The 61,147-nt window shown below is 45.6% G+C and overlaps 2 protein-coding genes and 3 long non-coding RNA genes across 13 annotated transcripts; 3 read left to right on the plus strand and 2 right to left on the minus strand.

Annotated features, from left to right (window-relative positions):
- Positions 1–17,431: 17,431 nt before the first annotated feature.
- On the plus strand, positions 17,432–20,240 carry LOC119333137. Of its 2 annotated transcripts, none has more exons than XR_005161171.1 (3): positions 17,432–18,024; positions 18,930–19,040; positions 19,975–20,240. It is a non-coding gene; the product is annotated as an uncharacterized LOC119333137 (long non-coding RNA). The 2 variants fall into 2 exon arrangements; XR_005161170.1 differs by having other exon boundaries at positions 18,017–18,081.
- An 11,937-nt stretch (positions 20,241–32,177) lies between these two features.
- LOC119290678 (sulfhydryl oxidase 1-like) lies at positions 32,178–36,584 on the minus strand. Of its 2 annotated transcripts, XM_037569313.1 has the most exons (6): positions 34,304–35,452; positions 33,510–33,534; positions 33,328–33,420; positions 32,829–33,010; positions 32,532–32,604; positions 32,178–32,439 (listed from the first exon to the last, which is right to left on the minus strand). In XM_037569313.1, the coding sequence occupies exons 1-6, from the start codon at positions 34,510–34,512 to the stop codon at positions 32,377–32,379; spliced, it is 645 nt and encodes a 214-aa protein (XP_037425210.1). In that variant the 5' UTR covers positions 34,513–35,452; the 3' UTR covers positions 32,178–32,376. The 2 variants fall into 2 exon arrangements, with proteins under 2 accessions (XP_037425210.1, XP_037425218.1); XM_037569321.1 differs by lacking the exons at positions 32,178–32,439; positions 32,532–32,604 and having other exon boundaries at positions 32,901–33,015; positions 34,304–36,584.
- A 604-nt stretch (positions 36,585–37,188) lies between these two features.
- On the minus strand, positions 37,189–59,941 carry LOC119290658 (cinnamate beta-D-glucosyltransferase-like). 6 transcript variants are annotated; one of them, XM_037569291.1, is made up of 4 exons: positions 59,477–59,941; positions 58,628–58,771; positions 57,352–57,487; positions 37,189–39,238 (listed from the first exon to the last, which is right to left on the minus strand). In XM_037569291.1, the coding sequence occupies exon 4, from the start codon at positions 38,738–38,740 to the stop codon at positions 37,331–37,333; it is 1,410 nt and encodes a 469-aa protein (XP_037425188.1). In that variant the 5' UTR covers positions 38,741–39,238; positions 57,352–57,487; positions 58,628–58,771; positions 59,477–59,941; the 3' UTR covers positions 37,189–37,330. The 6 variants fall into 6 exon arrangements, 1 of the variants encoding a protein (XP_037425188.1); XR_005141948.1 differs by lacking the exon at positions 37,189–39,238 and adding an exon at positions 40,441–40,876; XR_005141958.1 differs by lacking the exon at positions 37,189–39,238 and adding an exon at positions 40,441–40,881.
- LOC119290700 lies at positions 53,745–55,653 on the plus strand. The gene is made up of 3 exons (XR_005141981.1): positions 53,745–55,243; positions 55,336–55,453; positions 55,586–55,653. It is a non-coding gene; the product is annotated as an uncharacterized LOC119290700 (long non-coding RNA).
- On the plus strand, positions 55,702–57,215 carry LOC119290691. 2 transcript variants are annotated; one of them, XR_005141969.1, is made up of 4 exons: positions 55,702–55,910; positions 56,004–56,244; positions 56,643–56,837; positions 56,945–57,215. It is a non-coding gene; the product is annotated as an uncharacterized LOC119290691 (long non-coding RNA). The 2 variants fall into 2 exon arrangements; XR_005141973.1 differs by having other exon boundaries at positions 56,713–56,837.
- Positions 59,942–61,147: the final 1,206 nt, after the last annotated feature.

A 61,147-nucleotide genomic window follows, 5' to 3' on the forward strand; every position in this document is an offset into this window, starting at 1 on the left:
GTGGGTGTGCATCCAACTTGTTTGCTCAGGAAGACCTCGGGCATTTGAGGAAGCCCATCATCGGAATATACAAGCCAAGTTCTATAGTGAAAATGCCCACTAGTATTTGAAAGTGATAACTCAAGAGACTCTCTATATGAAGAACATGGTGCTACTTTGAAGCACAAGTGTGGTAAAAGGATAGTAATATTGCCCCTTCTCTCTTTTTCCCTCATTTTTTTTGTTTTTTTGGTGGTCTTCTTTGGCCTCTTTTATTTTTTTGTAAAGTCCGGAGACTCATACCAACTTGTGAGGGAATCATAGCTTCCATCATCCTTTCCTCACATGGGACAATGCTCTAATAATGATGATCATCACACTTTTATTTACTTACAACTCAATATTACAACTCGATACGAGAACAAAATATGACTCTATATGAATGCCTCCAGCGGTGTACCGTGATCTGCAATGATCTAGCATAGCAATGACATCAAAAAACGGACAAGCCATGAAAATATCATGCTAGCTATCTTACGATCATGCAAAGCAATATGACAATGAATGCTCAAGTCATGTATATGATGATGATGGAAGTTGCATGGCAATATATCTTGGAATGGCTATGGAAATGCCATAATAGGTAGGTATGGTGGCTGTTTTGAGGAAGGTATATGGTGGGTTTAAGGTACCAACGAAAGTTGCGGGATACTAGAGAGGCTAGAAATGGTGGAAGGGTGAGAGTGCGTATAATCCATGGACTCAACATTAGTCATAAAGAACTCACATACTTATTGCAAAAATCTATTAGTCATCGAAACAAAGTACTACACGCATGCTCCTAGGGGGATATATTGGTAGGAAAAGATCATCGCTCATCCCCGACCGCCACTCATAAGGAAGACAATCAATAAATAAATCATGCTCCGGTTTCGTCACATAACGGTTCACCATACGTGCATGCTACGGGAATCACAAATATCAACACAAGTATTTATACTAATCCACAACTACCCACGAGCATGACTCTAATATCACCATCTTTATATCGCAAAACTATTGCAAGGAATCAAACATATCATATTCAGTGATCTACAAGTTTTATGTAGGATTTTATGACCAACCATGTGAATGACCAATTCCTGTCATCTCTCTAAATAGATATAAGTGAAGCAAGAGAGTTTAATTATTTCTACAAAAGATATGCCCATGCTCTAACAAATATAAGTGAAGCAAAAGAGCATTCTACAAATGGCGGTTTTCTATGTAAAGAGAAACAGGCAATCCAAGCTTTAAATGATATAAGTGAAGCACATGAAGCATTCTATAAAGCCATACTCAAAAGATATAAGTGAAGTGCATAGAGCATTCTATAAATCAACCAAGGACTATCTCATACCAGCATGGCGCATAAAAGAAAAATGAAAACTAAATGCAAAAGACACTCCAAGATTGCACATATCGCATGAAAGAAACGAATCCGAAAACATATCGATACTCATTGAAGAAAGAGGGGATGCCTTCCGGGGCATCCCCAAGCTTAGACGCTTGAGTCTCCTTGAATATTTACTTGGGCTGCCTCGGGCATCCCCAAGCTTGAGCTCTTGCCTCTCTTCCTTCTTCTCACATCGAGACCTTCTCGATCATCGAACACTTCATCCACACAAAACTTCAACAGAAAACTCGGTAAGATCCGTTAGTATAATAAAGCAAATCACTACTCTAAGTACTGCTGCAAACCAATTCATATTTTGTTTTTGCATTGTGTCTACTGTAATATAACTTTTTCATGGCTTAATCCACTGATATAATTCGAAAGTTTCATCAAAACAAGCAAACTATGCATCAAAAACAGAATCTGTCTAAAACAGAACAGTCTGTAATAATATGAACATTCACCATACTTCTGATACTTGAAAAATTCTGCCAAAATTAGGAAAAATAAAAAATTTGCATATAAAGACAGTGCAAAAGGAATAAAAACCGTTTGACATTCTAGTAAAAAAATGTAAAATCGTGCACTACAGCCAAAGTTTTTGTCCTACACCGTACAAACCAACAAGCATTGTAAACATCCTAAAGGAAAACCTTGGCACATCTACCATTCTTAAGAAGTTGCTCCCCACTTCTACCCATTCTCTCAACATGCACACTGTCCACATCAACTTGCATGCCACGTCAGTGTTTCCTGCCATATGGTGAAGCCACATCATCTGCATACAACATTTTTTGCATTATATTTTTCTGAAAACTGCAGCCCAAGGAGTGTCCTTCTCCCTCCCAGCAGCGCCTCCTATATTCTCCAAAGACCACGGTAGTCTCCCATATATGGTTTCTCCTCTCCCTCTTCACCTTCTCAATTAAACTGTATTGATTCTCCTCTCCCTTTTCACCTTCTCAATTAAATCCCATTCCCCTACTCTCCACGACTGTTTTCCAGAAGAGACAAATTGATTTCCATCTCCCTCATGCAGGAGTACCGATGCACTTGATCTTCTCTTTAGGTGGCAGAAGCGATCTGATCCATCATCTCACAATTACATGCGGCGGCCCTGATCGAGAATGCCCAAGTTTTTCCCTTGAATGAATTCGAAGCTGTTGTTGAAACCCATCTCTGCAGGTGCCTTGCGTGATGACGGGGGACACATCTGCAGCCTTCGTTGTCGCGCTCGACCCGTTTCAATCCTCCCACCGTACCAGGTTCCTCCTGATTATTCCTCTATTTCCCGTTTTCCTCACCTTTGCTTCCCTATAGTCACTTGGCCCGTAGACCATCTTTTCTATGCCTTTCTTGAGTATGTTCGGAGATGAGCCAATGTTTGCATTATGAGTCGCACATGTGCGTTAAATTTTTTACCAAGCTTAATGCATTAGCACGCCATAACTAGATTGACTATATAGACCACTTCATTAGAACGATGTTAATAAGGTTGAGTATCATGGAAAAGCCAAAACACAAGAAAAGGGACCATTATTCATTTTATATGTTACTTAATCTCTCTCTCTCTCTCTCTCTCTCTCTATATATATATATATATATATATATATATATATATATATATATCTTTATAATAAATAATCATATGTGCATCTTATCATTTTGTCTGTTTTCTTTTGCAGAAATTGGGGTATGCAGTGAGACTTGCTGGATTGGCAACTGTTGCATGTTCTTGAGGACAGACAATCTTTCGCTTTGCTACCTCTACATGTATGATTTTCAATGGCTAATTTTTTTATCAGTTCAAGTAACAAATTCTCTTCTTTTAGATTTAAAATTCATCGTATGATATAGAAACTGCACACGGATTCTGCTGCATGTGTTTTGTAGCTGCGTCTCCTCACACATGCATTCAGTTCGTCTCTCCCTCAGTTGTAACCGAAGGTGAAACCTCAAGCCTAGAACCATATTTTGATTACCACCACCCATTCACGTTTGGCCAATATGAATGCAATCATTTAATGCCCACATTAATAGTGTTTATTGGAGTTTTCCCCCAACCATTAGGAGATTGTCGTCTCCTATCTGTCAACTCCTTAACACAAGATCCACCTGGTGCTCCACATCTCCCACAAACTCTCTCTCTCTCTCTCTCTCTCAACACACACACACATTTTTCATGGTCAAGTTGTCGAATTCCTTTTGTCACTACCTAATCATCTTTTATGTGTTGTTGAAGCAGGGATAGGAATACACAATTATACTATATATTTGGCTTATGAATGACACATATTTGGCTCTTCAAGGATAACTTGACCTGGGGATCAATGTAAGAAGTCATAAACAAATGTCTTCACTGTAGCTTTCAGTAAAGGTAAGGATCAGTTTTTCCTTTTGTTATTTCTTTCATGTATTTATGTTGGGATTCTTGCATGTAATTCTAAAACTTGGTCTGACATCAATTAGCTTATTCATAGTAGTCATGTAGACTACTTTTCAGAAAAAGGTCTAAAGACATAGTTCATTCCGTATGAGTGAGTGTAATAAGTTAGTGATTAGTCATACCCTTTAAATTGCATTATGTGAATTCTTCCCTCCCCTAATCAGGACATGTTTGAATTTCCTTTTGTCAGGATTTCTTCACGATCCATTGGTTTATTAGCAATTGCTACTCCACTTCCTCTGTACCATTTCTTTTGGGTATTACTACTATTAACAGTTGAGTCACATGGTTCTATAGAATTTACCTTCTACCTTTGAAAGCTAAGAACTTCCCGCAGCAACGCGCGGGGTATCATCTAGTTATTTTTATAATACAATGGAATTGTACAAGGGAATAATTATTTTTATTGAAAAGTTTCTGTAATCAAGATTCACAAAGTTTCCGTGAGCATGAACAAAGTTCAAGGCTAGCTCCCACTTCAACAATGCTCGTCTTTCTCACTTTCGCTTTCCTTTTTGAAAAAGTTTTGGGTTCCCCTCTTTATTTTTGTTGTTTTTAAACTATATAAAAGAACTCAACAGAAGTAAATGACTCTCTAAAACTTCCGGGTTGTCTCCCTGGCAGCGCTTTCTTTAAAGCCATTAAGCTAGGCATATAGTGCTCAAGTAGTGAATCCACCCGGATCCCAAGGTATATCAAAGCCAATTTTAATTAACAATGATTCGTAATTTATTAGTGAGCACAAAGTAACATATATCATGTAACAATGAAGTCTAACTCTCTTCCTATGCATCGGCATGCCATAAAAAAACAATTCATGCACACATAGTAAAGGCCAATGCATAGTATAAACTGTTTCTTGCAATTTTATCGTATTGGAAACATAGAGAGGTGGAGATATAGTTCCTCTCTCATAATAATTGCAAGTAGGAGCAGCAAGCACATGCATATTATATCTATCAAAATCATCATGTGTAGTAGTAAAAGGCAACCCATCAATATAATCCTTAATAAGCACAAACTTCTCCGATATAGTGTAGTTTGGATAATTCAAAAAGATAATAGGACTATCATGTGTGGGTGCAATAGGAACAATTTCATGTTTAACATAAAGAACTATAGCAAGTTCATCTCCATAAGAATAATCCATATTGGCATCTTTGCCACAAGCGTAGCGAGCATCATCAAAAAGGGATATTTCAAAAGAATCAACAGGATCATAGAAATTATCATAGCATTCACCCTTCGGTAAGCACGAAGGGAAATTAAACAATGTATGAGTTGAAGAGTTACTCTCATTAGAAGGTGGACACAGGTGATCAATCCGCTCTTCCTCCTTTTGTTCTTCGCTCTCCTCCTCATCTTTTTCATCCAATGAGCTCACAGTTTCGTCAATTTCTTCTTCCATAGATTCCTGCAAAATATTAGTCTTTTCTTGGACAGCGGAGACTTTCTCAATAAATGCATCAATATCAGAATTGTATTCATAATTCTCATAACAATATTTAAGGATAGCTAATTTTTCAGGTCTGTAGACAACATCATAAAGATTTTCATATTCTTTAAACATAGATTCAATTTCATAAGCACCCATAAAAGCAACAAATTCTTCTATTTGTTCCACATCATAGTAGTCATATATACCTCTAGCATAAAAAGTCAAAGTTTCATTATCATTAAATTCACATGAAAAGGGAAGGTGTGGAGCCTTCATCCTAGAGCAACAAGTATAATCATATCTCAAGCATAGTTGCCTAGCATACTAATATAACATATAAATTTGATCCCATAATAGTTTCCCTTTTTGAGTCAAGTGATAATCCCTAAAGTATTCACGTTGATCCAACGTGTCTCCTATTACCAAAGTGAATGGGGTTTTCTCTGGATTATCAAAGTAATACATAATATCTGTCACATAACGAGCATTGAGGGTTTTAGGAGGTTCCTCATCTCCATGAGCAGCAAGTACATCTAATTTTTTTTGGTATTTCGTGTTCCATATCCATAACTAAAGATAAAGAACAACTAAGGACAGCAAATAAAAATTGCTTAGTGATAAAGCAAACAAGCACACACGAGAATATTCACCCCACACTATTGCTCCCCGGCAACGGCGCCAGAAAAAGGTCTTGATAACCCACAAGTATAGGGGATCGCAACAGTTTTCGATAAGTAAGAGTGTCGAACCCAACGAGGAGCTAAAGGTAGAACAAACATTCCCTCAAGTTCTATCGACCACCGATACAACTCTACGCACGCTTGACGTTCGCTTTACCTAGAACAAGTATGAAACTAGAAGTACTTTTAAGGTGTTGTTGGCTAGGTTTGCAAGATAATAAAGATTACGTCAATAAAAAGTAGGGGCTGTTTAGGTAAAGAGACAACTAAGTTAGTTTTAGTAGAGAGCTTTTTGTTACGAGAAACTTATTTGTCCCTAGGCAATCGATAACTAGACCGGTAATCATTATTGCAATTTTATATGAGGGAGAGGCATAAGCTAACATACTTTATCTACTTGGATCATATGCACTTATGATTGGAACTCTAGAGCGCATCCGCAACTACTAAAGATCATTAAGGTAAAACCCAACCATAGCATTAAAGCATCAAGTCCTCTTTATCCCATACGCAACAACTCCCTTACTCGGGTTTGTGTTTCAGTCACTGACGCAACCCACTATAAGCGAATCATGAACGTATTGCAACACCCTACAACGGGGACCCCTCATGCTTGCGCGACACGGAGAGCACCATAGGATAGCACCAATAATAAAACATGCAACTCAAACCAATCTTGATCATCAAATAGCCCATAGGACAAAACGGATCTACTCAAACATCATAGGATAGCCATACATCATTGGGAAATAATATATAGCATTGAGCACTATGTTTAAGTAGAGATTACAGCGGGTAAGAGAGAGGTTACACCGCTGCATAGAGGGGGGAAGAGTTGGTGATGATGACGGTGAAGTTGTTGGTGAAGATTGCGGTGATGATGATGGCCACGGCGGCGTTTCGGCGCCACCGGGAGAGAAGGGGAGAGGGGGCCCCTTCGTCTTCTTCTTCCTTGACCTCCTCCCTAGATGGGAGAAGGGTTTCCCCTCTGGTCCTTGGCCTCCATGACGTGGGAGAGGCGAGAGCCCCTCCGAGATTGGATCTGTCTCTCTCTGTTTCTGCGTTCTCAGATTCTACCTTTTCACCGTTTCTTATATTCCCGGAGATCCGTAACTCCGATTGTGCTGAAATTTTAACACGATCTCTATCCGGATATTAGCTTTCTTGCGGCAAAAGAAGGGCATCAACCACCTTACGGGGTGGCCACGAGGGTCAGGGGCGCACCCCCTGCCTCGTGGCCCCCTCGGGCATCGTCTCGCATGTATTTTTCTTCCCAAAAATCATATATATTCCAAAAAAAACCTTCATCAGTTTTTATCTGGTTTGGACTCCGTTTGATATGGATATTCTGTGAAACAAAAAACATGCAACAAACAGGAACTGGCACTGGGCACTGGATCAATATGTTAGTCCCAAAAATAGTATAAAAAGTTGCCAAAAGTATATGAAAGTTGAATAATATTGGCATGGAACAATCTAAAATTATAGATACGACGGAGACATATCAGCTGTCTACCTATCTGGACATCCTTCACCGTGTCTTCCGCGAGACTCTTTTCCCGCGCATTGGGAATCTGGATATGGTCCACTCCTATCTTGTGGACAAGCTTCTCTTCTGCCAGCATGAGAAGGAAGAAACCACTGGAGAGACCCTGGACATTTCTCATGTTATGTGGTCTGAACTTCTGTCTGCCATTTCTGAGTGCAAGTGCCTGATATATGGTCCTTTCATCATGCTGCTCATTGAGAAGGCCTGGGCACATCACTATCCCAGAGCTGCGCTGGAAACTGGAGAGTTGATTTCTCATGATATCAAATGTCTGAGGAAGAAGGACAACTGGGGCACCTAGGCCCCTCGATCTGAGGCTCCACCTTCTGAGGCTGACATGGAGTCCGAGGACGATGCTGAGGCCGACAAGGATGATGACTATGAGCCCTGCGGCGTGGAGCCCTCATGGGCTAAGAGGATTAAGCGCAAGATGAAGAAACTTTTCTGCATGGAGTCTCATGGCCAGTACATGTCGCATGTCTCTGAGAAGAAGGCCCGCAGACGTCACAAGGAGCTCATGCACCAGTTGGGTGTCACTGTTAACAGCGGATCTGAGGAGAGGATCACTGACGAGGAGGAGTGGGTTCAGCAGCATTGCCCATGGACCGATTCAGACGCCGAGCAGTTTCCGACCGACGACAGCGGTGCAAACGATCCCGCTGAGATGTGATGTTCGAGATCCTCAGCTTGCTATCACCTGGAGCCGTAGCAACGCTCTTTGCCATTTTGGTGTCTCGCTGCCAAAGGGGGAGAGAGTTTAGGGATTTGTGTTGTTGCCGTGTTGCGAGTGTGTCTTTGTGTCTTTGTGGTTTGTGGTGTCTTGTGTTTTCTCGTCATTTTGCTTGGTTTGGTGCCAGTGAGACCTAATTAAGTTCTAGACATATGGTGTGAGACATATGCTACCTTATCTTTACCTTTATTATCTATGTCTATCCAGTACTGTAGTATCTTGAGTTGCATGCTTATCCTGTTTTATACCCTGCTCTCTGAAGGAAATATGCCCTAGAGGCAATAATAAATTTATTATTTATTTCCTTATATCATGATAAATGTTTATTATTCATGCTAGAATTGTATTATCTGGGAACATAATACTTGTGTGAATACATAGACAAACTAAACGCCACTAGTGTGCCTCTACTTGACTAGCTCGTTAATCAAAGATGGTTATGTTTCCTAACCATGAACAATGAGTTGTTATTTGATTAACGAGGTCACATCATTAGTAGAATGATCTGATTGACATGACCCATTCCATTAGCTTAGCACCCGATCGTTTAGTATGTTGCTATTGCTTTCTTCATGACTTATACATGTTCCTATGACTATGAGATTATGCAACTCCCGTTTGCCAGAGGAACACCTTGTGTGCTACCAAACGTCACAACATAACTGGGTGATTATAAAGGAGATCTACAGGTGTCTCCAAAGGTACAGGTTGGGTTGGAGTATTTCAAGATTAGGATTTGTCACTCCGATTGTCGGAGAGGTATCTCTGGGCCCTCTCGGTAATGCACATCACTTAAGCCTTGCAAGCATTGCAACTAATGAGTTAGTTGCGAGATGATGTATTACAGAACGAGTAAAGAGACTTGCCGGTAACGAGATTGAACTAGGTATTAAGATACCGACGATCGAATCTCGGGCAAGTAACATACCGATGACAAAGGGAACAAAGTATGTTGTTATGCGGTCTGACCAATAAAAGATCTTTGTAGAATATGTGGCAGCCAATATGAGCATCCAGGTTCCGCTATTGGTTATTGACCGGAGACATGTCTCGGTCATGTCTACATTGTTCTCGAACCCGTAGGGTCCGCACGCTTAACGTTACGATGACAGTTTCATTATGAGTTTATATATTTTGATGTACCGAAGTTTGTTCAGAGTCTCGGATGTGATCACGGACATGACGAGGAGTCTCGAAATGGTCGAGACATAAATATTGATATATTGGACGGCTATATTCGGACACCGGAAGTGTTCCGGGTGATTTCGGAGAAAACCGGAGTGCCGGAGGGTTACCGGAACCCCCCCGGGAGAAATAATGGGCTTTATGGGCCCTAGTGGAGAGAGAGAGAGAGGGGCGGCCAGGGTGGGCCGCGCGCCCCCTCCCCCTCTGGTCCGAATTGGACTAGGAGAGGGGGGGGGCAGCGCCTCCCTTTCCTTCTCCCTCTCCCCCTTCCTTTCCCCCTCCTAGTAGGAGTAGGAAAGAGGGGAGTCCTACTCCTACTAGGAGGAGGACTCCTCCTTGGCGCGCCCCAAGGGCCGGACGGCCTCCCCCCTTGATCCTTTATATACGGGGGCAGGGGGGCACCTCTAGACACACAAGTTGATCTTCAAGATCGTTCTCTTAGCCGTGTGCGGTGCCCCCCTCCACCATAGTCCTCGATAATATTGTAGTGGTGCTTAGGAGAAGCCCTGCGAAAGTAGAACATCAAGATCGTCACCACGCCGTCGTGCTGACGGAACTCTTCCCCGACACTTTGCTGGATCGGAGTCTGGGGATCGTCATCGAGTTGAACGTGTGCTAGAACTCGGAGGTGCCATAGTTTCGGTGCTTGATCGGTCGGGCCGTGAAGACGTACGACTACATCAACCGAGTTGTCATAACGCTTCCGCTATCGGTCTACGAGGATACGTAGACTACACTCTCCCCTCTCGTTGCTATGCATCACCATGATCTTGTGTGTGCGTAGGAAATTTTTTGAAATTACTACGTTCCCCAACACTCTCATGTATCCTATGCTTAGAATTGTTGGACTATAAAATATAGGGGGAGTGTTGATCCTAATGTGTGTGTCTTGCATTCCAAAGGCACTACTAACTAAGTGCACATATTCAGGGGGGAGCCCGTCTATATTTTGTAGTTCTAAGTATCTTTACTTTCATGTCTTTTCCCTGTGCAAATCCCTGGTTGTCATCAATCCACCAAAAGGGGGAGATTGTTAAGGCATATCTCTCTCGATGTAGTTTTGGTGATTGATGACAACATATTTGCGGACTAACCATGTGCTTTGAGCATTTCAGAGATTCATCCTTTGGCTCGAGACGATTTCTTTCCCCTCAGAGTGTTTTTCAAGATGGTGTAGCTCTTTCGTTTCTTGTTGGTGGACTAGTTTCGTAGGAGTCACCGTACTATCAAGAGGGCGTCCACTTTGGTAAGGCTAGGGTGGAATCATCACGTACACTTCCGCTTCACACCCTCTGGGCCTTCCGACGTCGTTGGAGGTTTGATTCCCTGCTGTTTGGGTAGTCTTTGGCCCCAGCGGTAGTAACGCTTGAGGGTCCTCAATGGCAGTACCGGTGCGGTACCGGGCCACTACCGCCTCGACTCGAGGGGGGCGCTTCTCGTGTCGGGTTGAGCGGCACTTGCAGTGGTAGTAGGTGCGGTAGTACCGCTCGAGAGCGGTAGTACCGCCCTACCACCGCGGCAGTACCACGTTGGGCCGGTCCCTCCTCTATCTTCAAGCCCTCCCAGTCTGGGTCCAGCGGTAGTACCGCTGCCCCCTACGGTAGTACCGCCCCCTGTGGGGCTGTTTTGAGGGTAATGGTTGGATGGGGTCCTTTTGTATAAAAGGGGGTCCCCTTCTTCCTCGTTGACTTACCTCTTCCCCCATAAGCTCCATTAATGCTCCAAGCTCTGTTTTTGCCTGATCTCTCTCCCTAGCCAATCATACTTGTTGATTTGCTCGGGAGTGGTTGAGAAGGCCCTGATCTACACTTCCACCAAGAGAAATTTGATTCCACCACCAATCCCTAGCGGATCTTGTTACTCTTGGGTGTTTGAGCACCCTAGACGGTTGAGGTCACCATGGAGCCATAGTCCATTGTGGTGAAGCTTCATGGTGTTGTTGGGAGCCTCCGATTGAGTTGTGGAGATTGCCCCAACCTTGTTTGTAAAGGTCTGGTCGCCGCCTCCAAGGGCACCAATAGTGGAATCACGACATCTCGCATTGTGTGAGGGCGAGAGGAGAATACGGTGGCCCTAGTGGCTTCTTGGGGAGCATTGTGCCTCCACACCGCTCTAACGGAGACATACTTCCCCTCAAAAGGATGGAACTTCGGTAACACATCCTCGTCTTCACCGGGTCCACTCTTGGTTATCTCTTACCTTTACTTGTGCAAGCTTATTAGTGTTACTTCTCTTGCTTGCTTGTATGTTCGTTGTTGTTGCATCATATAGGTTGCTCACCCACTACTAGAAATCCCCATATTTCCGACGGTGATATCTAATAGCCGACGGGTCGTCGGTTATTTTAGTAATAGCCGACGGTACTTTCAATCGCCGACGGTTATTGCCAACTCACAAGGATTACTACTAATAGCCGACGGTATACTAGATTGCCCGACAGTGAAAAGCCCACGCTTGGGTATCCAATTTAATGTCCGACGGTTAGTGTAATGCCCGACAGTTCTTGCTACACCCTCGGGGAATACATGTAATGCCCGTCGGTGGAATTTAATAGCCGAAGTTGAAAACAAAACTCTCACCTATGAGTGGAAATGGCCGACGGTACTTATGTGACTCTCGATTATTTGAGAAAATACCCGACGGGGGATAGCAATAACTGACGGTTAACCTTTACTCTCGGTTATATGTTTCAACGGACGACGTCGTTAAACATGTGGAATGACCGATGTTATATTCCAGATAATTCCTGTATAAGAAAATTTCCAAAAATTAGGTCCCCGCATTGAAACATGTCTGGAATCAGTTAGGTCTCACCCACCGCCCATGCTGCAGTCGCGTCTATCGACAGGCGTCATCGAGCAAAGGTCGCACGATGGTGGCGGCGTGGCCATTTCCTCATCCTGCATGGGGTTGGGCGGTGCGGGGCGGCCACTTTAGTGGGCGCCCAGGCGCGATATGCTCGCACTTACGTGGTGAGGTGATGCCGCAGGGGCCGACGCAAGGAGCTAAGTCGTGGGCATCCGGGGTGGCCCGGCCGGCGCGAACCCGCCGCACATGGGTCGCATCACGGTGCGAGGTGGTCCTGCAGTTTGGGTGGGACTATGTAGGTGAAGGAAATATGCCCTAGAGGCAATAATAAAGTTATTATTTATTTCCTTATAATCATGATAAATGTTTATTATTCACCCGTAGCGATGCTTAAGTCCGTCCGAATCATGTTAGCAATTGCCGCATTTTATGATTATGAAATTTGGCAAATGGATGTCAAAACTGCATTCCTGAATGGATTTCTGGAAGAAGAGTTGTATATGATGCAACCAGAAGGTTTTGTCGATCCAAAGGGAGCTAACAAAGTGTGCAAGCTCCAGCGATCCATTTATGGACTGGTGCAAGCCTCTCGGAGTTGGAATAAACGTTTTGATAGTGTGATCAAAGCATTTGGTTTTATACAGACTTTCGGAGAAGCCTGTATTTACAAGAAAGTGAGTGGGAGCTCTGTAGCATTTCTGATATTATATGTGGATGACATATTACTGATTGGAAATGATATAGAATTTCTGGATAGCATAAAGGGATACTTGAATAAAAGTTTTTCAATGAAAGACCTCGGTGAAGCTACTTACATATTAGGCATTAAGATCTATAGAGATAGATCAAGACGCTTAATTGGACTTTCACAAAGCACATACCTTGACAAAATTTTGAAGAAGTTCAAAATGGATCAAGCGAAGAAAGGGTTCTTGCCTGTGTTACAAGCTGTGAAATTGAGTAAGACTCAATGCCCGACCACTGCAGAAGATAGAGAGAATATGAAAGATGTTCCCTATGCATCAGCCATAGGCTCTATCATGTATGCAATGCTGTGTACCAGACCTGATGTGTGCCTTGCTATAAGTTTAGCAGGGAGGTACCAAAGTAATCCAGGAATGGATCACTGGACAGCGGTCAAGAACATCCTGAAATACCTGAAAAGGACTAAGGATATGTTTCTCATATATGGAAGTGACAAAGAGCTCATCGTAAAAGGTTACGTTGATGCAAGCTTTGACACTGATCCGGACGATTCTAAATCGCAAACCGGATACGTGTTTACATTAAACGGTGGAGCTGTCAGTTGGTGCAGTTCTAAACAAAGCGTCGTAGCGGGATCTACATGTGAAGCGGAATACATAGCTGCTTCGGAAGCAGCAAATGAAGGAGTCTGGATGAAGGAGTTCATATCCGATCTAGGTGTCATACCTACTGCATCGGGTCCAATGAAAATCTTTTGTGACAATACTGGTGCAATTGCCTTGGCAAAGGAATCCAGATTTCACAAAAGGACCAAACACATCAAGAGACGCTTCAACTCCATCCGGGATCTAGTCCAGGTGGGAGACATAGAGATTTGCAAGATACATACGGATCTGAATGTTGCAGACCCGTTGACTAAGCCTCTTCCACGAGCAAAACATGATCAGCACCAAGGCTCCATGGGTGTTAGAATCATTACAGTGTAATCTAGATTATTGACTCTAGTGCAAGTGGGAGACTGAAGGAAATATGCCCTAGAGGCAATAATAAAGTTATTATTTATTTCCTTATAATCATGATAAATGTTTATTATTCATGCTAGAATTGTATTTACCGGAAACATAATACATGTGTGAATACATAGACAAACAAAGTGTCACTAGTATGCCTCTACTTGACTAGCTCGTTAATCAAAGATGGTTATGTTTCCTAACCATGAACAATGAGTTGTTATTTGATTAACGAGGTCACATCATTAGTAGAATGATCTGATTGACATGACCCATTCAATTAGCTTAGCACCCGATCGTTTAGTATGTTGCTATTGCTTTCTTCATGACTTATACATGTTCCTATGACTATGAGATTATGCAACTCCCGTTTACCGGAGGAACACTTTGGGTACTACCAAACGTCACAACGTAACTGGGTGATTATAAAGGAGTACTACAGGTGTCTCCAATGGTCGATGTTGGGTTGGCGTATTTCGAGATTAGGATTTGTCACTCCGATTGTCGGAGAGGTATCTCTGGGCCCTCTCGGTAATACACATCACATAAGCCTTGCAAGCATTACAACTAATATGTTAGTTGTGAGATGATGTATTACGGAACGAGTAAAGAGACTTGCCGGTAACGAGATTGAACTAGGTATTGGATACCGACGATCGAATCTCGGGCAAGTAACATACCGATGACAAAGGGAACAACGTATGTTGTTATGCGGTCTGACAGATAAAGATCTTCGTAGAATATGTAGGAGCCAATATGGGCATCCAGGTCCCGCTATTGGTTATTGACTAGAGACGTGTCTCGGTCATGTCTACATTGTTCTCGAACCCGTAGGGTCCGCACGCTTAAGGTTACGATGACAGTTATATTATGAGTTTATGCATTTTGATGTACCGAAGGTTGTTCGGAGTCCCGGATGTGATCACGGACATGACGAGGAGTCTCGAAATGGTCGAGACGTAAAGATTGATATATTGGAAGCCTATATTTGGATATCGGAAGTGTTCCGGGTGAAATCGGGATTTTACCGGGTTACCGAGAGGGTTACCGGAACCCCCCGGGAACCATATGGGCCTTCATGGGCCTTAGTGGAAAGGTGAAAGGGCTGCTCACCAGGGCTGCACGCCTCCCCCCTTCCCCTAGTCCTATTAGGACTAGGAGAGGTGGCCGGCCACCCTTCTCCTCTTTCCCCCTTTGGGGATTCCTAGTTGGAATATGATTGGAGGGGAGTCCTACTCCCGGTAGGAGTAGGACTCCTCCTGCGCCACCTCCTCCTGGCCGGCACCTCCTCCCCCCCTTGGCTCCTTTATATACTGAGGCAGGGGCACCCCATAACACACAAGTTGACACAAGTAGATCCACGTGGTCTATTCCTTAGCCGTGTGCGGTGCCCCCTGCCACCATATTCCTCGATAATACTGTAGCGGAGTTTAGGCGAAGCCCTGCTGCTGTAGTTCATCAAGATTGTCACCACGCCGTCGTGCTGACGAAACTCTTCCCCGACACTTTGCTGGATCGGAGTCCGGGGATCGTCATCGAGCTGAACGTGTGCTCGAACTCGGAGGTGCCGTAGTTTCGGTGCTTGATCGGTTGGATCGAGAAGACGTACGACTACTTCCTCTACGTCGTGTCATCGCTTCCGCAGTCGGTCTGCGTTGGGTACGTAGACAATACTCTCCCCTCGTTGCTATGCATCACATGATCTTGCGTGTGCGTAGGAAAATTTTTGAAATTACTACGAAACCCAACAGTAGGAGGCACGGAGGCGTAGTGGGGAGAGCTAGGAGGCTCGTCGTGGGTACGAGGAAGCCGAGATGATGCATGGTCCCTACCGGGTGGTCGGTAGTCGTGGATGGTACTAGTGCTATGCATGGGGTGCAGATCTGATGCAACGCGCGTGGTTCTGGTCCTGGCTGGCGTGGTGTTTCTTCGTGGCTTGTGGTGCTACGACGGAGTGTCGTGTGGCGGTGCAGGTGCACAAGGGGCTCAGTAGCATGGATCTGCCGCCGTGGGGTCATGCGATGGCACAGTGAGGGACTGCTACTCGGGCGAAGCGGGCCATGGGGCGGTCTAGTTCAATGAGGATTTGGGTCCTAGCACCAAGATCTGACGGTTGCGATGGCGGATGTTGCATACACGGTGTCGGCCGGTGCCATGTGCTTAAGTAGCTGTCACTCAGATGTGCTCTTGCGTGCTTCCCAAAAGCTAGAGCAGTGGCCGCAGAGTGTAGATGTGGTGGCACGGTGGACCATGTGGTACGCTGACGTGCGTAGACCCATGGCTACGGTGCAGCAATTCTGGTCTCCATAGAGCACGGTCGGCGCGTCTGATGTATGGTTGCGGCTCGGAACCATGTTGGTTCTTGGCCTCTGGCGGTGCTCCTTTGTTCCTTGACGTCATGGTGCTCGATAGGGCATAGCGGCTCGTGCTGCGTCCGGCGGCTCTGCATCTAGATGACCGTTGGTGGATCTCGGGCCTCGTGATGGAGGTTGGCCGCCGGTGGTCTCCGCGAGGTGCTGATGGCTGCTGCGGATCTCGGGACTTCTTTGTTGGTGGCAGCTTCAACGGTGGTGGTGGTTGGTTGGCTTGCCGGAGCCTATGCGGCATAATGTGCGGCTGAGGTGGTGTGGGAGCTTGGGTGAAGACCCCGTCTCAGCTTTGTGTTGTGCCGAGTGATGGCGACGGCTGTGACCATCGTTGACCTTCATGTATGCATAACTATTTTGCTGTCACACCCCTCCCACGCGGATCGGGCCATCACGGCCACTCTGGGCGAGACTATGGAGACACTTTGGTGTCGTATTCCTCCCGGGCACTTCATCTTAGAAGTTCGGCATCAGCAAGTAGGACCGTGTATGACGAGGTTGTGGCTTCCAGGCTTCTGTGGCAACGATGATGGCGGGAGCAATGTCAATGACGCAACAATGTTTGTGGTAGTCGGCACTTCTCCAAAACAATGTTTGTGGTAGTCGGCACTTCTCCAACGTGTCTGTGGGATTGTCTCGATTTGTTCATCGCCGTGAAGTCAAAGTTACGACGGCGGGTCCATGTGGTGTGCCTGGTTTGTCCTTCGTAGTTCTTCGTCAAGTTTGGAGTTGCATTGTTTGGTTGCCACAATTACATTTTATGACAAACCTGAAAATAATTACTTCCGATTTTTTTCCGACTGAATATGTGTTGCATGTACAGTATTTTTTATATAAATTCTTTTATCAGGTACTCCCTCCGTTCCGAATTACTTGTCACACGTGTGGATGTATCTAGATGTATTTTAGTTATAGATACATCCATTTCAGCGACGAGGAATTTCGAACGGAGGGAGTAGTATCAATAACCATTTCACTTATAAGGAAAAAAAGGAACCATTTCACCCCCTGCCACTATTTCCCTCTTGCCACTTACCAAATTTTATGGCCCATCTTCTATCGGCCACGTGCCCACGTCCCCCCATCCCTCGCCCCTTTTCCCTCTGAAACCTCCCACGCCGCATCTTCTCTTCTCGCTTCCCCGCTGCCATGCGCCAACCCCGCCGTCACCCGTCGATCCGGCTGCGGCGCTGCGCACTTCCACCCTCGTTGCCCTCCCTGGTCCAGCAACGTCACCTGCTCCCTTCAACTCCCATCTCGATCTTCATGGCCCTCAAATCTAGCAGCCCTCGGCCACGACGCTGCCGGATCTGGTCGGCTTGGCCTCGTCGCCCCAACCAATAGGTGCTCGACGCCACTCCTCAGGATTCAGGAACGCAGTGGTCTTCTTCGTCAGCTTTATATCCCTCCACTTCCTACGCCATGTATCGGCCATCTACCCTTTCTTGAAGCTCCTCCTCATCCAAGTGGCCACCTGATGTTGCCGAGTGGACCATGCTCACTCGCGCCTTCGCCCACCAGTACCAGGTTTGGTCGCCACTTCCTTTGCGCAATTCGTCGAGCAGGTCATCTGTGTGGCGTATGTGTGCTGTTGTAATGGATGGCTTGTTTTCTGGTGGTTGAGGTGCAGGATTTTCTCGTATATTTCAAGTTGAATACCGGGGAGATGGTGCCATGGCGGGCTACTATGGTGGTGAGGTTCACATTCTACAGTGAGGCCATGGCCATCGTTGTTTGCATGTCTGTTTAGGTATAGTTTTTGTTTGTATGATTGCTGAAAAACAAAGGCAAGCCTATTAGTTTGGAAAATAAAGTCAAGCCTATGTGTTGAAAGATAGTTTGATTGACTAGTAACTAGTAAGTAGCCATTTGGCGCCAGTGAGGTGAGATAGCTAGCTTGTGTTGACGCATGTACGTTTGATCAAGGCTACCTAGTTGCAGCAGTTGGAACTATAGTACTACTCCCTCCGTTCCTAAATATTTGTCTTTCTAAAGATTTCAACAAGTGACTACATAGGAAGCAAAATGAGTGAATTTACACTCTAAAATATGTCTATATACATACGTATGTGGTAGTCCATTTGAAATCTCTAAAAGACAAATATTTAGGAACGGAGGGACTAGTACATAACAGAAGAGACACTGTGTCAGCATGTGCAATCAGGATTGGGATGTATACTTCATACTATTGTATAACTTTAACTAGTTGTCCCTGCCAGACAACTAATTTACATTGAAGAGGTCCTCCATTCATGTAGTACGTACATTCCTTGTTCTTTTTCCTTCAGTTTTGGTCTGTAGATGTACTTGTAAGTTTTTTCATCTCGCTTTTGCTTTTCTTTTCAGTATTTTGTACTCTCTCTGTCTCAAAATAAATGTCTCAACTTTGTACTAACATTAGTATAAAGTTATACTAACCTTGAGACACTTATTTTAGGACGGAGGGATTATTTCTGTAATATTTAGCTCCTGTTCCTAAAGCTGTGCATCCACTGGCATGTTAACATCATGTCCTATGTGTTCTTTCTCAATGATGTAGAGCAGGGTAGAGCAGGGGTTCTTACTTATTGTTCTTATACACGCTATGTTATCATGCAGGTGGCAGTTGGGACTATCTGAAGAGCAATAATGTAATGCTTTTGAGCTTAGGTACATGAAGTCATATTTGAAAGCGGACGAGATGATGTTTGTCAACACGAAACTGAAAAGGTTGGTCCATCATCTCTTAGCCATACATCCCATCTAGTTATGCGCCAATTTAGTTCTAGACAACATGCACATGGAGAAACATATATGCGAAAATACATGTATCTTCATCACTACCATTGAGTTCTGAACTTCTGATAAGAACACTGCCCTGTCAATCGACTTCCTTGTTTTGAGACCTTCCTGTTTTATTTGAGATCTTGTGTCTGAGGCACACTGACCACTTGGCCAGCGTACAATGCCTTTGAAGACCATGCTATACAGATAACTTGTTTTGGGACCTTTTTTTTAACTGATTTCTTAGCTTACCGCATTGCCTAGGTGGTACTACTGTACTATATATATATATAATGTATGCACCTGCTTGTGCCCTATTTTCCTAGATGTGGCTCATAACTGAGATATCTATCTATGGACTAGCTGTTTTCTTTACACTAAATCTATCTTAATTAAGGTGCGAGGGGTAAAATTTTGTTGAACTCATATAGGAATTTTTTTCCTGTATCACATGGCCATCTTGGTCTAACTATAGCACATGGGGGTTCTGGAGATATGATGAATACAGTTAATTAGAAAATTGTCATGTGCTTGGAATTATATGAATGTTACAAGTAATTCGAAAAGCATGATGTGTTCTGAACTGTTGCAAACTTATTATAAAATTGAAATCACTGTGGTTTATTGGTATATTATTTCTGTAGTATACAGAGCAACGTGTAGTCCTCAATCTTTATTATTTTGAGTATGTGTTCCTGCTGATTCATGTTACCCTGAAAATTGCATGTGAAGGATCAAAAGGTAAATATGTAGTCATACTGCTAGATAGCAGCTAACTAGTCAGTTAGAAGATCTAAAGTTTTTCACTGTATGCTCAATTAAATTTCAACTACATTACATCATTTTCATCTCCCTTACAACTAGTCTAATCATTTCTTAGGGATGTGAAACAGTACTGGAGGAATCGTGATCTATGGCAAGGGTGATGATGTCTATGGCGATGATTGTCATGATCTATATGGCGATGAGCGTTATAATCCATGAAGGGTGATGAGTCTAATGATCTTTCTTCAGGACATGCAACAAAGTGAACTTCTGAAGTTTTGGTCAATTTTAGCTTAGGCATAATGCTTGGACCATTATATATTAGTTACTATTTTGTTTTGCATTCCAAACTTCCTAGATAGATCATGATGAACAGTGTAATTTGGATGCATGTCATTAGGCTTATGGTATTTTGGAAGTTGCACTAAATATAATATATGTTACTTGGTCATGTATCGTTGTGCAATTATGAGATATACTCCCTCTTCGTCCCAAAATATAAGATGTTTTTGACACTATCATAGTGTAAAAAGCGTCTTACATTTTGGGACGGAGGGAGTATATTTGAAGTGGAAAGCAATCCTTGAGGGGTGACTAATGGCCTACTGAGGGAGTCCTGGATTAGGGGGTGTACGGATAGCCGGACTATACTTCGGCCGGACTCCTGGACTATGAAGATACAAGATTGAAGACTTTGTCCCGTGTCCGGAAGGGACTTTCCTTGGCGTGGAAGGCAAGCTTGGCGATACGGATATGTAGATCTCTACCATTGTAACCGACTCTGTGTAACCCTGGCCCTCTCCCGTGTCTATATAAACCGGAGGGTTTTAGTCCGTAGGACGAACAACAATCATACCATAGGCTAGCTTCTAGGGTTTAGCCTCTCTGATCTCTTGGTAGATCTACTCTTGTACTACCCATATCATCAATATTAATCAAGCAGGACGTAGGGTTTTACCTCCATCGGGAGGGCCCGAACCTGGGTAAAAACATCGTGTCCCTTGTCTCCTGTTACCATCCGCCTAGACGCACAGTTCGGGACCCCCTACCCGAGATCCGCCAGTTTTGACACCGACATTGGTGCTTTCATTGAGAGTTCCTCTGTGTCGTCACTTTTAGGCCCGATGGCTTCTCCGATCATCAACAACGATGCAATCCAGAGTGAGACTTTTCTCCCCGGACAGATCTTCGTATTTGGCGGCTTTGCACTGCGGGCCAATTCGCTTGGCCATCTAGAGCAGATCGAAAGCTACGCCCCTGGCCATCAGGTCAGATTTGGAAGTTTGAACTACATGGCCGACCTCCGCGGAGACTTGATCTTCGACGGATTCGAGCCGCAGCTGAGCGCGCCGCACTGTCACGACGGGCATGATCTAGCTCTGCCGCCGAACAGTGCCCTAGAGGCCGCACCCGCATCAGCTCCGACCCTTAATTCGGAGCCAACTGCGCCAATCGAGGATGGGTGGTTGGACACCGCCTTGGGGGCTGCAATCTCTACGGCGATCGAGCCGAACACCAGCCCTATTCTCTGTGAAGCTCGTGACTCCAAGGAGCCGGACTCCTCTCCAGACTCCGAGCCCTCCGCGCCCCTACCGATCGAACCCGATTGGGCGCCGATCATGGAGTTCACCGCCGCAGACATCTTTCAGCACTCGCCCTTCGGCGATATTCTGACTTCACTAAAGTCTCTCTCTTTATCAGGAGAGCCCTGGCCGGACTATGGCCAGCAATGTTGGGATGCGGATGATGAAGAAATTCAAAGCCCACCCACCACCCACTTCGTAGCCACTGTCGATGATTTAACCGACATGCTCGACTTCGACTCCGAAGACATCGACGGTATGGACGCCGATGCAGGAGACGATCAAGAACCAACGCCTATAGGGCACTAGAAAGCCATTGCGTCATATGATATATACATGGTGGACACCCTAAAAGAAAGCAATGGCGATGGAACAGCGGAGGATGACCCCTCCAAGAAGCAACCTAAGCGCCGGCGTCAGCGGCGCCGCTCTAAATCCCGCCAAAACAAAAATGGTGATTCCGGCACGGGAGATAATAACACCCCGGACAGTGCCGAAGACAACCACCTCTAGCAAAATTCAGCACAGGAGGATGGAGAAGCCAGCCCTCATGAGAGAGCGGCAGACAGAGAGGTCGAGGACGATAATTATATGCCTCCCTCCGAAGACGAGGCAAGCCTCGACGGCGATGAATTTGTCGTGCCGGAGGATCCCGTCGAACAAGAGTGTTTCAAACGCAGGCTTATAGCCATGGCGAGCAACCTCAAGAAAAAACAGTAACAACTTAGAGGTGATCAAGATTTGCTAGCCAATAGATAGACTGAAGTCCTTGCGGCCGAAGAGTATGAACTCGAACGCCGCTCCAAGAGCTACCCAAAGCGCAGGTTGCTACCCTGATTAAAGGAGGAAGCACCTAAACCTACATCACCAGCGCATGACGCGGCCGACCGGCCACCTCGTGGCCGCGACAGAGAGGCCTCTTGGCCCTCCACTCAAGCCGCACCCCGGCGCCGCTCAAAAAATTCCAAGGCACGGGAAAATGCGCCAAACCTGTGAGATATATTGGAGGACAAGGCAAGGCAAACAAGATCGATCTACGGATCGCGTGGGCGCCCCACAGCACGAGGTGGTACTCGTCATGCCGGATACAGTAAATCCGGTCGGGCCAAACACAGTAGACAAAGCTCGTTTGACCTGCGTCGTGATATAGCCCAATACAGAGGCGCCACACACCCACTATGCTTCACAGATGAAGTAATGGATCATCAAATCCTCGAGGGTTTCAAACCCGTGAACATCAAATCATACGATGGCACAACAGATCTTGCGGTATGGATCGAGGACTATCTTCTTCATATCCACATGGCCCGCGGTGATGACCTACACGCCATCAAATACCTCCCACTCAAGCTTAAAGGACCAGCTCGGCATTGGCTTAACAGCTTGCCAGCAGAATCAATTGGTTGTTGGGACGACCTGGAAGCCGCATTCCTCGACAATTTCCAGGGCACTTATGTGCGACCACCAGACGCCGATGACCTAAGCCACATAATTCAGCAGCCAGAGGAATCGGCCAGACAATTCTGGACACGGTTCCTAACCAAGAAAAAACAAATCGTCGACTGTCCGGACGCAGAGGCCCTAGCAGCCTTCAAGCATAACATCCGCGGCGAGTGGCTTGCACGGCACCTAGGACAGGAAAAGCCGAAATCTATGGCAGCCCTCACGACACTTATGACCCGCTTTTGCGCGGGAGAAGACAGCTGGCTAGCTCGCAGCAATAACATGACCAAGAGCCCTGGTAATTCGGATACCAAGGACAGCAGTGGCAGGTCGCATCACAATAAGCAAAAGCGCCGCATTAACGGCGACAATGCTGAGGATACGACAGTTAATGCCGGATTCAGAGGCTCTAAACCCGGTCAGCGGAAAAAGCCATTCAAAAAAAATACTCCGGGCCCGTCCAGTTTGGACCGAATACTCGACCGCTCATGCCAGATACATGACACCCCCGAAAAACCAGCCAATCACACCAACAGGGATTGTTGGGTGTTCAAGCAGGCAGGCAAGTTAAATGCCGAAAGCAGAGACAAGGGGCTGCATAGCGATGACGAGGAGGAGCCCCGGCCGCCGAACAACAGTGGACAGAAAGGTTTTCCCCCACAAGTGCGGACGATGAACATGATATACGCAACCCATGTCCCCAAGAGGGAGCGGAAGCGTGCGCTAAGGGACGTATACGCGATGGAGCAAGTCGCCCCAAAGTTCAACCCATGGTCTTCCTGCCCGATCACTTTTGATCGAAGGGACCACCCCACTAGCATCCGTCATGGCGGATTCGCCGCATTGGTTCTAGACCCAATTATTAACGGATTTCACCTCACTAGAGTCCTTATGGACGGCGGCAGCAGCCTGAACCTGCTTTACCAGGATGTGGTGCGGAAAATGGGCATCGATCCCTCGAGGATTAAACCCACTAAAACGACCTTTAAAGGCGTCATACCAGGTGTAGAGGCCAACTGTATAGGCTCAGTTACACTTGAAGTGGTCTTTGGATCTCCAGATAATTTCCGAAGCGAGGAGTTAATCTTCGACATAGTCCCGTTCCACAGTGGCTATCACGCACTGCTCGGGCGAACCGCATTTGCCAAGTTCAATGCGGTGCCGCACTACGCATACCTCAAGCTCAAGATGCCAGGCCCTCGAGGAGTCATCACGGTCAATGGAAACACCGAACGCTCTCTCTGAACGAAGGAGCATACAGCGGCTATCACAGCGGAAGTACAAAGCAGCCTCTCAAGGCAATTCTCCAGTCCGGCCATTAAACGTCTAGACACCATCAAGCGCGCCCGGAGTAACCTACAACAAGACTGCCTGGCACGTTCCGAGCAAGCATAGCAATGCGGCCCCAACCCCAGCCCTCGCAAACTTGCGAAACCAGTGTTGCGCATACATAACTACGCTCTGGAAATACCATGGGCAAAGGGGGAGGGGCACCATCACGGCACGCCCGAAACACGGCTTAAACCACACTAGGGGCTGCCGACTTCTTCATTTTCTCTTACTTTCAGGACTCCACTCTTCGGAAGGCCTGTCCGGCAGTACAATTGCCACACAAAAGATACAACAACCAGGGGAGCAGAAAGCTACGCCGCACTATGGAACTCTAAGGTGGTCTCTATAACGAGCAGTATACCTGTTTCACATAACATTCCGCAGCTCGCCCCTGAAAAGGACATGTTAAATAGTCCCATCTTTTGCTTATTGCACTATTTGTATCGTTCTGCTTTGATCGCAGCTTTTTTAAATAAATAATGCATAGCTTCCGTCTATTATTGCATTACACTTTTTTACGAATATATGTTGATTAATGACATGTTGCACCCGTACACTTTGGTACAGCCAATACGTCAGGGGCTTAAGTACCCCACAATATGGTGTGAGAAGTCCGAACACTTTCACAAGTGCGGCACCCCAAACTTATAGCATTATATGCATCGGCTCCGGATCATGTCTTGGGTCAATAGTTGGGTTTGCCCGGCTCCTATGTTTTGGTACCTTACGTTCCGTTATATCGGCTAAGGTAGCACTAGGAGAACTACTGCGATTGTGCCCCAGTTGAGCTGGGCTAAGCACCTCAGTAGAGAGAGCTAAAACTGACCGTCATGATGAGGCGAGAGCTGGTCGCTATTCGAGAGGTTTTCGAGTCCCTAAAGACTTATGCCGCTTAGAGCGAGGAGTCGGCTTTGTCCGGCCTAGGCGTGGATAGCGCCCCGAACTCGGTCTTCCGAACACTAGGGGCTTCGCCGAAATTTAAAATTATAGAATTCTATGACTAAGTGAGAGTGTTCAAGCATTATAGTCCGATTGCCTTGTTCGTTGTGTTGAGCGCCTCCCTCGATGGACCCAAGAATGGGAAAAAGAGCGCTCATGTTTATCCCGAACACCCCAGCACTCGTGGCATGGGGCAGAAGCCGACGACTCGCCATATCTCGAATTTGATAAACGGCCGCACAGAAGGTAATATTTTAAATTCAAAAGCGTTGCTTAGCGCATATGAACAAGTTTTCAGCGTACAGGATCACAAATGCGAGTTTACTCAAAAATTACATCTTTGGAGCATTCATCCGCTATAAGGCGGGCACCATTCAGGACGCCCTCATAATACGCTTCCGGAACACGATGCTCCTTGCCCGGTGGCGGCCCGTCCTTCACCAGCTTCTCCGCATCCATCTTGCCCCAGTGCACTTTAGCACGGGCAAGCGCCCTACGGGCACCTTCGATGCAGAAGGAGCGCTTGATTACTTCAAGCCATGGACAGGCATCCACCAGCCACCTCACAAGCCCGAAGTAGCACCCAGGCAAAGCCTCTCCAGGCCAAAACCGAACTATAAGGCCCTTTATGGCCTGTTCGGCCACCTTGTGGAGCTCGACCATTTGCTTCAGCTGGTCGCTCAAAGGCACCAGGTGTCCGGCCTCAGCATACTGAGACCAGAACACCTTCTCCGTCGAGCTCCCCTCCTCGGATCGGTAGTAGGCAGCGGCATCAAACGCACTGCGGGGCAAATCTGCGAATGCTCCTGAAGAGCTCCGGACTCGGGTAAGTAACAAGTAATTCACTTTCACATGCTTGCTTTGCATAATGAATGCCTTACCCGCCGCTATCTTCTTCACCGCTTCCATTTCTTGGAGGGCTTTCTGGGCTTCGGCCTTGGCAGACTTCGCGCTTTCGAGGGCTGCCGCAAGCTCGGACGCTTTCGTCTTTGAGTCAAGCTCCAAACTCTCGTGTTTTTTCACGAGAGCCTGGAGCTCTTTCTGCAACTCCTCCACCCGCGCCTCCTTCTTCCCTCTCTCTGTGCGCTCCACGGCCGCTCTGTTTTCGGCCTCGGACAGCGCTTTCTTAAGGGTTGCCACCTCGGTCGTGGCCCCTATAATAGCACGTTGATCCTGTCATTTTTTTCAACCACATCTTCTATATATACTTGCGCAAGGTATTACTTACCTTCCTTCTCCTCGAGTTGCCTCTTGGCATGGCCGAGCTCGTTCTCGGACCGCGCGAGGTTTTGCTTCAGTGTATCCACCTCCGCAGTCAGTGCGGCGGAGGCCAGCAGCGAAGCCTGCATACGCATATTGACTTGATTATGTTAGACTCCTGCGAATGTTATTAGATCCTCTATTCGGCTTTTCTTTCCGAATGCCGAACAGAGTATCAGAGGCTACTGTCTATGCGGTAATATTTTTACATATTCTTTACTTACCTCAAAGCCTGTTAGAAGGCTGGCACAGGCTTCAGTCAGTCCGCTCTTGGCGGACTGAACCTTTTGGATCACCGCACTTATAATAGTGCGGTGCTCCTCGTCGATGGAGGCGCCTTTAAGCACCTCCAGCAAATTGTCCGGTGCCTCCGGTTGGACGGAGGTCACCGGCTCGGTAGGCTTGCTCCTCTTGGAAGGAGGCTCCCTACCGGAGTCCGGAACCGTTGAAGGTTCCGGCGCGGTGTCTGGCTCAAGGCCGGACTCGGGGCCCTTGGGGGTTTTATCCCCTTTGCGCCTGGAGTCTGGGAGGTTGCCTTGCGGCGCCTCCAGGACCACCTCCTCCTGGCTTGGAACCTGTTGGGACAGCACCTCGGCATCGTCCGTAGGGTGGGGGGAGGTAGCGGGCGGAAGTGAATTCACGTCCGACGAATCCAGGGAGCCGCTCGACGACTCGTCGAGCCCGGCCTTGGGCGGACTGCATAGTCATATTCGGCGTAAGAAGGAGCTGTGCAAGAAAGGAACACTATTAATTGCTCTGGTGTCCGAATACTTACGATCTCGCCAGGGGCTTGGCCCTGTGCGGCCACTCCTCTTCACCGTCATCAGCGTTGGTGGAGTAGTCCGGAGGAGGGGTCTTCCCCTTCTTGGACCCTTCGGCCTCCCCAGTTGGGGCGGCCTTCCTTTTCTTCCCTCCTCCCGCTGGAGGGGGAGAGGTCTCTTCTTCCTCCTCCTTGTCTTCATGGGAGGAGTGCGTCTTGGAGTCGTCGGATGATGAATCCGACACCTCCTGGCGCCGGGCACTCTTTCGAGTCCCCGTGGCCTTCTTCTTGGCCTTCTTCTCCGGCACCACATAGGGTGCTGGAACCAGCAGCTTCGCCAAGCGAGCGTCCACTGGGCCTTCGGGCAAAGGAGCCGGATAGTTGATCTGTCCAGACGTCTCCTGCCAATCCTGTCAAAGGTAAGGGAGCTTAGATCCCGCATGGAGTCAAACTATGAAAAACTAATACCCTGTAAAAGGTAAAAACAGCTTACCGCACAAGCGTGACGCTGCGTGCTGAATCCGCGATCCTCGGTAGCGGATGCAGGGGCCTCGGCGCCCTTGAAAAGCACCTTCCAGGCATCTTCATACGTCGTGTCGAAGAGCCTACTCAGAGTTCGGTGCCGCGCTGGGTCAAACTCCCACAGGTTGAAAGCCCGTTGTTGACACGGGAGGATCCGGCGGATGAGCATAATCTGGACTACATTGACAAGTTTGAGCTTCTTGTCCACCAGGGTTTGGACGCATGTTTGGAGTCCGGTCAGCTCTCCTTTTTTACCCCACGACAGGCCCGTCTCTTTCCAGGAGGTGAGCCGCGTAGGGGGTCCGGATCGGAACTCGGGGGCTGCGACCCATTCAGGGTCGCGCGGCTCGGTGATGTAAAACCACCCCGATTGCCACCCCTTTAGGGTCTCCATGAAGGAGCCCTCGAGCCATAGGACGTTGGGCATCTTGCCCACCATGGCGCCTCCGCACTCCGCTTGGGTGCCGCGCACCACCTTCGGCTTGACATTGAAAGTCTTGAGCCATAGGCCGAAATGGGGGCGGATGCAGAAGAAAGCCTCACACACGATGATAAACGCTGAGATGTTGAGGACAAAGTTCGGGGCCAGATCGTGGAAATCCAGGCCATAGTAGAACATGAGCCCCCGGACAAATGGGTGGAGAGGGAAGCCCAGTCCGCTGAGGAAATGGGGGAGGAACACCACCCTCTCATGGGGCCTAGGGGTGGGGATGAGCTGCCCCTCTTCGGGAAGCCGGTGCGCAATGTCGTTAGACAAGTATCCGGCCTTCCTCAGTTTTTTTGATGTGTCCCTCCGTGACGGAGGAGACCATCCACTTGCCTCCCGCTCCGGACATGGCTGGAGAAGGTTGAGGTGGGGTGTGCGGACTTGGGCGCTGGAGCTCGAGTGCGCGGAAATGGATAGGCAAAGGAGGAAGAAGGCGTGTATGAAAAGGTGGATCCTTATCCCCTTATATGGGTGGACGCGACTATGCGTCCCCACCAGCCTGGTAAAACTCGCTTATCTCCCAAGCGCCATAATCAATGGCGCGGTTTGGGTTACCCACGCCCGTATTGATGAGAATCCCAGAATAAAGGGACATGATCTCTGCTTTGACAAGACGTGCCAAGGAAACCGCCTCACTAAACGAGCTGAGGTGGGACAGTAAAACGATTTGAATAAAGACTTGGCCGTGGTGTGATGTCACGCTACGGAATACGTCAGCAGATTAGATTTGTGTAAATATTATTCTCTCTATGGCAATATGTGGAAACTTATTTTGCAGAGCCGGACACTACCTTTATGTTCAAAATCTTCTATGAAGTACTTGGAGGAGGAACCCGCCTTGCAATGCCGAAGACAATCTGCGTGCCGGACTCGTCATCATTGAAGCCTGGTTCAGGGGCTACTGAGGGAGTCCTGGATTAGGGGATGTCCGGATAGCCGGACTATACTTCGGCCGGACTCCTGGACTATGAAGATACAAGATTGAAGACTTCGTCCCGTGTCCGGAAGGGACTTTCCTTGGCGTGGAAGGCAAACTTGGCGATACGGATATGTAGATCTCCTACCGTTGTAACCGACTCTGTGTAACCCTAGCCCTCTCCGGTGTCTATATAAACCGGAGGGTTTTAGTCCGTAGGACGAACAACAATCATACCATAGGCTAGCTTCTAGTGTTTAGCCTCTCTGATCTCGTGGTAGATCTACTCTTGTACTACCCATATCATCAATATTAATCAAGCAGGACGTAGGGTTTTACCTCCATCGAGAGGGCCCGAACCTGGATAAAAACATCGTATCTCTTGTCTCCTGTTACCATCCGCCTAGACGCACAGTTCAGGACCCCCTATCCAAGATCCGCCGGTTTTGACACCGACACCTACCATACAACAAACATCTCAAGTACGGAGACTTCACTATCGGTGAATCTCTATATTGATGGTCTTTGTTGGACTCTCAACCATAGGAATCCCCGAAGGGGTGTATACACAGTCGGCTATCGTAATGGCTTTCGGTTTCATTCTCCTCTCGGTTATAACAATCCGTGAAGGATTTCGTTCTCCTCTTGGTTATAACAAACCCCGAAGGGTCAAATATACCGTCATCTATTGCGAAAGCCGATGGGAACTGATAACAGTCAGAAAAATAGATATCCGACTTGGAACCGTTAGCTATAAGCGTCGTCAAGTTTATGTGAGCTGGCTGGCAACCAAAACATGCCTGGCGGCTCACCGTCAGCTAATTACCCTCAGAGAAGGTATTACCCATCAGTACCGTCGGCTATGAGTGTAATGGCCGACGAAGCATAGCCGACGGGAGATTGCCGACGGTGTACCGTCAGTTATATGGAAATCCGACGGTGAACTGAAATATCCGACGGTAATTTGACCCTCGGTTATAATGAAAAATCTAGTAGTGACCTAGTTGCACATCTAGACAACCTACTTTGATGCAAAGTTTAATTTGGTAAAGAAAAGCTAAAAATTGTTAGTTGCCTATTCACCCCCCCCCCCCTTCTAGTCAACCCTATCGATCCTTTCACCAAGTTCGGCCACTCATGGTGGAGGTAAAAGCCTACTCCTACTTGATTGATATACATGCTCATCTCGATTACAAGGATGCTCTTTCGCTCCCTATCTCTCTGAGATATTGTAACCTCGCTTTGGTTCCTAAGAACTCCCCTTTATATAATAGGATGAGGGGCTATAGAGAAGAGTCTGGGTTGGTAGTATTCTTAACTCGTATCCTAGTTAGGAAAGTCTCTCCTGGTCCTCTTCGTGAATCGGCCCACAAAGCTCATGTCAGAGTCGGCACCCACAGGTCGGGTCTCGTTCTGGGCCTTTGGTCTTTCCTCTTATTTAGCTTTATCACAACCCGGAGGTGGTGTGACTCCCAGAGCATACAAGATCAAAGACGGGTCACACTAATGACGGGTCTTATTTGTGGGGAATATCCCCAATAGTGAGTTTCACGGAACTCGGTAATAGAATCATTGTAACCAGCAAATCAAAATAATATCAAGACTAGGAAGGGCCAAAATAAATGGCTTTATTTATTTATATTGAACTTATTTATTTTTTGTACTCATTCTCTCAACATACAATCTTCACAATTATATATATTTATATTAAATTGGGCAATTTTAGTCATGTAACAAAGAGTTCTAAATATTAGTATAAAATATGTTCATTAGAACTCTACTATCCGTCCATTTGCACAAAACTTAAAATTGTTGTGCAAGGAAATTCATGTTAATTAGATGTTTATTTGTAAAAAAATCATTAAAACCTTTCATTAAATTGAAATTCTCTAGGCTAGTGCATGTCCTCACAAATTAGTTTGTGCCACTTAGATGAATTGTAGTTATGTATGTGTGTGTGATTGTTTATATCTCAATAATCATTAAATATCTTAACAAGTAGCATAAAAACATATGGCCAAATATCTTGATAGAGCTATTTGCAGTGTATGATCGCATATAACCTTTGCTAGTAAATAAAAATGATGACAACCCTATAGGCGATTCCCAAGGAGTCCCCAAACAAACAGGAGCATGCCCAGAGTCTTAAAAATAAGTAAACTACTAGTGGGGACTTGGAGAGTGACGCCTAAGATGAAAGCCATCAAAGATGGCGGACGGGGCTTGGAGATACAAACTTGCATGGCATGGCTAGATAACATGACTATATAAGAACACATATGCCTTACAAAATACAAAGCCAACACATATCGCACATGCCAACCGTCTCGAAGCATTGGCAAGCAGTAGATTGAATATTTCCACTTTTAGTCCTCCCTTGTAACTCTTTTGGATTATTCATTACATAAGTGGGTATCTAGGGGATTTGTACATTGTAGAATTGCTAATGCTTATTTTGATACGTGTATGATTACTTTTTTGCTAGGTTGTGCGATGATCACCTACAACATACTCTATGACTGTTGTCTGATTTAAGGGAGTGGGCACACACTTTATTTAGAAAATTAGTGACCTTCGTATGACGTGTTGGTATCAACGAGGAGCAATGTCACGGGTGGTCACAACACTCGAACCATCGATCAGATCTATCAATCTAAATTACCAGGCCGGCCTGCGAGCAATGGTAATGGAAGGAGGACAACAATGTTGAATAATATAGCATGACGACTTCAGCTATTTATAGATGACATGCCTACCAAGTGTTTGAGACGACCAGCATCATCACATTAGAGGTACACAGAAGCATTTATACTAACTAACGTGAACTGAAATCTATTGTGTTTATCCATTTCATTATCATTATAGGAAAAATGTTTCAATCACGTTTGCTTTATTTACTCACTTATCAAATCATTTAGTTTAATTCTTTGCTGATAATTTTATGCTATTTTGGAATATTGCAAGAACTTTTCCAAGTTAAGGATTTTGAAATGCATGACACCTCAAGTGTTCCCGAAACACCACATTCCACTCTCTTTGACTCATTTTGGATCAACATTCAACTGAGTATAGTATATACTTCCAATAAATTGTATTACGCTAATCATGTGTACCAAGGAGTACCAATAATCAACAGTATTTGGTGGCCAAACGAGCGCCCATAAACAATCTCCCTTCACTCTTCCAACATAGAACATTGAACTAGCTCGTTCCACACATGGGCTAGCTCTGCCACTTTCAATCGTGAAATCTGATCATTTAACTAGAACCTTGTGCTAAAAAATTATCTGTAATGCATGAGCTGTTGCTTCCGCAACATTGTAAATTGCTTGAACAACCTAGTACAACAGATTCAGTATGTCAACAAACTGCTTGTTAGTGCATGGCACAAGATTTTATGCAGTTTGGCAAATAAAGTATGCAGCTGTACCTGTTTGGGATATGAAACATTGTTTGGAAGCATACTTTCGTTCTCATATTTTTTGTCATCCAAAGTGAACAAGCTGCACATAGCATAAAGAGGGTGTATTAATAAAATCCATCACGCCTGTAATGGTAGAACCGAACTAAGCAACTAAGCAAACCAAGATGTTAAGCCCAAATATACAGACTGATGTACTTGGTTCGGAGACAGATGTATAACACATTAGGTGCACAATTTTTTGATAATTCGGTGGATGACATATGAACTTTAAGCGATAGTGAAATATGTAGGAGAAAAACTTGCCTTTCCATTTGCTTATTTATCCACTTAAGTAAACGCTCATCTGTTCTTCCATCATCAATCAATTTTAGTTTGCTTTTCTCTTGCTTCCGGTCCCACTTAGTGTTAGCAAATTTTGGTGGGGGGCCCCAAAGTAGGAAAGGATAATGGTCAACAGAAAATCTATTGCAAAGATCTATGTTCACCTGTGCTGTCAAACATTCAAAAAAAAATCACTGCTTGAGGAACTAATAAGCAATAAGTTAGCTTGGGTTTCTGACAGAAATGAGAATTAAAATAAATCAAACGAGGGACTAATCTTTCACGTGAGAAGAACCTCTTGTATTTCTAACCTTCATGTTGACAATAACAAACAGGACAACTATAAACTGAAGATGCACATCGATACTTCTCTAGGTTATCTCACCATAGAGTTGCAACAATATCGCCTTTTAAGTGCTTATTAGTTGTTTAGCTTTAGCAAACTGATGAAAATTATCACTCTTCACGAGAAGTACTGTACCTTTGATGCACAATCAATCCTAGCCATTAGTATTCTCCCAGGATGTGCAGCATCTGGACCATTGAAAAGTTTCGCAACCTTCTCATAATGAGGCTGGAAGTAAGGAAGAAATCAAGATTAGCAAGAGTGGCTTTCCAGATCGTGCGAATATATGATACACTCTACCACCATAGGCTCAATACCTTGTAGTTTCTGCAAGCTGGACACCTGCACAAGCATGATGGGTATTTAGTTAGCAGAAATAAAACAAGACGGAACAAACGACATTAAGCAGGAACGAAATGGAGTACCAACGGGGTGTTAAGAGCATGTTTCCACAAAGGTAAGCCAGTCAATCCTTGAAATTTTCCATGGCCAATGGTGAATTAGTGGAGAATATGGTAGGTAAAATGAATTCAAATTTGGCAAGCAGCAATTTACTAGGGACAAAAAAAGATCTTCTAATCAGCGAAAATTCTCAAACTAAGGGGCAGTAATATAACTCCATAGTCCACATCCATGATCAATCTCTATTTAGTTAGGCATAATGATTATTATTGTTTTGCGAAAAAGGCATAATGATTATAATATTTTTTAAAATTGTAACAAACTACAACTAAACCTGGCAGGGAACATCTCTAGAGCATAGATTCTAGAATTAAACACAACATAGTTTTGCAGAGTTTTGAAGTGTTGAGTAATTCTTCAGTGGCTATGAGTTTACCAAATCATCATGTTTCATTCGGTACAAAACTCACACATAACACAACGGAAGTACAATTACACTATTTTGATACATACGGAAAACTACACACGAGGGGCTAATCATTTTCGATTTGCGACTGACAGATCGACAAGAGCACGAAAACCCCACGTCACATCTCGGGCCATCGAGCTATCCCGAAACCTCGATTCGTAACCATCTCGCGATTCCAGATCAAGTGCTCCCATCGAATCGAATCTAAGGAATAAGACGCGAATCAAGCCGGGGACTGACCAGTGGGCGAAGAACTCGACGACGGCGAAGGACTCCCGCGATGCCGTGAGGAAGGCGTCGAAGGTGGTGGCGTCGAGCTCCACGGCGTAGTCCCCCTGCGCGGTGGCCCCGTCGCCGACGCCCAGCGACCGGAGGGCGTCCGCGCCCACGGCGAGGGAGGAGGCGACGGCGAGGGTGAGGAAGAGGAGCCGCGCCACCGCGGGAGCCATGGATCGGCGGGGGCTGGATATCTCCGGCGCGGTGGCGTTCCGTTGTTCCGTTTCAGATACCCGCGAAGCTCTCGTGCTGGGATTCAGTCATTAGTCAGACCAGTAGGACTACACTTTGTAGCCTCCGCCTCCGCCTCCGCCTCCGCCTGGGGTTTTCGACTTTGGGAAACGTTCGTTTCAGCCGGCGGACCGTGGCTCGCCTCTTCCGTGCGACGCGTGTCTTCTGCATGTTTGTTTCTATTTTTTTTCTTCTCTAACATCATGTGTGTGTTCTTTTTGGCAAACCCGAACCCTCCAAAAAAGGGCTATCTTCCTCACGGCCTTGTAGGATTAGGGCATCTACAACCGGATCCCCGTACCCACTTCAAACGTCCGGAAGGGTTGTCTAGTCAGTGTCCAGACGAGTTTTGGTCACCCAACCGGGCTCCCATAGCCGGGCCAAACGTCCGGATTGACCTGCACCCTGAACGCGCCCGGGCATGCCTGCCATGTAGCACCGACGGATAGGACACATGTGGGGATGCGGAGAGACCGCTGGTCCGACGGGCGCCTCCAACAATCCGCGTCGCGTGGCACCGCTCGAGCGTGTTGTGAGGGAGGAAGCCGGCTATTTAAGCTGGACGAAGACATCAGAACCCTAAATCGACCCATTTCTTTTCCTTTCTCCTCACTGTCGTTGGCACTTTCATTTTCATCCGCCACTTGCGATGCCAAGACGCCGAATTACCACATACACCATGCTCACTCCGGAGCGAAGGGTGCAACTGCTAGAGTAGATCTAGGCGAGGCGGGCTGCTCGTTTCGCCGCCGGCCTTCCTCCGGAGCCATCAAAGGATGAAGAGGAGGAGGAGGGGAAACCCGTTGAGAAGGAGGAGGTGCCGGAGGAGGAGGAGGCCCTGCCAGCTGCGGGCTTCGCCATGGCGGAGGCGGGGGCGGAGTACGAGGCCGCCCAAGCGATGGAGATGGCGGAGCATACTGTCATCCTTGAGTCCATCCAGGATGAGGCCTACGTCGAGGCCAACCGGTAGTTCATCCAGCGATATTACACCACCGCCATGAGATGCAATTTATTTTCGACGTGTCTAGCGACGATTAATCTTCAACTTTATTATTTTATTGCTTGAACACTAACTGTACATGGACATGCAAATTATGTAATGCGATTTCTATGCAATCTATGCGTAATATTATGTTGTTGTCTAAAGGTTACACAACTATATAATTGGCGTTGAATATTGCAAACCAGTGCAAGTTCTATGAAATATATGTGTAATTTTAACCATTGTTTACTTCAAAATTCGTTACTCAATTTATTTCTTCTTTTGGGTAATACTCATGCCGTTAATTCATTCTATTTTAGAATAACATCTGTTTTAGTTTATGTTTCCGTGTTCTTGCTTGTGCTAATGTCTCTGGCTCTAATTGTTTTCGCCTATTCGATATTTTGGTTGTCAGGTGTTCTCCTATATTTGCATATGCGTGTGTTTTGATGTTGAAGTGGTGTGACACTATTTCATTTTGTGTTAAGAAATTAAAATGAGTTTTTTTTCTTGTAATTTACCGAATTACTTTTATTTCTTCATTTTCTTTCTTTGTTTAGGTTAATATAAAATGTTCTTAATTCATTCTGTCTTAGAACTTTTTTTGTTTTAGTTTTCTCGCTGCTTCTAATGTTTCTGGTTCCAGTTTTTGTTCTTGTTGATTAGTTGATTTTTTTTCTTGTTGGATTTTCTTCTATATTTGTGCATATGTATATTTCAGGTGATTTTTAGTTGGTAAGTACTCCCTCCGTCTCATAATATAAGAGCGTTTTTGACATTACGCTAGTGTCAAAAACGCTCTTATATTATGGGACAGAGGGAGTATATTTTTGAGTAAATATATGTTACTTTATTGTTGAGAAAACAAAACTATATTGTTTATGTTGTATATAGAACTAAATGAAATTGAGATTTGTACACACCATGTGTCAATATGCGTAATTATCTACCAAGTATGTTAATTCTTTCTAATCAAATTGAACCAGTACACAAATTCCAAGACAATATGTGCTTAGGCTTAAACATTTTGTTGCAGGGAGTTACAAAACATCTACCAAAACGTCATATATTTTGGAAAGGAGGTAGTAGATGGATGCATGGCGTGGCATACAAGTGCTAGCAACCAGAGGGCCCATCTAGGTGGATGCATCATCGAGGTCGCATTTGTCTAAAAAAAAAGGGAGGTCGCGTAGGCTTTCTCAATAATAAAAAAAGGTCTGCGAACCAATCTGTAGTTGAATGGCTATGGTATCTCCAGCCCATTAGAGTTCAAATTTTGGTGCTCGCATTTATTTCTGAATTTATTTCAGAATGTCCGGCGATGCGCATTCAGTGGGGGGAGACGTTTCTATCGACGACGAGGTGCCTACGGTGACTTCGTAAATTTCAAGATGATATGTCGGCTCAGTCTTTCGAAGATGCTTATAGGGGTAGGGTGTACGTGTGTGTGTTTATAAAGATGAGTGCATGCATGTGTATATAAGCGCTTGCGTCTGTACTGTGTTAAAAAAAAGTTTAATAGGCGCTCCCAATGTCTTTCTAGAAAAGGAGCCATGAGAGGAGACAAGACGTGACAACATTTGGCATATCTTTGCTCTATCCACATTATGTCTATGATGCAACCACATTTCATGCATGGGTGACGAGCCAAATCGTAGAGCATATATGCTTCCATACAACGGTGTCGGACAATGGAAGTGTTGGAGCATGGTTCAAGCTCGTCATTGGTTCAACAAAAATGTTCTCGAAGGGATAGGACGGATTATTGTCAAATGAAATTATAACGAACTGACTGATCCCTGCTTTGCCGGCGAGCTAATCGTGTCAACTCCACCAGATCCTACGGGCGCTCGCACGAAGTCAACGAAGGCCTCGAGGCCCCGGTCCGATGACCCGCCGTCGGCCAGCGCCGCCGCCGCCTCCTCCTTCCACGCCGTCGCCCTCCTCCGGATTGCCACTGCCTCCGGCCCGCTCATCACCTCCTCGATGCACGCACGGAGCCCATCCTGCGTGACCGGCGCCGGCAGCCGGACGCCGACCCCGAACTCCTCCACCAAGAACTTGGCGTTGGTGAACTGGTCCGACCACCACGGGTACGCGACCACCGGCACGCCCGCCGCCAGCGCCTCCGTGACGGAGTTCCACCCGCAGTGCGTCACGAAGCACCCGACGGCGCCGTGCCGGAGCACGCGCCCCTGCGGGCACCACGCCACGATCCTGCCGGTGTCTCCTCGGCATGCGGCGAGGACGGGCTCCGGGAGGTGGAGGAGGTCGTCGCGCACCACCCAAATGAACGGCCTGCCCGTGCCGGCCAGCCCCTCCGCCAGGGCCACCGTCTCGTCCCGCCCGATGTCCACGAGGCTGCCGAACGCCACGTACACAACAGAGCGCGGCGGCTGCGCGTCGAGCCACGCCATGACGCAGCCGTCATCGTCGGCAACGGCCGGTTCATCGTCGTCCAGGAGCGGGCCGACGGGCGTGACGGCGACGTCGCGAGCCCGTAGCGCGTCGATGGCGTCGCGCTCGAGCTCGTGGAAGGTGTTGACGAGCACCCACGACGGCGCCTGCCTCCCACGGACCTCCACGAGCTGCCTTCGGAGCATCTGGCCCCAGAGGTTGTGCGCGAACTCGGGTCGGACCATGAGCGGCAGCTCGTGCAAGGACATGGCCGGCAGCCCGGGCAGCGCCACCGGTGCGTCGTCGGCCGTGCTCGGGAACGGCGTGTCGTCGTCGTAGAAGTGGTGGTAGAGCGAGAGCACAGCGCAGGACTGGTTCCAGAGCGTCGCGCAAGGGAGGCCGAGCTCCCAGGCCACGTCGAGCGCCCAGGGCACGAAGGTGGTGTTGACGACGCAGGAGACCGGCCGGCCGGCGTCGGCCTGGCGCCGTACCAGGTCGGCCAGCGCCGCCGGGCCCTCAGCCGCGACGTGCCGCAGCATGTCGTCGGGGGTCATCTGGCCGCCGTCGTGGTCGCGCAGCTGGTACAACTCAAAGCGGACGCCGTCGCGGTGGGTGGCAGCACGGAGGCCGGCGTGGCGGAGGGTGGTGAAGGTGACGAGGATGCCCCTCGCGGCGAGGCGCCGGCCGAGGCGGAGTAGCGGGTTCACGTGGCCCTGCAGCGGGCACGACACGAGGAGGACGTGCGGCTGCGCCGCCGCCGCCGCCGGGATGGCGCCTTCTTGGCAGCTCATGGTAACTTGGTAAGCGTGTTTGCTCGCTCTGTAGGAGGAGTAGGAGATCGATCGTGCTAGCTAGCGTACGTGTTCCTTGCATACGGAACTGGGATATATATATAGGGAGCCTGGTCGCTCTGTGCACTCGCCGGCGCCGGGGGAGAGGACCAAGACGCCGCCCCGGCGTTTTTATAATGAGCGCGAGGCTCGTGGCAGGCAGGCAGGCAGCTCGGGTTCATCACTGTGTGCTCGACTGTGGTTACGGCGGAACGTACTGCACCCGCACGTATCTCATAACTGATGCTGGTCGCCGCGACCGGCCTCTGCATGCAGCACGTGCACGAGTTGGCGCAACTTTCTTGTCATCGGCCTTAGCTTAACACCAGTTTGACGAGTCGCCATGTTCAAACTGCGTCCAGAAATGTCAAATCACACCTTTCACAAAGCCATTTCTAATTTCCTGGGGTCACTTCATGGTGGAGTGCTCCTGAGTCCTGGCCAATCTCATGCTGCTCCCTGTAAAGCCAATCATGCATGTATTTTGAGTTCTATTTTTCTGTTAGTACTTGTCCTTACATCGGCATTTCAAGTTCCAAATGATAAGTGTTACACGTGTGACACAAAGTACTCCGCCCCTGACGATTTTACAACTAAAATTGTCATCCAAAAAAACCAACCCCAAAAAACTAAAACTTGCCATCGATTTTATTTGCCAAGCTTACAACTTGAGTAGTCATCCTCGCGTCACTAAAGTTGCCATAAAAAACGTTCGGAATAGCCATGCGTTCATGTCACCAGTGTGACACTTATCAGGGTCCTTAAATTTCAGTACTGACAAAACCGACTCCCTCCGTCCCATAATATAAGTGTATTTTTTACACTGCACTAGTGTCAAAACGCTCTTATATTATAGGACGCATGGAAGTATTTAAACTATTTTTCACAAAAACCATGGCAATTCAAAGATTGTTTTAAAAAGGAAATACTTCAAAACATTTATTTATTTTTAAATAAAAGTAGTTTCAAAATAGTTGGATATCTTGTTCGGAAGTTGTATTTAAAATTTCAACCATTTCATTGTCATTTCAGAATGTCTTATTTTATCCTTTTTCAATTATTTTAGTTACTTTCCGTTATTTCAAAATAAAATTACATCTACAATTCATAAATCTTCATACGAATCTCAATTATTTTAGACATAATTAAATCAATTTCTAAAACATTAGACACACTTTCAATTATTTTAGTCATGAATATAACCCATAACGGTTTCAAACACGTTTCAATTATTCTAGTCACAGCTTCAAAATCATTTAAACATATTTGAATTATGTCAGACATTTTTCAATAACTCAATCATATTCTACTAATTGTGGAACTTGTATTGTAAATTTTGAGATAAAAATTGAGGTCTTTATTTTTTGTTGAGTAAAATTTATTTGAAAATCAATGAGATATTATTGTTCAGTATTTACCGGGCGGGTACAACCCATGGGTACGAAATACTTTTGGCATATGCATTGTATTGGAATCACTAAAATAAGTCATCGATCTCAAAGCATATGTAGATGGGCAATTCTTCTATACTAAATAGTGGAACCCGTTAGAAAATCCAACTTCGGTGCTATTTTTTGTTGAAAAAAGTGCCAAAAAGGGCCCCGACCCATTGTAAGCAATGGTACAGAACTTCATATTAATAGAGCTTGAGGTCAAAACCAGAGTAGCAACCAGTTGAATTTCAACGGTACATGGCAATGACTGGCAACAAAGAGCAACAACAGTTTGATGGTTTCAGCGCTGACTAAGAGTTTTCAAGGGCTCACACAACCACCATCGGTCGACACCGAGACTGAAATGTGTAAGTACACCATAACCAGACACCGAAAAACTCCGCCCTCATCATAGAGGCCCTATTTGGTTCGGCTGTAGATTTTTAAAAGCAGTTGTGGAAAATTTGCTGTGGAAAAATAGCTGTGAAAAATCTGATGTGAAAAAGATGTAGGTTATTTGACAAACCAGCTGATACAACCTTTTTAGATTTTGGCCGCAGCGGAATCAGATTTTGAAAAACACGTCCTGGGCTGCTTCCGTTTTTGCTGGGTTCGCCCTTTGGTTCAGATTCTGCTACGCGGCAGCGGAATCCGTCGATAAAAGCTGAACTAAACAGGGCCAGAATAAATGCCATCTCTAACAACAGTCCAACACGGTATATGAATGAAAAGAACACCATTAGAACATAATTAAAACCAAAGCCAACGTAGATAAAACCAAAATTAAACCTATTGCGGCCGGCAACACTAGTGTATGCCTCGCCGCGGCCTCCGACCATTCCTATAAACCTTCATGGGTATATCAGCTTTTCTCCGGCGAGCACGCACCCCTCCCACCCTCCAACCCGAACGGAGCGAGTCAACCATCAGACTCCCATCCACCTGCGACACCACTGCCTAGTTGTTGCCGACTCTGGGTTGTTTCCAGGCGAGGTATCGCCGACGCTCGCCAAGGATTTTACATCTCTGCCTCAGGCTATATGCAGCGTTGGGTGCAGAGAGAGAGAGAGAGAGAGAGAGAGAGAGAGAGAGAGAGAGAGAGTATGATAGCATCTCCAAATAAATTTTGGTCTTACAACGGGGAAGTGCTTTACATAGGTGCTTAATGGCGTTTGGATTGTTGACACGTGAAGTGAGGAGAGCAGTTTTCTCTCTTAAGCAGCCGCTAGCACCGGAAGCCAATTTTTGCTTCCCTCCTCTCTTTCTAAGCACATGTGCAAGCCGAAGCTTAAATAAAACCGTTTTTTTCTAGGGCACCGGCATAAGCACCCGCATTGTGCAGAGCCTTAGACCCCTCCCAATGCTCCACCTTATACAGGTGCTAAGCGTGTCATGTAAATAAAAAAAATCTGACGTGGCGAGACAATTAAAAGGAGAGAGATGGGTTTGATGACCCCAGGAAGAACCAATGCCAAGCGCGTGAACCTAGGTAGAACATTTAAATGAAGCAAACTCACCAATGCATGAAAGAGTTTAGTAGCTAACCGATTAAATGAAGGCAGCTTAGCAACAAGTTAGGTGGTGTTTGGTTCTCTAGTCCTAGGACTTTTTCTAGTCCCTATAACTTTTTGAAAAAGACTCTTAAGGAGGTGCTTCTAAGGACTTTTAGCAAAAAGTCTTAAAAAAGTCTCACCCTTTTTGGTTTGCTAGAGACTTTTTCTGATGCCAACACAAAAAAGTCCCTGGAACCAAACACCCCCTTAAGCACCTATACATTGGGGAACTATAGTTGCTAAAGTATTTAATACGCTTAGCATTTCATCTAAGCACCTGTCCATTGAAAGAGGTCTTAGGGCTTCGCCATAATCAACTGACGCTAAAGAGAATTTCGGGCAACCGAGGACTGCAAAACCGTATTTCTAGGTGACGATTATAAATACCATTTGACCCGAAAAACTGTAAGGCAAGGCCCTACAGTATATTTTTATTGCATAAATGAAATCAAATAACCCTGCAAAAAATTGAAATCAAATTGTTCCCAGATCAAATATCCAAAAATATTGGTTGGAACTTGGTTCCTAGAACGGCACGTACTCCCCTGGCGTACGCAGGAGTGGTTGGATGGAGTTAATTATTGTGCACGACTGTGGACGATGATCGGCCGCAGTCAGCTCACTCGGTCTTGCATGTTCCAAGTTCCAGTGACACACTGGGACAGCAGAGCACTGTGACCTTGATCCGCCCCGGCCTACGACGTGAAGGATCTCTCTGTACGTGTGCAGTTCGACCTGTTTGCCTGTCAGAACCTGCCCTTGTGTGGCCATGTACGTACGTACGTGACCCGCGGCATGTGCCCGGTCGAATCGACCGTGCACATGTGTATAGGCACAACGGCAAGGTACGGGAGACTGGTGGCCAAGCGGCGCACACGCAGCACGGTGTGGCGCAGTGCAGACGGGGGCTGGGACTGGGCAGCCAACGCCCAAGGCACCACACACTGTAGTCTGTTCGGATGTGTAGGATCATCCACGTGCATGCAGAGCCAGGTCCCCGTTTTTCCTGCTTCTAAAACGCACCAGTTCCCTTCTAAAATAGAAAAAAAAGGCATCTCCAACGCCAACCCTAAAGTATCTCCAATAAATGATATAGATGTAAAAATAATTGGAATATACATCAGTTAGGCTAAAAAATGTCCCTCTAACACATGATGTAGATATAAACCTTTTACATCTAAGCTTACCCCAGATGATATATCAAACACATTCAGCTGTGCATCAAGAGCGAACGCTCGCTGTGTCCACGTCGAATTTACTGTGCCGAAGGAGGAAAATTAAAAACCGAAGGGGAAAACTTAAAAGCGCGACGCCCCATCGATCCCTGCACACACAAGCCTTCTCTCGTCTCCTCTCTCGCGAGCTCACCCACGCCGCCGCCACCCACGCCGGCCGATTCCGGCGAGTACCGGCAGCGGGTGGCACACCAACGACCTTCCCTCGCCGCGCTCATTCCTCCCATCCGTCCAGATCCGTCGCTAGAGGCCTCCCACGCTCGCTCCAGACCCTCAGCCATGGCTAGGTTTTCGGGTGCGGCATCCCCTTCGTCCCTGGCGAGGCTCTGGCGGCCTTTTTGACTCCAGGCCGGTCGAAACCATGGCATCTTCTCCTCCACCGCGCCCAAGGCTAGAAGGCGGGCGGCGCCGCGAGCTCCCGTCCTGATGAAGCCGCAGGAGGATGAGCTCGACCCAGACAAGGTCATTGCGGTCATCAGCGCCTCCTCCTCCGCGGGAGACCATCGGCAAGAGGAAGGATGCACCGGTCGCCCTCCTTGTCAAGTGCATATGCCGCCTCTGCTCGTGCTTCCCTTAGGTGTGAGGTGAGGCTCAACTTCTATTTCTGCTGGTTACTAAATACTTATCATTGTTGGATGTTAGCAGAAATTCAGGGAATATATGTTGCCAAAAGTTTGTAAACCTTTGGTCACCGAGTTGTGATCATACGATTTTTATTGGATGTTCGACTAGAGCTGTTGTTGAATATTACTCGTGGAGCAGAACGGCAGCTGCAGTGGCGCGTCCCGGGAAATGCTGCATTGAATTAGGTTGAGTAGCAAGTGTATGTTGCATTTGAACTCTCTCAAGACCGTGTCTTCAATTTGAGCTTTGACCTCTGCCTGGACAGTATACACAATTAATGCACTGATTAGGTTTGTAATCGTCGCTGATACATGCATAAACAAATATATGTCGGCCTCATGATCCTTTATGCTTCTATTTGGTGTATTTTTGCTCAATTACACGTGAGGTATAATCTGTTCTTTCATGAAACTGATTGTGTTCTTTCACGAGACACATAATTTGAAGCCTAATTCCAAGTCGTTCTCTTTTCTTCTCTCTGTCCCTGCTGTGACGGTGACTGGGCCGTCAGGCTCGAGCAGTCTTTCAACATATTCCTCATGGTGAGTGGTTGAGTGATACAAACAGCTCTTTTGTTATCGGTTTGATTGCCTGAGCTGAACATGTCATTATCTTACATCTTGCTATGTCCATAGGATGCAGTCATTCTGATACTCGGTGTGTTGTACCATGATCGCGACTATGACAGGTTCTTCATGCTCGAGACCATCGCCAGCGTGCCATATTTTGGTGAGGGTCTCGTCTTACTCACTGAATTTTGCCAACAGTTGTAAATTAACTTATTACTTGTTGGATATGGGCATGCTGTCTTAGATTTTGAGATTGACCAAATACTGAATTAAAACGTAGCTAGAGGAAAACAATTGCTCATGATACTTCATATATGCATGATATTGTTGATTAAATTCAGTTGGACTTGAAAGAATTTCAGTTTCCATTTGAGCTTCTTTTCTAGATTACTTCATCATTGTGTTTTCTGTTTGGTAGGTCAGTTGTTTTCTAACCAAAAAGCACTTTTCATTAGGATACTGGAATGTTAAATCCTACATTACAGTACTTAGTACCCCCATCTTTAGGTGCTCCTACTGTTCTTATCTCTGGCAATGCAAGGGTTGTTTCATGGACTTCAAGATACAAGGATACCTCTATGGAGGTGTTTGGTTTGGGTGGTGGTGACGCAAACATTAACGTAAATGGATCACGGTGGGATCTTGGATGTAATGGACCATTCGCTGCTCTGTTTGGTTCGGACCAGTAAAGGATCACATGTAGGTGCTTGATTTGAAAGCAGCGGAGAAACGATGGTTATACCATGGGTATCCGGAGAAGAAGACTACCTCAAACAGCAGGGGATGTACATCTCTGGGCTGTACGCCATCGACGTCGCCACTCACGATAAGTAGGCGATAGGATCAAGATCTGCGGCAGACACGATCTGGGCCGGGCGGCTTCGCTCGACTCGGCTAGCTCCGGTAACGCGTTTCGTTTATGGTGGGGATAGTCCGATATCGGATTTGAGCTGCAGTGGGACTTGATAGTGCAGAACCTGTTTACGTGCAAATTGAACCAAACAAACGTAACGGTATGTAATAATGATGTAATCGGATAACAGGCAGAATAGTCCGAACGAAACACCTCCTATATGTAGCTCGTATAGTAGTTTTTCCTTTCCTGGATAGCACTATCTGTATTCTCTCTCTTTCCACTTATTTAGGACAACAACATGGTCTTACACATCTTTACCATTTTAATTATGTCTCCAGAAACTCACTAAAATTATGATAATCTAGTAGTAGTTTTTTTTGTTTTTATTATAATAAAGGTCTGCACACATATTTGTCGTTAAAATTTGAAATGGTTGAATTTACATATTTTGAAAATTTACATATATAATGAATGGAGTTAGTGATGGGGGGATGTGTATAGCTAAACCAAAATTTAGAAAAGAAAACCCCGATTATGTAAGCAGTCCCGCCCAACATATATCTGGCGATTTTATATTCATATGCTAATCTTAGTCAAAGTAACACTTTTTGTCTGCAGAGGTGAAATGTTGTTGAACCGGTATGGGCCCTAGCCCATCAAGATCTGTCTCTTGGGCCCAAGCCCATGAAAGGTGCTGACCTAGAAGAGGAGCCCCTCTTCCCTTCTCCCGTGAGAGCCGCCACATCTAAGACACACACTCACGCAGGAAACAAGACAGGAAGCGAGGCTGCTGTCTGAAGGTACCCATCTCCCGATTCAATAAATGTAATGTGAGGTTTGAAGAATTTCTTCCATACCACAATATAGCCTTTTTTATGATTTAGGTGCGGCTAACTCTCTTCTGTTAGTGTGTGATGTGCTTGCTTATATGTGAATCTTAAAGCATTCAGATGGTTGTACAAGTTCTGATCATATTGTTATGTATGTCCTTGCAGGCCAACAAGATGGTTGGTGTTAAGGTAAGAAATAGGGGCAGCACATGGTAACTCCAGCGAGCAGCACGGACGGCACACAACAAAAAGATAGCTAGGAACATGACCATCAGTGTGGATGATGAGTTGATGATTATGGGCACGGTGTGTCGACATGGGTACGATTTCTATCTCTCTCTCTGTTAAAATATTCACCTATCAATACCGGTTCGATCTCAACCCTTTTTTTCACATCTCCCTCCACCATTTGATTTTGTCTCGAGGGTTGTTGCTTCATGTAGGTTTTCAAGTCATAGTTGACTTGACGTATGATTTATTTGTTGCAATATATCAAACATTCACATGATTTATCGAACACTAACTTGATGTATGATTTATTCACTCCTGATAAGATTTTTTTATTATGTCTGCGGGTTAATTGTGGCCAGCATATTGTGAGTTTACAATGTGTTAAACTTTCAGTTCCTTTTTTGTTTGTAATCATGTGAATTCTATTTGAATCTAGTTATGCTTTTTTATATACACATTTTCATCTGTAAGTCCTGGGAAGAACCAAGGTAGGCATAGGAAACTGCAGGCTCAGTCTTTCTTATAGTTGGTGTTCGTAATATTAACGTCTCTGTGAGAAGAAACATATAAAGCCATGTTTTTCTTCTTATGTTCATATTTTTATATCTACCACACTTACTGTAAGCAACACACTGTAACGCCTCGAGACCGTTGAGCCAGGTGTCCTCCAGTTATTCGCCGTCGTTGCCATGTCATTTGCTTGCGTGTTGCATCTTTTCATGTCATCATGTGCATTGCATCATCACGTTTTCGAAACTTGCATCTGTCCCAGTCTCCCGGTTCCTTCCATTGTCCGTTCTGAGCCCAGACACACTTGCACGCGCCCGCGGCACGTCCAAAATATTATTTTATAAGTGACCGGAAAATGTTCTCGGAATGGGATGAAAGTTGGCGTGCGGTGTTGTTTTGTTGTCAGTCGGCTGCCTGTCAAGTTTCATCGCGTTTGGAGTCCGTTTGATGCCCCAACGGATAACTATAGCGGCAGTATACCCGGTCTTATCGTCGGACGTTTTTGGTCTCCGGAAATCATGTCAGGCTGCATCTCTCCCCTCTCATCTCAGACCAACCCGCTCTCCACAGTCCACCTAGGCCCATGCCTACCCCTCTTTGCACAGTGCACCGGACCTCCTCGCGCGCGCGTCCGAAAGCCGTCCCGGACTCGACCCGGTCAGTCGTCACCGTTGTGTCCGGATCATCCCCAAACATCTACAAAACGTCTCCGTTTTGTTAATTGAACTTCCTTGTGTATTTTTCTCGACCGCTCGATTTTAATTAGAGGGACGGATTAGCCCCTAAACTCTCCCTCTTTCCATATATATAGTCCCTAGTCTAAATCTGGACAAAAACCCTATTTCCTAGGGATCCTCCCCTGTCCAGCCGTCGCCGCCAGCCACCTGGTCTCCTCCTCTTTTTCCGCGCGCCCCCAATCGCGAGCCAGCCTCCAGATCCACCCGCAGCCATTCCTCTCGATCTCTCCCCACCAGCCTCCTCCTTCCTTCGATCCAACCAGCCGCAGGATCGGGGGAGGAGCCCTCACGCCCGAGCCTCGCCGACCCTGCAGGCCGCGCCCTCCGGCGACCCCGCCGCCGGCGGCCATGACCAGGACTGACCTCATCCCGGTCCTCTCCTCCTGTTTTTCCCTCTCTCTCTCTCTCACGGTGGTTCTCTCTCTCTCTCCTTCCCAGGAATGAAAAGGAGTTCGCCCAAGCTCCATGGCGCCACCGCCACCGTCCTGCTTCGTCTGGTGTCCTTCGAGCAGCGCCACCCGCCGGATCCGCTCGATGTTCGCCTCGCCCCTGCGCCCCAAGTCCCGTGTCGGAGTCGCCTGCAACCCGCCCTCGTCGCCACCTCGACCGCTCCTCTCCTCCTCGAGCTCCTCGTCGACGACGAGAGCCTCCAGCTGGACCCTGCAGGCCGCACCCTCCAGCTCATCGCCGCGGTCGGTCCTCCCCAATCCTCGTCGCCGGCCTCTGCTTCTGCGTTTGGAAACGACGACGAACAGCGACAAGTCGCCCGTCTGCGTTGACCCCCTCCTCTGCCTCGTGCGAAGCCCAGTTCCAGCAGGGCGTGCGTGGCCCAGCGCCAAGGCTCGGCTTCCTGGAGCCCGATGTGAGGAAGCCCATCCTTTGTTTGCTCCTGTGCAGCCCAGTTTGGGCCAATTTCGGCCCGAGTTGTGTTTTTTTTTCGCAGTATGTTTTAGCTTATTCCAGAGAATGCCCGTTTTGCAGAAAAGCACTCATACATCATGCATATCATATCTCACAAACCGTGCATCGGATTAAAACAAACTTAACATGAAAGTTGCTTAGAATTGTGTGTAGTTTCATATTATGTTACTTTCATCTATGTTTAAGATGTTTAAAATGTTGTTTGGTTAGATTTGCTCCTATGACATGCTAAAATGTTTTAAATCATAACTAAATAACCGTAGCTCGGTTTTGAATAAACTTTATATGTAAATGGGGTGGAAAAATGCCTAGTTTAACATGGTGGCATCACTTTGCATGTTTAACAACTCTAAAATTGTGTTTAGGGAAGAACAGTACCAAACCTAAAATGTGCACATGAGGAGTTTCCGGACTTGTTGTTTTGTTGTTTCCGGCCTCATTTAAACTTGCCTAGATAGGTAGTTTTGTTGTGCTTCACCTCTTGCCATGTTAACAACATTTAATCTTGTTGGTTACCTAAACGGGAGAGAACTAAATAAGTGATGTGGTGTTTTCTTCAATATGCAACTCCATTGCATAATGAGCTCCACTTAATTTGTAGGATTGTTTGTGCATTTTGCCATGCCATGCTTCATTAAACCGGACATGCATCATACTTGATTGTGCATCATGCCATGATTATGTGGTGGTTGTTTATTATATTGTGTGCTTCTTTCCGGTGTTGCTTCTTCGGGTTGGTTCCGGTAACGTCGCGTTTGTGAGGACCCGTTCGACTACGTCCATTTGTCTTCTTCGTGGACTCATTCTTCTTCCTTGCGGGATTTCAGGCAAGATGATTCATACCCTCGAAATCACTTCTATCTTTGCTTGCTAGCTGCTCGCTCTTTTGCTATGCCTATGCTGCGATACCTATCACCTGCTTATCATGCCTCCCATATTGTTGAACCAAGCCTCTAACCCACCTTGTCCTAGCAAACCGTTGTTTGGCTATGTTACCGCTTTGCTCAGCCCCTCTTATAGCGTTGTTAGTTGCAGGTGAAGATTGAAGTTTGTTCCTTGTTGGAACATGGAGATGTTGTTCCTTGTTGGAACATGTTTACTTGTTGGGATATCACAATATATCTTATTTAATTAATACATCTATATACTTGGTAAAGGATGGAAGGCTCGGCCTTATGCCTGGTGTTTTGTTCCACTCTTGCCGCCCTAGTTTCCGTCATATCGGTGTTATGTTCCCGGATTTTGCGTTCCTTACGCGGTTGGGCTATAATGGGAACCCCTCGACAGTTCGCCTTGAATAAAACTCTTCCAGCAATGCCCAACATTGGTTTTACCATTTGCCACCTAGCCTCTTTTTCCCTTGGGTTCCGCAGACTCAAGGGTCATCTTATTTAAACCCCCCAGACCAGTGCTCCTCTGAGTGTTGGTCCACCTCGTCAGCCGCCGGTGACCACCAGGGGCAGCTTTGGGCTGGCCTACCAGAAGTTTAGACAATGTGAGTGTGCCCTGAGAACGAGATATGTGCAGCTCCTATCGGGATTTGTCGGCATATTCGGGCGGTGTTGCTGGATTTGTTTTAACCTGTCGAAGTGTCTTGAAGAACCGAGATATCGAGTCTGATCGGAACGTCTTGGGAGGAGGTCTATTCCTTCGTTGACCGTGAGAGCTTGTCATGGGCTAAGTTGGGACTCCCCTGCAGGGATTTGAACTTTCGAAAGCCGTGCCCGCGGTTATGGGCAGATGGAAATTTGTTAATGTCCGGTTGTAGATAACTTGAACCTTAACTTAATTAAAATGAATCAACTGAGTGTGTTACCGTGATGGCCTCTTCTCGGCGGAGTCCGGGAAGTGGACACGGTGTTGGAGTAATGCTTGCGCAGGTTGTTCTCTAGTTTCTCGCTCGCGCTTTGCCTCCTCTTCTCGCTCTCTTTTACGAACAGGATAGCCACCATATTTGCTAGTCGCTTGCTGCAGTTCCACATATTTACCTTGTCTTACCTATAAGCTTAAATAGTCTTGATCGCGAGGGTGCGAGATTGCTGAGCCCCTGTGGCTCACAGATTACTATTACACCAGATGCAGGGCCTGATGATTCTGCTCCAGGTGACGCGCTCGAGCTCAAGTGGGAGTTCGATGAAGACTCTCAACGATACTATGTTTCCTTTCCTGATGATCAGTAGTGGTGCCCAGTTGGGGGTGATCGGTACCGTGTCACATGTTGGGTTATCTTTTATTTTGGCGCCATAGTCGGGCCATGAGTGTTTAAATGATGTAATGTTATTTATGTACCTTGATTGATGTGGCGAGTGTAAGCCAATTATGTTATCTCCCCTTTTATTATCTATACTGCATGGGATGTTGTGAAGATTGTCTTACTTGCGACATATGCCTTCAATGCGATTATGCCTCTAAGTCGTGCCTCGACACGTGGGAGATATAGTCGCATCGAGGGTGTTACACACACCAAGCACTCCATGAGCATAGAACAGAAATGAATATATAGGTTTTAGTCAGTACAAAAAACTGATGTTTTTTGTATTCTTTAGCTTACAGTTCAGCAACTGTGCACTAGTAGCTATTTATTCGAGAACGGCATAAGGAAGGTATCCAATTTATTTTCAGGTTTTGATGTATAGATTAATTGACCATCCACCTTAGTTATTTTCATACTTGCATCATTTAGTGTGTACCTTAGTTTGCTGTAGTTGTGCCTACTAATCAAGCTGATGTAATTGTTAACATGTTGATTCGGTAGTGTACGAATTCATCATGGTTTGGGTATATCATTAGCATTGTGATTCGAAACATCAGGTATTCAGATCAGATACAAAGACATACATAAATAATTAAATTTCTTTTTCCTGGATGTTTCTTTCAGAGTGCATATAAGAATACCACGATTTTTTTCTGTAGCAATCCAAGCCACCCTTTCCTAGCAGGTTTGGTGCTTTCCAAGCTGTCAACAATTATTGTGATTGACCATGGGAACGAAGCTTTTACCACTTGTGGAGATTTCAGACCGAGTGAAGAAGGTACACAGTCTCCTAACTTCACAACATTTTGGTTCAGTCATTAATTTATATACAAAGTAATATGCAATCACTACTGGTTGCTTTTGGGAATCCAGACTAACCTTTACCCATGGATTATTCTTTCCTGTGCTTCTCTATGCTGAGGTAAGCCGGTTCTGATGTGCCGAAAAGGAGAGCAAGGGCAGCGCCTCCTTCCTATCCTCACCCAGTTAACCTTTGCAATGGGCAATCTTTGCTGCAGCATGGAGCTCTAGAGTACTTAGTCTAGATTCAACTGAGTTGCAAGTGTACCTTTGTTCAGTTATTGATACCTTTTCTGGTAGATTTTAGACTTGCTATCCTGTGTTAATTTAAGGGTTGTCTAAATTTTGTTTCCTTCATGTTGCTCGTGTAGGGTGGGCGGCGATCTGTCTATGAAGTTTTAGAGGTAAATCAGGAATAGTTTTTTTTGTGATTCATAGGCCATAGTTCAGCGTCCGTGCAGTAAATGTTGTGAGCAATGCAACATTTCTCTTACCATGTTTTGTGTAAATATTTCATCGGAAAGGATTGTGCTACTATGTACCATTACTCTTGGATGCAACTTTTTGTCGCAAATATCTCGATTTAATCTGCATCATTACTCTAAATGCTTCTTCAAGTCATGTATAGTATCTTTGAAATTTTGTGTGATCTCCCATCCCCATTTCTTAGAGGCGTTGTAATGATCTGAATGAAAGCCTTTTTATTTGCAAGTGACAGACTACACCCTGATACACATAGTTAGAATGCACTAACCTATTATGATGATACTGTAGCATGGTCATTTGGATCAGCGAGATGCACATTTTGTCCTTCTTTCTCTAATATGTAATTTTGAGTGTGTTACTTTGCCTCTTCCATTGGTAATACAAAGGTATTAGAATTTAATTGATTTGCATTTTACAAGATGGAATTTCTTCTTTGAGTGCAGGGATTCAAAGATGATTAGTACTTGGTTTTCATGGTCATTAAAGTCAAGTGCTGAGTGGATATGGTGAGCTTAATCAAATAACTATTCCCCTTCACGAGGAATAGAAAGAGCCAGCGATTGTGTGACGCTTCGTGTGTGGCTGCTTATTCCTTCCTAGGGATTGCCTTCGCAAGAAAACTTTCTGTTCGCTTGCCTTTCTCTCCCAGAGGCATCCCTCCTTCTAGATCTCATTATAGCTTTCATGTGAAAGTCGCTTGATCATGGGCATAAGCAGAACACATTCAGTTTCATTGGTGCGTGCGGATGAGCAGTGAACTTGAAAGGATTTCTATTCCCATGTGATCTGCTTGGTCTATGTGTGAACATCATTCCTAAATATAGCTCATCATGCCATTCTTTTTGGTCCATGACCACATCAATGTGGATGTTCCTATTAAAACAAAGGTACATAATTGATATTTTCCTTGATTATTAATTCCTCGATTTTGTTGCTCAGATTTGTATCCCACGATTTCATTTACTGTGAGATGCTATCGACACACACGGGCACACATGCCTAATTTATTCTCAGGTTCAGTTTCTGGTCACTTCAGTGAGGTTTTTCATCAACTAATATCTTTGAACTCATATTGTGCACCTTTATATATGGCGGTTGGCTGTATACCTTTAGTCTGCTTTGTCAAAGGCTGTTGGTATTAAGCTTTAGTGCTTCATTGTTCATCATAGTCTCATTCCCTTGATAATTAATAATGAGGCAATGAAAAATAGGTGAAACTGTAAGAAACATGAAGCGGGGGAACACGATTCAGTTTGTCATTGGAAATTAGTTTCCATGGCTAAATTACTCAACTCTGCACCATGTTTTTTCTCGCTCATCTTGTTTATTTTCTATGGTATATTGTTCTTTATCGGTTCCATTATTTCTTCAAGAACCCGCAGATCAACTATGTTTAGATATGATTTACTTCCGAAAACAATGAATTGCGTTTGTGCTTTCAGCTTAGGCGAATCTATACCTTGATTACAAATTCTACATTCTCCTCTTTGGATGTCATTTCTTTTGCTAGATGTAATTGCATGCCTTTGTTCCATGACTCTTGAGTCTGCCGCTTCGTCTGCTCTGGGATCACACCAATCGCTAATTTGATGCACATATGAATCCCTAGATCTAATGTGATGTACTAATTAGTATCTGACGAGGCCTTCAAGTTCTGATGCAACTTAGAACATCCCTCTTGAAGCAAAAGTCACATTGACAATATAAAATTATAACTTTGATTTTACGAATCATTTACCCTCACTAGTGTGTTGATGAACTGGCAAGATGGCTAGCTAATAGCATATATTACTTTCCTTTTCTTGCAAGCTCAAAGTTGGTTGTCCTAATGTATTATTGATTAGAAACAATAATACAAATTACCGATACACCTGACTGGAAGTTCTGACCAACGTTACTCTTGCATTATCCGGACTCTGAAATATGCAATAAAATCCAGTTCAATGTTTATCATTAAAACATCAACTATAATATTGCCTTATTAGCTGTGTGGGTATTAGTTATGATAATATTTCTTTTAAAATGAATCTTAGAATGATCAAAATATTACATTCACAATGGCCAACCAGTGAACTATTAAACTTTGTTATATAAAAATCCTACTGAATATCTTCACTCATTTTTAAGTATTACAGGGCTTCCACATATCCTGCTCGAGTGGTGAGTAGATGACCATGCACCATGGTAGGGAGGCATGGTGTTGAGCCACTGATGGAGGCACTACACTGCCAGGATGTGTCTGTCATGACACCAATGAGGCATGGCGGCATTTGTTCAACCGGAAGGTGCTGCAGTTAGGCAGTCTCTTACTCCTTTATCTCTATTTTGTGTCGCTGCTTCTACTTTTGTTGTCTAATGCATATATTTGGAGGATTTAGGTCAAATGTCCCTATTAGTGAATACTGTGTTCTTATGTATTCCCAAGAAACTTTTTTGTTTTGACAACAATTGGTGAGTTCGAACTAAAAGGGGCCATACATCAGAGAATCATTTTGTAACTATGTTATGCAAGCCAATTTAAAGAGTTTGTCATCTCTACTCCTAATGTCTCAGTTGGTAGGTCGCGTTCCGGGTTTTATTTCCGTCCAACCTCACCCGGTCTTTTTTGGTACTTCTTTGGTACTTCCTCCCACCTCCATCTCAGCCGCGAAAAACCAAGGAAAACCCCGCGATCGAGGCACACGCCCAACCTCCCGTCGTAATTAACTGAGACGATCGGAAATAAACCATCGAGCACAAACCGGCGAAAATTAACCAGTGAAAAAAAACCCAAAACAATCGCATGCACGTACGAGCGAGGCCGCCCACCCTCGAGCGAGAACCACTCGCACGCACGACTCACTCAGCAAATCATGCGCCGCCGCCCTCCATCCTTCGCCACCGCCGCTCCATCCCTTCGCCGCCGCGGCTCCATCCCTTCGCCGCCGACCTCGCACATCAAAGCCGCCGCCGCTCCATCCCTTCGCCGCCGCCCACGATCCACTTCAGGAGACGCCGTCGATCCCGTTGAGGACCTGCTGCCCATCATGTCGAGGATCCAAAGACGATCCCCTTCAGGAGCCTTGCCGATCCTTCTCCACACGCCACTGCCTCCCTTGCGAAGATGCCTTGCCATGGATATCAATCGGCGCCACGACGGCCGTGGCCTCCCCACCCGCCGACGTTCCAGATCCGGCCATCGTTGACCCCCTCCACATCAGTGATTGGTCAAGGTAGGGGTGTGTGGCTCTATCCATCTTCCCGCGTGTACGGCGTCCGTGTATCCCGGGCAAGGGTGCTTGTGAGATCGGGAGGCGATCAAAAGGAGGAAGAGGAGATCCATGGTTGGGGATACATTCAACGACCTAGGCATCATCCTCCCTGACGTCGTACTCGAAGCCCGCAGCCATTACCTTCTCAATCTATGTTAGTCAGCAGCAGCAAGGTCAGGCCCCACTATATTTTCTTCAGATCTTGCATCGCCATGGTGACTCCACAAAATTTGTACATCCATTGCCGACGTTGGTATTTATTCAGCAGAGAATTAACAACAGTGGACCAAAGCAAAGGGGGGTCAGCCTGAATGGGACGTATCCCCTTCCAGAGGACTCGCCCTAGCTAACCTGCATGGTACCTTTCATTAGCACTTCTCCCAGTAAGTTTGCAAATTTTGGATCCACCACTTTTGAATCATGCTTGGTGTGTCCTGACGGTGCACGAGGAACGTGACGGTTTTTCTCTGAATCATGCCATAGTTCTCTCAATATTGTACGTGTTGTTCTCTCAGCATTGTACGTCTTGTTCTCTGCATGATGTGTGGTCGATGGGCGGAGGCGACGACTGGCGGCTGTTCTATTTACACCTGACATGGTTGAGAGGCTAGGGAGCAGGCGATTTTGCACTCGTATTTGGTTGGCAATGGAGATGAATTTGTGAGAGATGTGGCTGGGAGTTGCACCGGTCATTTTTCTGCCCTCTCTATGTTATCCCTTTGCACTAATCGGTAATTGCTTTTTGACCAGGGGATAGGGTAGCGTACGCGAACAGCAAAATTGTAGAAGACGAGGAGGACAATCTGAGTGACCAACATTATGTGGAGTATTGAGATGCAGGTAAGACATGTGTAATCTGAATTGAGACATATGGAGGGCATACATAGTATGTATGTGCAGTTTTTAATTGTAGGTTGAATTCTTGTTCTCTAGATCCATCTTCACTGACAGCACGCGCTTGTCTGTGACCTCCCACCAGCAACGCCTTGAGGTCACCCACACAAGCGACCAAGCAATTCCACGCTGTCACCCTCTGCTACTTCGCCAACGACATCGAGGAGGTCGTGGGTGAGAGCTACTGTCCTCCCTGGAGAACATGCTCGTGCCCCATGCGTACGAAGAAGAGCTAAGACACTCGCATGGGTGCTCAAGGAAATACACCAGATTGAGCGAGGTTAGATTAAAGTTTCTTCATTCTACACTAGCTTTTCTTGTGCCTTTAGGTATTTCAGATAAGTATCGTATGCTGCCTACAACATGTAAGGGAAGCTAAAAAGGATTACAAAATATTTATGCTTCTTCATAGTTGTCCATTTGGTTCTAAACTTTGTTGAGTGGCAGACATATTTTACATTAATTAATAAATAATGTTGCTGCACACTGGTTTGCAATGAAGTGGGCAGGTAGACATGTTTTTGTTGAATAAATATTTTTCATAAATACGGGGGCATGAAGATAATCTATTCTTTCTTTACTCCATTGACAATGGGACAATGTTCTTTTTGTGTTTCAGAGTAAAAAAACAGACTCCAATCTGAATCTGATGAGTAAAAAAATATCGTTGTGTTTCAGAGTGTTACGCAATTTATGTTACGCAATGTATCAACAAGAGCAAAGACTCCAATCTGATGATGTAGGACAGCTTTAATGTGACAGAGGATCATGGTGGTCGATGGATTGTGCACCCGGTAGTAGACTAGGAAAGGAACATTATTTACGGAACACAATGATATTCAGAGCAGCCCTGCACTATGTGAGATTTAGAAGGTATTCAAATTAGTGTTTGTTGATAACTGCAAATTCCGTGTGTCCGAGTTTCATATTTTTCTTTATATCCCTGTCAACGTACTAATCCGTTGTTCTTTGATGTGCAGTTGGTACTGCCGGCGGATGCATCCATGTGCTAATCTCCTGGCACCGCGTAGACGGAGCCAAACGAGTTGGGGCCTCCAGCCGGCTGGTAGTGGACAACAACACCGGGTTTGTTAATTAATCAACAAGTCACAGATTGTCCTCTTTTTTGATTGGTCTGGTGTGGATTATCAGGCCTGCCGCGCAATCATATATTTATCTTTTGATTTATGTGGGTGGACAGAAACACCCTTTCTAAAGTTTTCTAGGGATTGTAATGAAGCACGGTAACACACTCCAGCATTCATTCTTTGATTGATATTAGCAAACAATGTAAAATAACCAAGCTCACAACATTCTAAAGCGGTCTATTAGCTACTTCAGCAGACAACAGACAGAAAGAAGTAAGCAGTATTTGATTTGCTCATACCCGTGGAGGGATCGAATTCTGCCCAAAGTTTGTCGCAGCACTTGTGGTCAGCGGCGAGGATGAGCACCCACACCCGCTCCTTGTTGCTGGCCTCTGCATCCTCCTCCCTTGAAGCGGGTCTATGCGGGGAGTTGATCTAGAATATCCTATTGTTAGATATAACAAATAGGTGACAAGAAATAAACAAGAACTATGTAGTACAATATATGTGTCACACAGTATACTTTGAAAATGTGTAATTTGAGATTCTGATATAGATGTAGGCCTGTAACACACCTTGAACATGCACTGAAAATTGTTGTTTACAGTCTGATTTCTAAACGTGATGAAAACCCCTATTTAAAAAAGGATTTAATAGAATTTGTAGTGATTCTTTTGTCAGATTGATAATATATTGCAAATTATGCTTGATGGTTAATTTCTTGGCATAAAAGGTGCTTATTTGAAATTTGGTTACTACTGAAATTTTGTCAAGATAATTGGACTTGTTCATTGTTCAGTCAGGTTCCAATCAAGAGTTAACCTGAGACAATAGAAAGTACTGTCTGTGTAATTATTGATGGTTCTGGAATAAGGATTAAACCAAATCAACGAAACAAATCCTCGAGGATGCCTTTTTTGGTAGCTAGCCAGGTTAAACTTTTCAATCCGTACTCAGCCCTGTACTCATAGGCCCATTGTTTCAATATTTATGAAGCACCACATTTCCAAATACATTTATTAAGCACCCTACCAATGTCAAGTTTTCAGATCTTCCATACTTTCTTGTGGTACATGCCTACAAATTTTTGTACAGTCTATAAAAAAACGACGACTGTCCGGTCTGGTCATAAACGTAGCCTAATCATAAAAAATGAAGTACACAAAAAACTTCATAAACATAGTTGTCACAATTTTTTATTAACCTTGTTTTTACAATCTTTCAGATTATTCAGAAAACGAGTTACACAATTTTTTTATTTAGAGAAAGAGTTACCACCATTTTTTTAAGAAACATCTTTCATGTTTTTCTTTAGAAACATTTTTTACCACTATTATGAAAATATGTTCATATTAAAGATTACAGCTGCAAAAAATATAACAGCTGCATGATGGTTAATCAAATCAAGGATGGTCGAGAACTTGCAGATGCTACGTTTTTTATTTTGAAGTTAAGACTCAACTTGGAGCATTGGAGCATTTGAGAAATCTCACCACCAAGTCGACATCCAGCAATGGCATCTAGAGCACAAAGGTCTAAAATTGAAAAGTACACAATCTGTCGAAATGCTCTCACCATCTCATGAAATTGATGTGCTCGGTGAGGCAGAGGACGATGGTGTAGTGCTGCCGAAGCTCGGTACTTCCTTCGCTGCACTATGCTTGCTCTTCTAGGTGTCATCCAACGTTGCCCTTGCGCGCATCCGCATCAGTCTCCAACCTTGTCACAATTAATATATTAACGCCCATTGCTTCAAAGGGATATATATGAAAAGACAACAGAATAGAAAACCATAGAAACATGGTGGAAATGACTAAACAGAGTTACTATATGCACATCTTTGTAGAGAAGGTAAGAACAAAAGAAATTTCTTCCTCTGCTCCAAGTGTGACACCTCTGAATCTTTCAGTTGTAGAAGAAGACAGAATGGAGATTAGACTAATCTGCCTTCTCGTTTTGAAGATCACAACAACATTTACTACATCACGACGCACAAGAACCTAACGGTTACGTCAAACGGAGTTTGGAAATCAACAATCATGAGTTGTGAGATAACAAAATAATCACATCTGACTTGGTCACTCAAAATAACTTATGCAGGTGAGAACCCTTACTGTGCTACTGCTAACGCCATAATTTATTTGATTCAAGTGGAGAGCTTTTTTATTCCTCCAAAGCCCAAGATATATAGCATTTTTCAGAGAAAGGTAACAGCCTCAACAGATTCTAGATAAGAAAAGGTCACGGAAGTGCATGAAGCTGGATTTGAGAGTGAGACTGAGAAGAAAAGACTACGGGGTAATCAAAGTACAATAGGTGATTCAAATAGAATGTTTAGGATACATATGTTTACAGTTGATTTTCAGTTCGTAGAAATATAATGTTTGGTACATCTGGACTGAAACAAAACTCAAAAAATTGTACCTTCGCTGTGTGATTTCCCTGTCAAATACCGAGCATACTATCAGTAGGCTGTGTAGCAGGCCAACAGGCAGCAAGGCAGCAACTCAGCCTGGGTTGGCCAGATCGACGGTGCGGCTCAGCTTGAGGTAGAAATCTTCAAGTCGCTCTCGGCTCCGGAAATCGCCCTGGGATGGCTAGATCCACGGCGCGGCTCGCCGACGGCCGGATCTGGCTGCTCACCGCGACACCTGGTCTCACCACTGCTCACTGGACCCGGCCGAAACAAATAACTGTGGCGGGGACCGAGGAGTGGAGGGGATGGGAGGAGGCAGGGACGCGCCAAGGTGGGGAGTTGTGGCGGCTGGGACGGCGTGGCGGAGAGGGTTGGCGGCGGCGACGATGTGGCGGAGAGAACGAGCAAGAGGGGTGAGAGAGTGTGGTCTTGCAGAGGGGTGCCATGGGGTGAGAGAGTGAGAGGGTGGCTGCCGTGAGGATAAGTCAGGATAGGTGGAAAAACTAATTTGGTTTGTCTCTTTTGTTTTACATGTTTACGTGATTAGCAACTTGGTTCTTTCTTAGACCACATTACACAGTACACGTGGAGCCTGGCACTACATCCAGCACCCAACATGTAACAAAGCAGGATCTAGATAGTGAGTTCAGTTTAAATTAGCATAAATTAACAAGCAAACATGACATTATTTATACGACAGATCCACAGCAATGTTAAACTCCTAGGAGTTTGTAGTTTTAGAGAAAAACAGTACTAGCAGTTTTCACATGAGACAATGATAGATTGGGGATAGGAGGAGAAGCTTGAGGGGAAGCTAGACTATGCTCGGCGCGGCTTGGCGGGGAGAGGAGGATGTGGGTGGCGTGAGAGGTTGTCGGGAAGAGGAGGAGGTCAGCAACGACGTGGCAGAGAGAGGATGATGTACGTGACACCATCGAGGGATTAGAGGGAAAGGAGACATGATAGCTGGCGTGGAGAGGAGGTGTCGAACGATGCCATGGAAGGAAGAGGATGATGTGCGGCAATGACAAAAGCGGATGGGCTTCGACAGTGGCGTGAAGAGGAGGATCATTGAAGTTGTGGAGGAAGGAGGAGGGGGCGGCTGACATCGTGGAAGGGATAGGAGAGGTCGGGAGACGGCATGGAGCGAAGAAGAGGCGCCACTCCTGCAAAAAGCTGACGACCACATTCCTGATATTGTGCATGAATATCATAAGCGCATCAAGCTAATCTTAATTTGTAATAGGTTATTAGTTGAATCATCGCTCTCTATGTATACATCGTCAAATTACCTTTTTTACCATTTTACATTGCAAGTGAAGTGGATTTTAATTATTACTCGATTGCACTCGTGCTATCTTTTCTATACATGTGAAATTTAACATGCATTATGTTTATATATAACTTTAACAAAATATTCCAAAAGTCTGTGGCAACGCACGGCCATTCTACCTCTCTTATGATAAAAATAAAAATAAATGGCAATAAAATTCTAACAATAAATGTTATCAAGGATTGATATATCTACCTATCACAAGAGAGGTAGGAGTAGTATGTTCTAGAAGATGTGTTTTTCTGTAGTGTTTCTAAATGGTAAATTGTATGGTTTCAAGCACCTAAGAAAAACGTCCTACAATGATTTGATCTGTTCGCTCGCTCGCCCCTCCCCCCTCACGGGC

This window comes from Triticum dicoccoides, chromosome 1A (assembly GCF_002162155.2).
Source record: "Triticum dicoccoides isolate Atlit2015 ecotype Zavitan chromosome 1A, WEW_v2.0, whole genome shotgun sequence".
NCBI lineage: Eukaryota > Viridiplantae > Streptophyta > Magnoliopsida > Poales > Poaceae > Triticum > Triticum dicoccoides.

Bases quoted from the DNA above. Each gene is read 5' to 3' on its own strand.
- LOC119290678 (XM_037569313.1), bottom strand. From the start codon at position 34,512: ATGGCTCCCGCGGTGGCGCGGCTCCTCTTCCTCACCCTCGCCGTCGCC. The intron at 33,535-34,303 runs GTCAGTCCCCGG...ATGCTTGTGCAG, and splicing joins GTCGAGTTCTTCGCCCACTG to GTGTCCAGCTTGCAGAAACT. The intron at 33,421-33,509 runs GTATTGAGCCTA...CCTTACTTCCAG, and splicing joins CAGCTTGCAGAAACTACAAG to CCTCATTATGAGAAGGTTGC.
- LOC119290658 (XM_037569291.1), bottom strand. From the start codon at position 38,740: ATGAGCTGCCAAGAAGGCGCCATCCCGGCGGCGGCGGCGGCGCAGCCG.